The 72,089-nt window shown below is 45.8% G+C and overlaps 2 protein-coding genes across 2 annotated transcripts; one reads left to right on the top strand and one right to left on the bottom strand.

The window, feature by feature from the left end:
- Nucleotides 1-9,521: 9,521 nt before the first annotated feature.
- LOC115316880 lies at nt 9,522-11,535 on the bottom strand. Its single transcript, XM_040218513.1, has 2 exons — nt 10,963-11,535; nt 9,522-9,530 (listed from the first exon to the last, which is right to left on the bottom strand). Exons 1-2 carry the CDS (start codon nt 11,533-11,535, stop codon nt 9,522-9,524), a joined length of 582 nt encoding a protein of 193 aa, XP_040074447.1.
- Nucleotides 11,536-26,478: 14,943 nt separating this feature from the next.
- On the top strand, nt 26,479-57,459 carry LOC115328353. The gene is made up of 3 exons (XM_040218510.1): nt 26,479-26,542; nt 48,693-48,781; nt 57,160-57,459. Exons 1-3 carry the CDS (start codon nt 26,479-26,481, stop codon nt 57,457-57,459), a joined length of 453 nt encoding a protein of 150 aa, XP_040074444.1.
- The last annotated feature ends 14,630 nt before the right edge of the window (nt 57,460-72,089 follow it).

The following is a 72,089-nucleotide window of genomic DNA, read 5'->3' as shown; positions in this document are numbered from 1 at the left end:
TCGGGGCGTCTTCGTGACGTCGAGCTGCGTCATGTCAACAACGACGTCTACGAACTGACACCAAACGTCCTTATGACGTCGCTTTGACAAGGACGCCGTCATCTTGACGTCCCGTGACGTTTTCGTCGTCGACATCAACGCCAACGTTGACATCGTCGTCGTTATCAACGCAGTATGACGCAAGAACGCAGTCTTCATGTCGTGATACGCACGTTGTCAACGTCGATGACGACGTTGACGTCATCCTGATGTCGCATGGCGTTGTGACAAGTCAGGTTGCGGTGATTTTATGTACTTAGAGACTGACGTCTGGATTGTTTAAAAATATAGTCCGGCGTTGTATTGTTCCTATGACCTTGACCAGTGTGCCGGTCAAGCTTGGGTTTCGAACGAAACGCGTTTTTCATAAAAAAATGACTAATCCAAACCACTTCACTCGTAGCGCCCTCTCGGGTGCTACGAGCGAAGTGGCTTTGATTAGCCGGTTTTTTCCACATGCGGAGGTACCTAAATAGCACTTCAGTGGTCCCACTGGTCCCTTCTAGTACACTCTAGCAGAGGATTTTCGTCTCAAATATTTCCTCGCGCTTCTTCCTCGTTCTTGCAGTAAATCAGTTAGTCTTGCGAGAAAAAAACAACAAAAAAAACAACACAAGAAATGTGTCACTAAGGTCGCGAGCAAGTTCTCGAAAACATCTAGCACCTATAAATACGCTTTTCAATGCTTCCCGCCATGTTCCGACACCACGAAAGGTGCAAATGTTGAACTACATATGATCGTGTTTTGCTCTCTTTGCTCTCTTTATGCTGCTGAATCTTATGCTCGCATCGCTTTAGTTACTATATCATGCTCATATTTTTTTTTAAAAAGTAACGAGTAATTAGAGTAATCCGTTAAAAATATTTTGCAACGACATTACATTACAAAATAATACTCCAAAAAAAAAGTAAAGTTGCAATTAAAATTTGCTTGAAAAAGTAATGGATTACTTCCTAAGTCTGACTCCATTTAACATTTTAATGAAGCAAAAACATTTTCTAGGAAATTTTGAACGCGTTTTTTTTACAGAAATGAGGAAATTACATATGTTCGAAAATCAAAAGACCCACTCTGACAAGCCTGTTAGATTTCGAATGAATCCACCCAGCGGTGTTATGAACCCCGGAGATAACGTTCACATTCACTTGCCTTTCTCGTGGACCATCCCGCGGAGGCTTTGTGAGCATCGTCCGTGAGTGCTGCATACGCCTAGCACGCCTAGCGGCGTGCTGCATACACCTGGTGGCCACCGAAACGCTAAACAAACGTCTATAGTTTCGATGGCTGAATCGTACAGCTTAAAGGCACACTTCAACGAAATTTGAAATATATTCGTCGTGTTCAGAAATAGGTTGAATATGATCCACAATATCCGTAAATGACGATTGCACCTTTGTATTTTGAGCCTGGTGGCTGTATTTTTCGTTATAAATGGCCCACTCTGGCAAGCGCTCAGAGAAGGCCCAGCAGAGACCACGTGACATCCCCCACAATCGTGACGTAGTTCGTCTTGGGACGAGCAAAGGTACGGCGAGGCTGACGTCGAAAGGATTGCCTAGTCGTTCCAGCCATGAGCCACCGAAGCGGCTGCTTTCGTACGAATTTTTGAGTGCCGGGTTAATCTTCTGTAATCTTGTAGGGGGACAATAGCGACTTCTGGGCACACAAAAGGGATTCTCGTGAAGACGGGAGTTCCTCCTTCCCCTCTCCTCTCGTCGTGGCCGGAGGCGAGACAATAACCGTCACTACCCCTCAAGGTTCCTAGACGGGCATTACAAACGAGGCGTTAGCGACATCCGCCAGGTGCTCTTTGCTAATCGTATCTCTATCTTTGTCTCTATCTCAGCATCTCTATCATTGTCTCTTTCTTCTATCTCTGTTCTTTTACGTGTTTCCGTCTCCCAAGTTCAAGTTGGCTCTATCCCAGTAACGCACCAACTAGCTCAACTCAATCCCATAAGTCACCATTTCTACATATGACCTCGAGTTATGCTACCGGATGAAGATGAACCAATGGAGACGGCTGCTCTCAAAATATATCGCGTTCTGTGCTCAGTGCAATGTGTGTATTATTGCGTGCGTATATGCAACAGGTATCGATCGGGTATATTGCAGACTATCTTGTGAACACCCAATTAAGTGAACACTTGCTACAGGAAGACTATGTGCAGTGCACTCCCATCGTTTGCCATCGCTGAGATGCGGCCCATTTCTAGACGGTACGGAGCACTTTTCGCAGGCTGTCGGTTGGACGACTGTTTGAACTGATCACCCGCTCATAGCATGGCCGGGTGCTTGGTCCGGGGATGGTGCTTCCCTGCCCAGTTAGAGTGGTCGTATTGTAATATTGAGGTTTTATAGACAGCGCAGTGTACAGGTCTACAAGTTAGGATTATGCTATTGCTATATATTGTTCATCATATTAATCTATGCTATTGTCAAAGACAGAAAATCGGACGGTTATTAAAGAGAATGTAAACATTAAATTAGGCGTACCAGTGCCGACCGACTTATATATTAAGAGAATCACGCATCTTGAGTCAGAAGGACGTTGTTCCGAAGCAGTCGGTATCCCCGGAGTTTATACACGTGGTAAGTTCATGAATGTTCCGAACGAGGATATACGTTGGCAGCCGAGAATGAGCTGGAACTTTCCAGAAGGGGGCATGTTATAATAGAATGAACCGTGTCGATCGGTGTTCGCACCTCGTTACCCCGTGGGAACCGCGTGTGTGGTCCACTCCGCTACACGGACTGCAACTGGATTAGACAGCGGTGGTCCTACAGGGGCAAAAATCTCCACATCTACCATTTTACCTCAACGAAGATTTGTGTACTGCCTCGATCTCTCCTTCTTTTGTTCTTCTGAGCTTTGCGTGTTTCTTTCGTCTGCCTTCATAGACTGTTGATGCCACGAGCCGTCAATCCGTGTAGATCTCGCACGTGGCGCGATTGGGTGGGTGTGGGAGGTGAACAACATTAACCGCGCGCATGTCGTCAAGTGGAGAGTTCAAAATATAAAATAACCGAGGGTCGCGCCCGAAAGTAAATGTTTATGGTTCTAGCCTGCAAACTGCTAGTGGTGGGGCATCACTATTTTTATATCAAAAGATATGATAAAAATGTTAAATATTTAAGGCTCCGTTATTCTTATGAGGTTGTTAGTAAAGTTGACGTCATTGACTGAAATGTCGTTGTTATAAAAACAGGATTTGTATCGCTACAAAATCCGACTTTGACTAGTGAGCAAACACCGAAGTTCCAGATGGTTGGAAGGCCACTTGTAAGTAGCGGCGTTTCTTCGAGCTGACTCGAATTATGATCAGTCCTTACTTTCAAAGCTTCAAAAGAAAGAAGCGCTTTCTTATACATGACGTTTTCTAGGCCTTAAAGATCTGCTTAAATAAGTCGTGAAAGCTACGCATATGCAGTTTGTGCACGCTAGTTAAACGGCCAAAGGGACATAGTATTTGGAGCTAATCAGAATGATCAGTCGACAAATAAAAGAAACGCTTTGATTAACTTTTTAATATGTGAAAATAGATATATTGTTTTTATCAGATGTTGGCGAGTGCCAACCAAAATCACGAAATCAACCATTTTTAAAGATGCTTTGAGCGCGTAAGGAGCGTAGTCGTGCGCTAAACGGACCACTCGTGCCATTGGTGCAAGGCTGGGTCTGTCATAAGAGACGGAAATATCGCACGGGCACCTTTTCGCACCTGTAGCCTTGTAAACGAAATGTATCCAACCAGACGTGTTCTGGAAGCACACGCCACCGCGTGAAATAGTGTGCGACGGAGGCAGGGACAGGCGGGCCTATTAACGTACACCACGATTGCCTTTATTTATTTTCCCCACTGCATTACCTACAACAGTGGTTCTTAACCACGTATATTTCACAAACCCCTTGTAGATCAGCGCAGATGGTGGATGACCCCGTTTGTGGTGAGGGGAAGGGAAAGGTATAGATTATTTATGAATATGATTAAGTATTTGGATATAAATATGGGAAAGCTGAAGAAGACTTGCCCATATTCGTACGAGAAAACTCGTACAAAAATGGGAACGTTTCTTCTCAATCTAAAAGAAAGCACCTCTTATTGCCGGGCTTGACTGATGAGGCGGGGCTTCGCGGGCCCCTAAAATGTCTACGCGGACAGCAAAGTTGCGCGGAGCCCTATTTGATAAGCACTCATCTACAACATAGGTTATGCCTTCGAGTTTGTGTGAATTTGTTTTGCGTTGGGTCCGACCTTGGGGGTTGTGATAATGGGGCTTTGAAATTAGGTACAGACGAGGTGTGCCCTGGCTGAAAGTCCTAGGGGCGTGTGCAGTTACCGGGAGACGTGTGGGTATGATATATATAAACGACTGTGCCAATGAAGTTTAGTAGCTGGATTTCAGAAGGCTTTTGTGTTGTGCCCTTTTTTGTCCGTCATCTCCGGCTTTTTAAAAAAATGTGTAACATCAACCAGCTCGCCTGCCTACTCGCTCTTTTTTCAATGATCCAGACTACAGTCTTCGGTTTGCAACTGCACATTAGCACCAGCTGGACGTCTTGCGTATATTATAATACATATGTGGTCACGTACGCACGCACCGACCCAGAGGTTCCCGAGAGAACTTTACTCCGTTCGATCGAGAGGCCCCGGAGGGCGTCAGGTTACCTTACCCGGCTCAAGTGCTGCGTCGTCGACGGATGTTGCCGCACGCTTACATAAGTCCGCGCAACATCCATTGCACCACATTAGATAACATCTTGGCAATAACACCATAACCCTGCCAATACTGCTGTCTCATATGGCTGACGTATTGCCTCGCGATTGCACCTGTTCACGCCATCGCGAGGTAACCGTCAGCACGAGGGTTTAAAAAGGAGTCGGGACAGAGGACTGAACGGAGACGAGACGGAGTGAGCAGCAAGACGACATGGGACCAGCGGCCTGAACAAACGCCGACAACGCTCTTTCATCATTATTATAAATTTGGACAAGTAATAATCACTTAACGAAAAAAAATGTTAGTGTTCTCACCAACCGTTCCAGACCATTTTAACTTCCTAGTCAAGTCTAGAACAACCCGAGACGCTACACATATATGCACCTATCAAAGGCTTCAGGCAGTGCTGGGGCTGTATAAAATATTATTTTCATATTATGGCACTTATTTAAATGGGCGGGGGAACTCTTTTTCTACTTTCATTACACACCACTTAGAATTAATCATTGGATATAGTTTTTAGGTCGACCTGATCATGGTCAGTGCTCCCGGTTGAAAGTTTAGTCTGCATGGGGTGCATGGGGTCTGACATTCCAGGCCTTGTCATCCTCATAGCGCCGTGGGAACGAAACGGGCAGCTACAGGATAGACTTGAACAAACGATCGCCCTCAATCGAATTCGAAATTGCCTAGCTCAAAGATTCCGTCAGAGACAATAAAGATGCCGTAGAACTAACAAGCAGTTCCTACGCAGCTGTGCAGCCCGATTCCTCCGCAGCGAAAGGGAGGGAGGAAAGGGGAGAGTTAACGAACTGCTTAACCCCTCTGACCCTTATTTCCGCGAGGCTCTGCGCTATTGGTGGCGTGTTTTGACGCCAAACCAACGGCTTAACTCGGCTGCTGACACTGTCTCACATGTTTTTTCTATGGTGCGACTAACGCCAACACAAGAAAGAAAGGATCCGTAAAGTTTCCCAAATAAGAGTACTGTATTCCTTTAAAACAGACGTGCCCGTTCAAGCAGGTAAGAAACGAGATGAGTATAAATATTGGAGGTCCATAGTGATGCTACTGAAGAGGTGCATAATTCAAAATTGAGATAAATCGTTTACCAGCGCGCACTTAATATGTCACTAGATGTTTTATGGGGGCATAACGAGTCTTATTACGCCCGGTGCGCTTAGTATTGGCTGCTATTGTACGGCGTCACGTCATACAGTCGTTGCTCTATTCGTTGGTACGTCATGACCTGCCCGTGACGACGTGATATTACGCCTGGAGCTGGGCGTCGTTACTTGGTAGCCAGTTCTGCACAGCAATGATTGCCTGCTATTGCTCCCGGGAGTTATGCTAAGGTCAGCTGCGGGCCATTTCGTTCGCCTCCTCGTGGCTCCGAGGCTCCGATCAAAGGCGTCGGTATGTGTGTTTCACAATGAAGGGTTTGATTCGCGCTACGCCGCTTTGTAAATTGTGCCAATTAAAAATAAGTATGCTCAAAACGGCACTGCAAGGGAAACAACATTTTTTTAGAGCGCAACTCTTAGGCGTCCGTTTCCGGCTTGAGCAGCGTCGCCGTCGCCGTTGGCGTAATTGCGCGTTGGACTATGGGACGTTTTCGATAATGACGTAACCAGCGACGTAACTCGTAATTACGCGTTACATTACGGGACAGTACGGGTTCTTTCGTTCCTCTGGTCACCTTGCGCCGTCAAGACTGCCAGGTCCGGATGGGGTGACGGGCTTCGTTGTGGGAAGCTGGGCGGGTCTTGCGGAGACGAAGTTGCTTCCCTTGGCCGTCGACGACTAATTCAGTTGACTTTGGAAATTACTTTTAAACAAAACAATTTAATACTTTTGAAACGGATGAAAATACAAAGAAAAACGATACTGCGAAATGGTAACTTCCCCTGTACGGGGTTGGGAAGGAGGTGGTCGGGTGTTAGCTTCTCCAAGCTCGGGAGTTGGCTGGCTCGTGGGATTACGTCCCGATTACGGGGACAAAAGTCCCTCGGAATCCCACGACCTGACTCGATTACGGAGCGACAGCTCTCGAGCCCCAGCACGAACTGAACTCACTCGCTGAGTTTCTAATCCCAGTTACTCGTTGGTCCGTCCCCTTTTTGTGGACCGGCGAATCCTCGACGCGTTGTGAGACAGGCGTTTCCCACCGCCAACCAATCGGCTCACCTTCTCGCCACGTGGGAATTGCCTGTATTCCCGGGTGGGAACCCGCGGTCTGCGTTCCTCTCACGGTCAAAGGTCGGGCTGGTTCGGATGCAAGCAAAGCCATTTCTCGCATGGCAATGCGGACAACCGACCCCAGTGTGGATAGCGCCGACTAAGTGAGCCATCCCGCAATACATTCTGCCAGAGGTGGTCTGACGTTGCCGTTCTGCCGCGACCCCCCACACTCGGGCGAGAAAGACTAAACCGATGTAAGCGCGCCGTGTAAACAGCGCCGGCCAGAGCCACTGCGTTCTGGTGGTGGTGGTGGTGGTGTAACTTTATTTTCCCGGCCCGGAACGCACGCTCCGATTCTCTCGGCAGAAAACGCGCGTTCCGAACCTCGCGTCGTAAAGTACGCCTGTCTCTCGAGGTCGCCCGCCAAGGGAAGTGTTTACAACAGCGCTTTTCCCCCAGCCAAATCTCCCTGGTGCTAACGGCCCACCCGCGGAGCTCTCATCGATCCTTGCAGGGACGTTTCCGATAATGACGCCACACGTCACTTCTCGTCTGACATCACGAGAGACGGTACGAAGGTCACTCGTGAAGATCACGACGGAGGTCCTTCACCTTTGCGACCTTCACAGTGAGGGTCACATCAAGGGCACTCGTAAACGTCACAACGAAGGTCACGACCTTCACGAGGTTTTCACGAGTGACGTCACGAGGGTCACTTGGGCCACGAGTGACGCCATGAAGGTCACGTGGAACGTCACAAGGGAGGACGGAGGGAGGCGGAGGGACGGAGGGGGAGGAAGAGAGGAGGAGGGAGAGGAGGAAGAGAGGAGGTGGGGAGGAGGATGAAGGTGGAGGAGGGAGGAGGAGCATGGAGAGAAAGAGAGCTAGGAGGAGGGGGAGGAGAGGAGGAGAGGAAGAGAGGAAGAGAAGAGGATATGGAGGAGGGCATACCTTCCTCTCCGTGCCTCCCCTTCTCCTCCTCAAAAGCTGCGCTATAATTTGGCATTGCAGGGAGTTGTGAACGTATTTCTTTCTTTTTTTAAAGAGAATTGATGGGACAAGGATTGTTTAAATCATTTTTTCACAAAAAACAATTTCGCGCAATATTAATGCTATTAGACACAATTTGTTCGAACGCGACGGCACGCTCTAAGCCCCGCCCGAAAATCAGTGGCCCCACTCATTACTCCTAGATTGGCTTGCCTGCTCGGCTGAACACGCTAAGAAGTCTAGTATTTCCCTTTCGCGACATCCGGTGCGTCTAGTCTTTCGAGTGAGCGGTCTGACACCGCTTGTTAGTCGTGCGAGCAAATTCTTGGCAGCCACTCGCATCGTGTGCTATTTCACCACCGTCTATCGTCGTCTGCGATGCCTGTGGGACGTGGACACAAAACCTGCTTGTCGGCGTCCATTTTCTCTTCCGTTCGTTTGCTGCTTCGCCCCTGTCTAAAAAATTCTGGAATGCTCAGAAGACGCGACCATAAAAGCGGCATTTTAGCGTTCCATCATGCATATGACACGATCTAAAACAAGCGTCTGTCAGCGTCCACCAATGGGCGGTAATAAGGAGCCAAGAGGTCTAAAATATCAGCAAAAGGAATATGCTGTCCTTTCAGCTTTACTGTTATTGTTATATTTTTTACATGGCATCCGCGAGCAAGGTGTGTGGGCGTCATGGAGCACAGTTAACACGCAACGTAAAAATATTGGATTTGGTAGTTCAGGTGCAATGCAAAATTTGAAAACTTGCCTTTCGAGGCGCAATGACAGGAACGCACATAAACAAACTTGATGGGAGCCGAACGCCCGGTTCCCTCCAACCAAATGGTTCGCGAATTCTTACCTGTGTAAGTATCTTCTCGGTATTGAAACCACTTTCGCAATCACGACGGTTGCACTATTCTTAAAAAAGCGGGGCCGGTTTTACGGAAGCGAACAGTTTTATTCAGCACCGACACGCGCAAAGCAAGAGACCGAGCCAGTTCGATCAAAATAGTTGATCTCGAACGCTAGGTTTAGGCCAGTCCTGCTACGAGAACAAGCATCCGCACAGCTCTTCCGAATGTGCGTTTTTGCGGCCGTTATGTTTGGCAAACTACTTCAGTTGAAGAGATATTCCCCTAAAAAGCTCTGTGAACTCAAAAGCACTCGCACTCATAAAAATTGACAAGCTCAACAGGCTTCGCTCGATCAGCACCCCGCAGACGCCGGCAGGCATATTTGTAAACGTTTCGAACCAAAGCAGGAGAAGGAATCTCAAATACACTTGAAAGAAATAACGACTCTATCTTGATTATTTGCTTCTGAAACATAAAAAAATAGTCGATTAAAATGCTATTACGACACGGAGACACAAATATACAATCAACGTTTCAGATGTAAAACATCTCCATCCGATGAGAGATTTAAGCACCTTGTAAGCAAGGGGTGGGGCTGAACGGGCTGCGACATCCACCTTCTGCACCTAAGTTACGTGTAACGGCGTAATTGTTGCGCAAGCAAAAAGTTTTTTCACTGAAAATTTCTTTTTAGAACAACGTGTCCTATCTATGTCCTTTAAAAAAAACTTATTTGCCTTTCAATGTCCCTGGAAGGAACATGAAAAAGTATTCATGCTAGCAAGGTTTTTATCTGTATATGACAAATGAGAGCCCAATTACCCACACACTTTACCACTCAAAATTCGTTGTCTTGCCGCCCGAAAACCACCAGTCGCGAACTGGCCGGTTTGAGTCGAGCTAACTCTCTTCGCCGTGGTCACGTGCCGTTTTATAAGCTAAACGCAACCACCAAATATAATCAAAGTCATGGGTCATCGAAAGTGCACACGCTCCATATTAAAAATTAAAAAAAATGATGCCCACTTTTGTGGCTTCTAAAAAGCTGCAAATACGTTGATTGAAAAAACAAAAATTGCACAGCCACGCGACATTTGTCAACTCTCTCTTCTAAATTTTTTCTTGTCTCCTCTCCAGTTTCGGTTTTTAGCAGTAGCGTCTTTTTGACTTTATTAAAAATACACGTTGCGCTGTAGCAAAATATTGATTGGCTATAGATTTCTGACACTTAAATAAATCGCTTGGCAAAAAAAACAGTAAAAAAACATTGGGGGGTGTATGCGCTTTTCCAAGGCTCCGGTCCCAAGAAGGCCATCTCGAACAAGCCTTTAGTTGAACCACTATATGGCGGCATCTATCCGTGTGGTCCAAGAACAGTGGTATGCCTGGTGGTACTGATATTACTATTCCTTTATGTGTGGGATTCAACCGCGATTTATGTATAGCTTTCTCGTCATAGATGCGCTCTAAAAAAACCCGTAGGTCGACTTTACCGCACAACACTCGGAGAGCCAATCACCGCAACTTACGGAGGCAGCTCAGCCAATGACGATGCCGAAACATATGTTTAGACCAAAAAACGCAGTCTGAGTTGTGACATTAAGCAATGCAAGCGTGACGTTTTGCATTGCTTAATGTCACAACTCAAACTGCGTTGTTTTTTTTATCTAAACATGTTTTTCGGCATCGTGATTGGCTGAGCTGTCTCCGTAGGTTGCGGTGATTGGCTCTCCGAGTGTTTTGCGGAAAAGTAGACGTACGGGATTTTTTTAGAGTGTGGCACAGAGTTTTTTCGGAACAAACGAGTTGCTACCTCCTATGTATACAGGTTGTGCGCTCAGGGTTGGGTCGAGGAGGAGGAGGAGGAGGAAACTTTATTATTCTTCCGGGATCAGGTATTGGGGGTGGTGGAGGCCCAGAGGGCCGCCGCGATCGCCAGGGCCCGGGAGGTGGTCAGGACTTGGGCTGACTCCTCCGGGTCGCGCAACATCTGCTCCCAGAGGTGAGGGGAGGGAAGAAGGGGGGATGGGTCTGCGGGGCATTCGCAAAGGGAATGGTAATGAGTGTCGAATGCCCCGCAGGCAGGACAGGCGGGAGAGTAAAGAGGTGTGGGTGAGTGTGTATTAGTTGTGTTCGGTGAGGGAAAGTGTGTGTTTGTAAGAGGCGCAGCATGTGTGCTGCCTCTTGGGAGAGGTGCGGGTGCGGAGGTGGGTATTGGCGGCGGAGGAGGCGGTAGTGTAGGGTAATATCCCTGTACTGCAGGAGGGAGGTAGGCTTGCCTGCAGGGGCATCGCGTGTAGGCGCAGTTGAAACGGCGGCTCGGTCGATAAGTTCGCGAGCACGATCGTGCACCATCTGATTAGCTCCTACGCCTGTGTGGGCTGGTGTCCACAGCAGGGTCACGGTGTCGGATGGAGGGTTGTTGGTGAGAATTTGGAAGGCCATGGGGGAGATATTGCCGCGAATAAAATTGCGGATGGCCTGCTGAGAATCAGATAGGACGAATTGGGGGGTGGGTCTCTGGGCGAGCGCAAGGGCAATAGCCGCTTCCTCCGCCGTGGTTGTGTTTGTAGTGAGGATGGTGGCCGCCGTGACGTTTGGTGGTGGATGTTGGCCGAGAACAGTTACACAGTGTGCAGCTTTGTGAGGGTAGGGTGTGGCATCAGTGTATAGTGTGCATGGTGATGGTGGGTATAGTTTGGCGTGGATGTTGGCTCGTGCTAGTGGCCGGGCTTTATGAAAAGTTGGGTGCATGTGGCGAGGGATTGGGTGGACTCGAATGCGGTTACGTATGTGCGGTGGAATGGGGAGTGGGGGGATTGGGATGGGGGGGGGGAGTATGTTTATAGTGTTAAGAATGTAGTGCCCTGTGGGTGAGGATGCGAGGCGGGTGAGTTGGGACATGTGGTGGGCGTCTAGGTGTTCGCGTATTGTGTTGTGTATGCCAAGGTCGAGCAGGCGGTGCTTTGAGGCGTGAGGGGGGAGTAGGAGAGCATGTCTATATGTCTTCCTGAGGAGCGCATCAAGGGAGTCGAGTTGGGTGGGTGTAAGGTTAAGGTAGGGTAGCTGGTATAGGATACGGTTGAGTAGAAAACTGTGGACGAGTCGGAGGCGGTCCTGTTCCTTGATGCCGTGGTGTTTAGTGGCGATCCTTCTAATTAGGTGTGAGGTTTGGGTAACATATTTCTTTACGTATTGGAGAGTGGGTGCGGGTGATCTGTTGTGTGTGAGGGTGAGGCCTAAAAGTCGAACTTGTTGTGTGTGTGGTATTGGGTCAGAGTGTATAAAAAGTTGGATGGGGGGGTTTTGGAGGGGTTTGTGACGAGGCGGCGTAAAGGTGAGGAGAGCGGATTTGTGTGGGGAGCATCGGAGCTCCAAAGGTTCGATGTGATGTAGGACATGGTTGAGGCCGTTTTGAAGTGTCGCTTCAATGTGTTGGTCGGAGCCTGGGTCGAGTCACGGGCTTTTCCCCGCCGATCTGGGCGAGCTAGATATATTGTTTTTGGGACATAAGCCAGTAACATGCTGCTGGCTCTGATTACCGACTAACTCCAAAGCAGGATGCAACGAATATATTTTGTGGTAGCCGCTCGATCTAAGGGAGCGTCAGGATGATGTTCGGCGCGCCTAGATATTCTTTTGAGCGCTATTAGATGCTTTCCGAATCAAGAGGCCCATCTAGAGAGCCTAGACTGAAGAGGAGGTCAATCTGCGACCATGGCGAGCGTTTGCAATTTAATAGCGGACTACCCGTGCGGAGATTGGTCGGTAATGCGCATGCGCTGCATTCTCGCTAGGAGAGAAGGGAAGCAGACAGAAAGGTGCATAAGACAGACGCTTTCCCTCTCCACTTCGCAGCTTGCTTTCCGAACCCAGCCCAGAAACCACATGACTCCGATCGAGTAGTTTGACATCCTGAAAAACAGGCTTCCTAGGTCCAAATATCTGCTTCGTTCTTATTATACAAACATTTCTTACTCATTATATCAGCGTCGATAGTTTCTTCCTAAGAGCTCTGATCACCTTCGCGGCATTTCTGCGCCATTCACCGTTCTTAAATGTGGGCCTCCTGTGCCTTTTCCTTTACTCTTGGACTATAGGTCGGAGCAGGCTCTGCGTCGGCGCGAAACGAACCACTCTTTGTTCGAAGCTGGATCCGAAGTTCCGAACACAAGCTGTTTACGTCTCCTCCTCGGCGAGAGCGGCGAGAGATATCAACTAAATGTGTTTTTGCATCATGCTCCGAATTTAGAAACACGTTCAAGCCATTCAAAATGTTATTTGGTGAACACCACAACCCACACAAAAATGGTCTATAGACGTCTATGGAAAATTCTATGGTGACGTATCACCTTCTATGGCCCTTTATGGTCAGCAATAAGAAACCATGAAACACGCTATAGCCACATATAGAAAAATGCATGTCTTCATAGCTATAGAATATCGACCATTCCGATTTCTATACCTGGCTATAGAATAGTTTATGGCTATGCGGCTATAGACTTGCGACTATTCAATATTCTTTAGCGAGTTATAGTATTATGTATGTCCTTTATGCTATAGATTCGCGACTATTGAATGTGCTTTTGCCGGCTATAGAGTGGTGTACGTCCCTAAATTTATAGACTCGCGACCATTGCATTTTCTTTAGCCGTCTCTATGGTGCTTTATGTCCCAAAAGTTACAGGCCTCCGACCTTACAGTGTGCTTTAGCCGACTATAGAGTGGTGTATGTCCTTAAATCTATAAAATCGCGACCATTGCATTGTCTTTAGCCGACTCAATAGCGTTCTACGTCATCAAAGCTATAGCCTCCGACCTTTCAATGTGCTTTAGCCGGCTATAGAGGGATGTATGTCTTTCGAGCTATAGACTCGCGACCATCCAATTTTTTTAGCCGGCTCATTGATACCCCATTCACACGACTGTAAAGGTATCCTTAGCTAAGGAACCTTTACTCTCTGCGGCCAATCAATTAACGATATTCCGCCCGTGGCGTGTGCTCGCGACCCAAGAGGACGGGCTTTTTCGCCGATAGCAAAGGGGCCTATGCTAAAGGTACCTTTATGTTGACCGTGTGAATGGGGTATATTCCTTAAGCTATAAGCCCGTGACCCTTTTTTTACTGCAGATGTAAGAAGGTGGAAGAGAGTCATTCATGCGCTCAATCGGGGCCAGAATTTTCTTTAGCCAGGTTAACTGAGCGTACGTCGCCACGGTTATACGCCCGCGATCACAAAAACGTCCTTACCTGCCTATATGACTATTGCATTTTTTCCGGCTGCTTTCCCTGCTCGTTGCCTTATTTTGGCGTTGACGTCATCTCAATCTTCCGTTTTTTAGCTCTAATTATCTGTCGTTTCCAGTGCATATTCTAAGCATATGTATTTCGTAGCGCGCCTTCTATATTGTCCGTGTCCCTGCCATGTTTGTATTTTTTTTTGCCTGCTGAGTTAAATATATTTGATGTTTTTTGTGTATATTTCGTCGTTCTCGACGCGGCGTCAACGAACATAAAGTCGCTGCTTACCCCACTACAGAGGTGAGCTTTACTCTTGTCACGACGGTCTATCGCGCTATAAAGCGGTCTATATGACTCGAATAAAGTCTCGAGAGGGCTGTTTTGAATGCCGGTGCACATGTCATCAGTGTAGGTAGAGCAACGACGTAGCAATCGCGACGCGAGAGCCGAGTGCGCCTCGATGTGGCCGGTCGCGCTCGCTCTGTGGAAATGTAAGCTTGGGACTCTCGAGCAGCGTTAGCTTACTGAAGATGCAAGACACTACTTTGTCTTCGCGAATCCTTTGCCCTTCGAATGGCTGCGAAGCCGTACCAGCGCCAGGCGTATACCCTATACGCAACGTCCTTAACAACAGTTCGCACAGCATCGGAACCCTCCGCCTGTGAGCGCCAGGGGTTCGCCGTCGCGGGGATCATGTTCGCGGGAGTTCATGTTCGCGGTGTTTCATGTTTGCCGCACGAGTCTATAAAATGCTCCTATTCAAGTAACGCCGATAAATCGTCGGCGCTAGCAGACTGCCAGCAGGCTCCAGAAAGGTTGCGATGCTGCGTGGGCGGTCGCTGACAGGCGCTGCTGCCTAGGGTACACCGAGCACTGGAACGTTTTCGCCGGCGTTCGCAGGGCAAAGATTCTCAACGACAAAGCAGCGTCCTGCATCATCAGCAACCTAACGCTGCTCGAGAGTCCCACACTCACATTTTATCAGAGCGAAGGCGGACAGCCAGATCGAGGCGCAGTTGTCTCTCGCTTCGCCATTGCTGCGTCGTTGCTCTGACGAAACAATTGACACAGTTCTCTCGATACTTCATGAGCGTTAAATCTACGAGTATATAGTGCGATAGAGTGTCGTGACATCAGAAAAGCGTAAGCAGCGGTGCAATGTCCGTCAACGCCCGTGTCGAGAACGGCGAAATATACACAAATAACAGCCAAAAAAAATTAATATTATTAGGCACGCGCTACCCTAGGTGCGTCCTATTATCTCTCTGTTCTGCGAATTCAACAAATCAGCAAGCGCTGTGGCTAATTTTTCTTTAAATTATCTGACATCAAAGTCGTTGGAGCTTATTGGAGCACACAGCCCCACCATGTGTCATCATGGTGCGCAGAGGTTGTAATTGATCACAGTGGTATAGACTGAACTCACGGATGAAAAACCTTTTACGGCAAAACTTTCTTAAACCACGCAATCAGAAATGCCACAAAGATGCAAAGATTCCCAAATTTGAAGTTTAAGAATGCGAACCTAACAGTGTACACATAATTCAAAAGTGCTTGGGGAAAAAAAAAAACATATATATATATATATTTGGACATCCTGCGCAAAAAAAGTATTCGCCATTAATTAATTTTAAATTATAATATGGGTTACACGACGTTAAATATGATATCTTCAATCCTGCCCCGTTTTGGGCCACTCCTGGGAAGTGCAGCCTTAGAAGTCTAAAAGCCGGCCTTCATGGAGCTGTCCTGTTCACTCGGTAGTGACAGCAGAGTAGACGCTATGCGTGTTGGAGGCCAATCGTGTCTCCGGTTAGGGTAACGTGACAACAGTCTCGAAGCTGGTGATAACGCTGAACACGGAAACTGCCTTAAGCCCACGGCCACACATAGCATCCACTGCACTATCAACCTTGGGCCGAACTGCCAACAGGATATAAGTGACCCATTCTCTCGTTGTGTTCATTGTTGCTATGCCCCTGAAGATTAGTCTTTGTGATCGCACCCCTGTTCTGGACTTCAGGGAGCTCTGCTTTTCAACTCCTGTTCTCCCTCTCCCTAAGCTGAAAGCATTGTAGAAGGTGCGCACTCGGCGGACCAATCAACTGTAGACTTTTTATCGCTTCACTCCGCTCTCTTTGCGCATGTTAGGGAAGGAGCCTGATCACGTGGTTTGACGGATGACGCATTATAGTCGGTTACAAGTCAAGAAGGTAGCGGCAAAAGCCCCTCAAAGGGAATCTTGTATTCCTCCGCCACCAATCGCGTCCCGTTGTTTCCGTGACGTCACGACCTGCCCGAACCAATCTTGTTCTGGCAAATGAATATTTTCAACATGGCTGCCGGGCAGATTTTCTACGACTCGAGTATCTTGCAGCAATTATTCTGTTTTTAATGCGGTTTTTCACTTACCCGAGCATACGTCGCTAAGTCGTTACCGCGTCCACTTTTATTCGCAATAGGTTCTGCGCGACAGCGTGACAATCCAGCGATAGCATTGCCATCGAAAATTTCGATGAGGGAGTAAGGCCTAGCATCGTACATACGTCGAACGCCGTCTGCTTCTCTGCCTCGGGTTGCGCCTCAACATCGTGAAGGCATCGGCTTTTCTTCGTAGTGGTTTCCGTGGAGCGACGTTAAAATGCAGCGGTCACCAAACTCTTCTTTATAAGTGTAGTGGGCTGTGCGGGAGGGGCATAAGTGAACCGCAAACACAGTAAGTGTCTTTACCCAATTTCGACCGTACTTGTGCTGGCGTTAATAAATAGTCTGTCTACTGAAATGACGCTTTCGAAGCAGTATGCATTCATCTGTGAAACGTGGCGTCCTTTTCAAGTTTCCGCGTCGCAGTCGGCTGCACGGTAATCTATGACTGCGATAGTACCCGCGGGTACAACCTCGTTCGCAATAATGAGCTGTTACATACAGGTGGCACACAAATGATAAAGCCAGTGATGCGTATGTTACAAACATTTAATTGATATTGTTTTGGACGTTAAGAGGCTGATGTCTTCTTTTGGAAGAAATACCAGAGAATTTGAGGGAAGCAGATTCGGTTCTCTCAAATGCTTCCGAACATTCTGCTTGCTCTCGAGGCGCTGTCAGTCGTATGTTTATGCTTCGAAACCCGGGTACGTGACGCCTGTACCTCCACTCGCTTTGCGTCGCGGCATGAGGTATTGCCGGTAAACACGCACCAATTTTTCCAATTTACTTAAGAAGGAAAATGTGTCCACAATACTGGATCGCAGCATTGGTTTAATAATTTGCAAAATATGAAAAGTATGGTCAATAAAAATTGATTGTAAGGGCAGCTTCCTGCTTCATGAATTGTGGCTTTCTTATATGCGAAATATTTGTTTAAATCAAGTATTGAAAACATACCGAATACTCTTGATCTTGGTCCGAGTGCAGGTGGCAGAATGATTTGTCTTTATAACAATAAAATCAACAATGTGTGAATCAAGCAACAGCTCAAACCGCCTAATTGCATTTCTGATGTATGTTTATCTCTGGATCATACCATGCCGTAGCCGCGAACGAGCTCTTCAGAATCTGCCATCGTCTTTCTGGTCTACCTTGGCAAAGACAGACTCGTGTAAAAAATTGAGCTTCTTGGAGGCAACCTTGCAGTCCTCATTGTCAGAGCCTCCATGGAACCATTGGAAAGAAGGGTCCCTGTTGTTTCATCGACACGTTTCATCAACTTTTTATGACTCGTTTCATCGATACTGCCACACTGTGCTGTGAAGTTTCATCGACACAAAAATTTCACGCTGTAGGAACATTTTGTTGTGCGTTTATCACTGAAGCACATATTAAACTATCCGACCGACCCAGTTCACGACGCTTTGCGGCGACAGTCTCCAGCAGTTCATTACAAAAATGTGGACCCACCCAGCCCACCCGTACATGCCGCTTCGCAGCAGCGTGTAAGGGTGGTCCTACCCCCTGCATGTACCCGTACCCTTGCTCACCAACTAAGCTGCACACCCCTAACCAAACCAAGATCTTGTCGACGAAACATAGCAAGATATGTCGATGAGCGAGTGTCGATGAAACAATCTGTTGATAAAGCGTCGCAGCGTTGAAACAAACTGTCGGGGAAATGTCATTTGATGAAATGAGTGGCAGCGAAAAAAAAAGCCTGTTCCCGAGCCGCGTTACTTAAACACTATCGCAGGCATCATTTTTAGATACTCATTGCCAGAACAAATGCACTCTAAACAAAGAAGAAAATTAATTTCACGCCCCTCTGCTGTTAAAGTTCGCGACCTGGAATTGGATAAGGGGCCATAAGGCAAATTTGATATGGTTCTGGACTGGACAAGACAACCTTTCGGTACTTCAGAACTCTGCCCTTGGCAACAAGTCTGGCTGCAATCTGTGCATTGTGGTTCTTATCAACTTTGAAAACGTTAGAGTTAATCCTGTACATTGCACCAGTCCGGGAGGCTCAAAACTGAGGTCTCTATGGAAGACCGCTTCACTTCATCACAGTGTTTCTGCAAGACGGACAATATCAAGCTTGAGCTAGGCCCAGTTACTGGCATTGGCATTCCCCAGATCTCCGTCCTCTCACCAATCCTTCATCAATGTTGTAGCCGACGTTTTCTCTTGTCAAGCAATAAGTGCTGTTCTTACGATATATTTCAAGCGAGTACAATGGCGCCTCTTAAATTCAGGAAATCTATGCCGCACTACTTCAGACCGCACTTCGGCGCAGAGGGCAGCCTGCTCCTCATCCACCACGAGGTGTTGGCCATCTCGCCAAAGTGCGACCCAAGAGTCATAACGGCCGTCGACTTCAAGGGAACTTTCGACGCGTCTACTCAGCTTCGAAACGAAGCACTAGCACTCGCATTTTGCTCTCCACTGTGCTAACACAAGGTATTGTTATTCCCAGGGTGGCCTCAGTCGTGTGAATGGTCACAGACGTCCTGTTTATGTTTTGAAACGAGATCATTAGCAGTTAGAGTTAGCTGCACACAGTGCTGACAGACGTTATTGCTATTCTCAGAGTGGCCTCGGTCGTGTGGATGGCCACCGACGTCCAGTTTATGCTTCGAAACAGGTCACTGGCAGTTAGAGTTAGCTGCCCGCAGCGCTGATGCACGTTATTGTTTTTCTCAGAGTGGCCTCGGTCGTGTGGATGGCCACTGACGTCCAGTTTATGCTTCGAAACAAGTCATTGGCAGTTAGACTTAGCTGCCCGCAGCGCTGATGCACGTTATTGTTATTCTCAGAGTGGCCTCGGTCGTGTGGATGGCCACTGACGTCCAGTTTATGCTTCGAAACAGGTCATTGGCAGTTAGAGTTAGAGTGCCCGCAGCGCTGATGCACGTTATTGTTATTCTCAGAGTGGCCTCGGTCGTGTGGATGGCCACTGACGTCCAGTTTATGCATCGAAACAGGTCATTGGCAGTTAGAGTTAGCTGCCCGCAGCGCTGATGCGCGTTATTGTTATTCTCAGAGTGGCCTCAGTCGTGTGGATGGCCACTGACGTCCAGTTTATGCTTCGAAACAGGTCATTAGCAGTTAGAGTTAGCTGCCCGCAGCGCTGATGCACGTTATTGTTATTCTCAGAGTGGCCTCGGTCATGTGAATGGTCACTGACGTCCAGTTTATGCTTCGAAACAGGTCATTGGCATTAAGAGTTAGCTTCCCACAGTGCTGACTCACATTATTGTTGTTTTCAGAGGGGCCTCGGTCATGTGAATGACCATAGGCGTTCCGTTTAGACTTAGAAACAGAGTACTGGTACTGCGATTTCGCTCTCCACTGTGCTAACACACGGCTTTGTCATTCCCAGAAGCCTCAGTCATGTAAATGGCCGCAGACGTCCCATTTATGCTTTAAAGCAGAGCACTGGCAGTGATATGTTGTGTCGTTTTTCTTAGACAAAAAAGAGCTTATTTGCAATCAAAATTCCATTTGCTGCGTAGCAAAGATCTTTAGACAGCGGGAAGGGTCAATATGGCATCTGATGTCTTTGCCGTAGATGGGCTGCAAACTTTTTTTTTCGTGAAGTTGAAATCTATACTGGTGATTTATGGCACAGTGCAATGTATAGACCAGCTTCGACATTATCGCAACAAAAATAAAAAGTTTGTCTGGTGGCTGCATATCGAAATGCTATTCGGTAACGAGCAGAGAAGCATGACAACATGAGACACGGGAGGTTAGTGGTGGTCAAGAACAACAATCGGATCTTAAAGCAAATAAGTGGTCCTTAAAAGGACCGTTTTGTGTTCCGAGATGTTCCACGCTTTCTCCATAATGGTGGCCTTAAGCTTCGTCAAGGGGCTCGACACCAGACAGGTCACTCTCGGATGGGGTGTCCTCTCCATCCAGCTGGATGACGATGGGCTGGATGTGGGCACTTGTGGCACCGCCTCGTCGGAACGTTGCTTCAATGTCAATAACGTGCCTGACAGCATTAATCCAGTTGTCAGTGGTGACCTTGTCAACTTCTTCGTTGAGGAGTCTCCCCACGTCGACAATCTTGAACGTCGTGTTTCGGGCAGCAACGCCGTTCTTGATCTGCGCCCATATCAGTTCAATGGGGTTGAACTCGCAGTGATACGGTGGGAGCCTGACCACAGTGCAGCCAGCTGTCTCGGCAGCAGTGTCCACACGATACTTTAGGTGCTGTGGCTTCACCAAGGCCACAATGTCGAGCAGCTGCTTCTTCACCATCTTGGGGTCCCATGAAATTTTCTTAGACGTCAGCCACTGTTGGATGTCGTCCTTCCGGGAACTTGTCGTCGGCACTGCTTCCAACCGCCGTGAATGGTAAGAAGCGTTGTCCATGACGATAACGCTTCCTGTCGGCAGTTTGTCGAGGACACCATCGAACCACTTCTCGAAGCGGGCGCCATCCATCTCCTCGTGGAAATCACCGGTTTTTTGTCCACGGAACACGTCCAGGCAGCCGTCGACGAAGCCTTCATCGCTGCCGATGTGGGTGACAATAAGACGCCGGCCCTTCCCCGATGGCTGCTTGAGGCCAGTCGAGAGACCACGCATGAAGGCGTCGTGAGACGAGGCCACTGTCGTGTCTACCCACACCTTTGAGACAGTGTGCCCTGCCGTCACCCACGCCTCGTCCAAGTAGAAGATCTTCCGACCATCTTGTCGGTGACGTGCGATCTCATGCAGGTACTTCTGCTGCCAGGCGACTATGTCCTCTCGTTCAATCAACCGGGAGTTTCGTTCCCTCTTGTCATGCTCGAATCCGATGTCGTGGAGAAGACGACGCACAGTCCAAGCCTTCAACGAGGGAAGTTCAGTGCTCGCGCAGAATTTGGCCGTTATCTTCTTGACCGTGGGGACCTCGTTCCGTCGAAAGAAACGGTGGACGCACGATCTTAGCGCACACAACGTGAGCTCGCCGTACCTGACTTGGCGCCGCCTCATGCCTTCACTTGCTGGGCGCTTCCGAGAAGGTGTCACAACTTGTCCCTCGGTTTCTTTCGCCTGCTTCCTAATCTCGAGGACGGTGCGTACACCAACGCCAAGCAGCTTGCTGACTTTGATGCAGGACTCCTCCACAGTGAGGCCGGGCTGGCCGGGCTTGGCGGGCGGTTCGTGTCGCACCTGAACATACGCGTTCATTATCTGCTGCCGTGCAGCTCGGTTGAGGACATCGCCGCTCTTATGCTTCTTGTAGAGGCGCCTTGGCGTAGGCGGCAAGGCTGCACCAGACTCTCTTGACGAAGAAGAATCGGAGGAATCACATTCCGCTGTCTCCACGTTGGGATTCATAACGGAAAAGGGCGACTTCGGCATTGTTAAAACGCGAATCGCAGGAACTTTCAAAACCCGAAACGCAGTTTTTTTTTTTTTAACAAACGCAGAAAATACACGGAATGTACCTAATTCGAGTAGGAAGGATATCAAGCAAAAACCAACAGCCATATATGCATTACTTATAAAAGTTACAATTTTCGTTGCACTGAAGCCTTCTTTTTACGTCAACCTTCCGGAGCGAGTAATTTGCCTCGGCTAGGTGGCGCAAGCTGCCGCCCGCTACAAGGTCTGTCTGTAGTCAATATCCATCCATTGAAGTAGAAGGGGCGTTTTCAGCGAACTATCTTCTCGACTGCGGAGGCGTCTGAAGCGGGCGCATCACGCTTATGGGGAGGGGCTTCTACTACCTTCTTAACTTGTAACCGACTATAACCGTCGCCAATCCCGGCTGCTTGCGGTCCTAGTTTCGCGTGTCGTGCGACCCGCGGAACTGCTGTGGATTTCGCTTCTATGGTAAATGGTATCTCAATCGAAAAGTCCTACCCGTATGTCGGCAACAAGCGATTTCTTCAAAGAAGCCCAAGACATTCTTGTGATGCGTTCAGTGTTCGGTTCGGCAAATGACAGCTTGTGCTACATCGTGGCGAATCTCCACGGATCCCTTACTTTTCGGTTTTGTGTTCGAGTGGTTGGTCTGCAGTGCCCGTGTCGACGTATATTTTGGGATTACATCTTTCAAGTAGGTTGCAGCGCACGTAAGTGCGCTGCAACCTACTCGGCGACAATTGACCGTTCTGTAGTGTCTATCTCCTCGCAGTGCTTATCGTCTTACAGCTGGTAGAATAATTTCCCCGTAATTCTTCCTCAATCGCCTGCTATCAGCTGTCTGAAATCATGTGAAAATTGCAGTTAGAATACTGACTTTCTTATTCTCTCTGCGTTTTGTGAAGATACGTTTCATGGACACCTTTTCGTGGATACTCGTTTTGTAGACACACGTTTCGTCGACACTCGTTACGCGAATTGCACGCTGCAGGGACATTTCGTCGCGCCTGTATTCCTGAAGCGCGTGCTCACCAACTCAGCCCACCCGGTCACGCCACTTCTTGGCAACTCATTAAAAAAACTATATATATATATATATATATATATATATTGAGTTGTTTATAAACATCACGTGTTGATGAAACAATCTCGATGAAACGTCTTTTGATGAACTGACTGCAGCGCCAATGAGTGGCGACTGGCATTAGAAGTTCGGGGGGAAGGGGGGGGGGGGGGGGGATTCGGCCGGCTGCCGGGAGACTAGACACTACCCAGGAATTGCTTTTGGTTCTTGTTTGCTTTGCAATATTCTCAGTTGTACAACAGCTCAGTAGTACCTCTTCACATAGTACAGATTGCTTAGTTTGTGCTTGTCTACAGAATGGGCTGTTTGTAATAAACTTCTAGGAGATTTGAAAACAATACGTTGTGTCTGTTTACCTGTGCTTTTGCAAACATGTGGGTGAGTGCATTTGTTTGTCGTTGTAGGTTTGCTGAAATGTTCGCTCTTTGTTTTCAATGGGGCTTTTAAGTTCGACACGTTTTACAAGGTTTTTTAAAGATGTCTAATGACAACAAATAATTTGTTTCACTGTTCACACGAATGCGGTAAAAAGAAAAACTACAGGCAGCTATGGCACGATGGTAAAGAGACTCATAAGACGAGATATAGAAGAAGCTATAGCAAACCATAGAGATAGCAATAGGCGGCTAAAGAAACTATAGGAAAAGCCATAGGCAGCTGTAGCATGATGGGTATAGAGAATCATAGGACAAACTATGGAATGAGCTATAGCCGACCATACAAAGAGCAATAGGCGGTTAAAAAAACGAGAGGAACAGCTGTAGGCAGCTATAGCACAATGTCTAGAAAGATCCATCGAGTAAGGCATAGAGATTTCTATAGCACACCATACCAGATGGAACCAAAGGAAATTCTATAGGCAGCTGTAGCACGGCGGGCAGAGAGAACCATAGGACTAACTTTAGAATGGGCTATAACGGACCATACAAAAAGCAATAGGTGGCTAAAGAAACCATAGGAAAAGCCATAGGCTGCTATAGCATGGTGGCTAAAAATATTCATAATGTAAGCCATAAAGATCTCTTTACCAGACCATACAAGGTGCTATAGGCGGCTAAAGGTACCATAGGAAAGGCTATAGGCAGCTGTAGCACGATGGGTATAGGGAACCATAGAATGAGCTATAGCGAAACATACAAAAAGCAATAGGCGGCCAAAGAAACCATAGGAGAAGCCATAGGCAGCTATAGCACGGTGTCTAAAAATATTCATAAAGTAAGCCATATGAGGCCTCTATACATGACCTTACAAGAAGCTATACATGGCCAAAGGGACCAAAAGGAAAGCTATCGGCGGCTATGGTGTACATTCTAAAAAGACCCATAGATTAAACCATACAAAATTCGATAGCGAAATTTCCATTGAAAAAGTTATGGACAACCATAAGGAAGGCCATAGGAAAGCCTATATACTGCCATAGAAGCGGCTATAGCTAACTGGGCCGATATCCTATAGCCGGCCATACAAAGGATTTTCTATAGCCGCCCATAGACCATTTTTCTATGGGAATTGCTGATTGTGTTGTATATGTTGGTTGTCCACTATGGCTCTCTGCGTTGGTTGTTGAAGTCGGTTGCAAGCGCGTAATGTCATGACATATGAAGTCGCTAACACAACTGACGCCTCGACATCATATACTGGCGACGGAGGAGTACCTCGTCGTTTGTTCGTCGCACGGAGTTTGGGTCCAACGAATACGAAACGAGGCATTGCATTGTACTAATATCCTGCGCCGATAATTCGGTTTTCAGACGTGAATAAATGATGATTACCGAATTATTGAATAATAACATGCGCACGCCGGTCTGTGCGATTTTCTCAGCCTAGCTGCTTGGAAACAAAGGGCTTTTAGCCGATGCAATGTTCAGTATTCTTCTGTATGGCCGGTACTTTTCCCACTTCTCAAATAAACGAATAAGCATGTGCTTGGCAAGAAAGAGAGGATTTCGGGTTGTGATTTTGTAAACATTTAACGGTGTCAGAATATGTGAGCGCGTGCTCACGAGCGCTAATACATCGTAAACATTGGAAAGGAACGAGAAAGAAAGGAAGCACGCACCTTCATTTTTTTATCAAAATGTTAACAGTGCTTTCCTTCTGGCTTTTTATAACTCTTGCTTCTTTTCACACATTGATTGCTTTGTGCGCATTATGAGCGATCTTTATATTGCTTACATGTTCAGAGCGCAGCGTACAATCTCCACAGCTCAGCACTGGTTCATGTCTTTAAAATAGATCAAAGCACTCTCTATACTCAAGAACACTGCAAATGGCTATGGCCAGCAGCCTCTCTCTGGAATGTCTTATAATTTGGGACAATTTTCTGCGGCATTTTGAAAGTGACGAACGAGCCTGTACATCTTTAAGCTGCGCGACTGCACGGCCGCCGATAGCTTTGGCTTCATAGCCAGGGAAAGTTGCGTCAAGTAAACGGCTCGCGGCAGACGCCGTTTGTTTGACACAAACCTTGGCCAAAATCAAATTGCAGGAAAACTGCGAGAGCAGGACTTTTGAAGAATTACTCAAGCGTCGATAAGAACTCCTTGAACGTAGGCACATCCGCTGCACGCGCTGGCGTAAGTATCACTTAGTGTTAAAACGCAAAAATCGAAATGAATGCAACTTTATGTACGTGAGTTCGTCAACGCCCAATTTTCCTATTTACTTCATGCGTTTTATGAAAGGAAGGCAAGCGTGTGCAGCACGTGTATCTGCGTCCGAAACTTTCTTATTGGCACTTCGGCTATTTAGCGAAAAATGAGTCTCTGCAGCGGCATGCCCAGGCAACCCGCCACGCCTCACCGTCACGCGCTCTCCTTTCGCTTTCGAGAGGTGAACGAGTTCGATGCATCCGGCTATTAGCGAGCAACCCTTTACCAGCCCATCTTGCCCCATCTGACCTCGAGCTTCATAAATCACAATGTCTAATCAAAAAGTCATATGCTCTCAGTGTTAGAGTGACTCCGATGGCTTGTAGCATCCTCTTGATGCATCTCAGCTATTCACTGGCCGATCTTCTTTATGCGTTTGCAAGTTGCATGGACCATTGTATCTCTCGGCATAAGCATGCAGAATATACTCGCGGCTAAATTATGATGGGCTAGCCTGCCATAACTCTATTTCATCATAAGTGAGAGCGGAGCTGAAACACGAACGCAGTCTTGCTATTGCCCGCACTTACGTCACACCAGCTTGTACTGCGGTAGCCTGGCAGTTTCCAGTTTGTAGTACCGAAGTGTTCTTGTTCGCAAGAACACGTTTGAATTACCACCAGTATGACGCTACTTACGCAAGTCATGTATAGCGCAAACTTGGTCGAACTTGCGTGTCGTGCCTTTTTAAGCTCGTGCCGCCGTAGAATTAAAGAGCTGAGTATAGGATGTGGAAATGCTTAGGACGCGTAGGTTAAGTTTCCACCATGAATAGACAATAGCAATCCCCATTCTAACGAATCATTACCTGTCAGACCTGATACAAAGCGCAAAGGTGGCAGTGTTAATATGTGACGGTATATTGACGTGATTTCTGCTATTTTCAGGAAAACATTTTCGGTGTGCCGTGACTCCTTTCTGCAATGCAAGGCCAAACGAAGATGATAATATTTGGCACGGTAATGATTGTATACGCAATTCAAAATGGTAAGATACATACTAAGTTCAGGAATAAAAAATAAGTGTTTTGCTGGAAAACATCTACAACAAAGTTTATTACGACGTTTCGAGTGGGGATCGCTCGAAACGTCGTAATAAACTTTCGTTGTAGATGTTCCCCAGCAGAACACTTCTTATATACATTTCTCTCTCTATATATATATGCCGATGGCTTCTGAAAGATAATTCTTGAAAATTATGATAGGCTGTCGCTCAACGAAATGCTGAATTGCTGATAAACATATATATATATATATATATATATATATATATATATATATATATATATATATATATATATATATATATATCTCTTTTTTTAAATTTTAGCATTTGCCAAAAAGTACGTTCTGGCGGCGACGTTAAAACAGCATTGGAAATCCGCAGGGGCAGCTTGGTTGTACAAAATGAACGTAGAATTCTGTTCTGAGAGTGTTCTATCAAGATACAAAAAAAAATGCACTGAAACAGTAGATTCCATCTTAATAATGGAAGGTTCGAAGGGGCAATTAGCATGATGTATACTTTCTCGTTGTGTCTGCTCACATCCAATTTTTTATATCCATTCATACTTTGCATCGTCATTGGCTTGGTCCTTTTTATCGTTCACCGTGATTCGCTGTATCTGGTTTGTGCAAGAGAATAAACTTACCAATTCTTAAAGTTACTTAAAGGGGTACTCCAAAGGTTTCTTGTTGTCTCCGTTTTGCTTGAAATTTTGCTAAACTCACCAACAAACATCGCTAAAGTAGTATTTCAAATATTAAGCCAGAATATTTTTTTCGCGAAGTTATTGGATTTACAGTGTTGGTCGTTTTCAAACTGAAAGTCTCTACTGGCAACAACGAAAAAGTGACGTCAGTGGAATGCAGGGATTAACTCTTTGGAATGTAGATTTCGTTCCCAACTGATTCCAAGCAGTTTCATTGTGTCAAATGAATGCTTTGGAAGCTGGATCCAGTTCCCGCGCTGCAGCACGGAACACATCATTGGTGTATTCTATTCTTCAGACTACTTGCTCGACTGGCAAGCCTGCCCGCCTCTAACGCCACAGCCCTGAAAAGTAGAGGTATATTCGTATGGTGGTTTTGGAATCATTTTCATTTGCCGATTTCACAATAACTATTATGAATTTCTTTTCTTAGAGAGCATACCGGAAAGGGTAAAGTCTGGGGAGTCAGAAACTATAGTTAGTTGAGGTAGATAATAGAACCTATGGACCATGAAATTACCTTTGTACATTCGTTTAATAACTTTTATACTAAACCTTCAATATTCACTGAACGCCGAACAGGCATCCTTTTTTGTTTCGGTTTATAAACTTCTACAGGAACAATTATTGAAGGATTGAGTTTTTCGTCCTCTCCAACTCACCGTGAAACAAGCCGCGGGGTAATTTTGACTGTCGCGACGTGCTCTGTCACCGGCACCGGAAGTACTCTCGGCAGTAGGTGAATGGGAACGTTAGCGGCGAGATGGCGGTGTGCCGGAGGTTTTTACCACAGTGTTTTACTGCGCTGATGGCGCCAGTGCCGCCGACATATTTTCTGAATCGTCGCCTCTCATCACCGCAATAGCCATGGACACGCCGCAGCTGAGCGAAATTAATTTAGACGAGTTGCGCTACAGCGACAGCACGAGACTGGTGTCATACACCGGTAGGTAGCGCACCAGATCGTCAGCACGACAGCCGCTGCTCCGCCGCTGTCTGCCGTTTCCGCGGTATCTCGAAAAAGAAGGGGACGCGCTGCCACTCACTGGCGTAGCAAACAATGCACAAAGTTTTATATGGGCTCAAGCTTTTTAAATTTTTATTTTGTCAGGTGTGGCTCGCAGGGTAGAGTGGATGAAAAATGAAAAGGAAAAGATGCAGTACGCCGTCTTGGGCGATCACAACTTTAAAACATGACTTTACTGACAGTACAAATCTCGCCACGCGCCTTGTCTACGATTGCAAAAGTCAATGTCATCTTAGCAGAGATATAGCAACCTAGAATTATGATTGCGTGATCACATAGACGTTGCTATCGTTCAAGGAATGCTAACACTAATCACATTCTCGGCTGACAAAAACGCGTCGAAATTCGCATTCTTTATACACGCTTTAAATACAGTACGCACCAGTAATATCTTAAACTTCATCACACGCATGGAATGCGCAAAATAAGAAATCCGGGTGGGACACAAATGCTGAGAAGTCACCACTGTAGTCGAAATAAACAAAGACGACTGCACGAGTGGTTGTGCTGTTTTGAGGGTGCCGCCCCAATATCGCCGCGAGAGTATATAGTGCATTTTCTTTTCTAGGACGTGCTAGGTTATCATCGAGACACGCGACGACAATTCAGTCAAGGATAGCGCTCTACGCGAAAATATGAGCTTCCACCACGCCGATCGACCACGCCGATCATCACCACCTACGCCATATGTTTCTCAGCAGACAGGCGGCTATGCGCAGGCGCAGTCTGATCTTTCTCTTGCTTCGTTTATCACATGATAGATGATGCATAGCTCCGAGCATTATCTAATTCGGCAATTTCCGTCACATCGCTAATTATCCAAGAAAATGGGGATCAGAAAATTCTATAACAAAACGTTTAGAAAACATTCGTCGCCAATTTATCCTTTATGATCGTGGTGCTGGTTTGGTAGGCTCTGATCCAATACGCAAATTGGATTTGGCTGACGTCCTGTGGAACAGTGGATGCATCCCAGTGATAAAGCAGAGAGCTTTAGAAGGAAAGAAAGTATGAAAGACTGTTTTGTATTTTAAGAGTTCTATAGCAAATCTTTAACGCGAAAGCATAAACTGTCTCATGGAGCGAGCTGACGTCATCAGTCTGAAGCGTGAAAACTGCAGATAGTTTCCTTAGGTTCCATTGGCTGAAGCGCGTCGGTGGGGCTCCCATTGGCCGCTGCGCTCGTCAGTTTACACGACTGCTCACCCCATGGCGCTGCGTGTCCATCAGCGCGGAGCGTCCAAGGTCACCAGGGGAGCACACACGCCGACCGGCGACGAAAAGTACGCAGCAGACAAAAAAAAGGGAGCGGACGAGCGGCTTGCATGCCTTTCGCATTCACAACTCATAAGGAATGCTTAGATGTACCTAGATATTTTTTTTTCTTTTGGCTCCCTATTTGTTTTTTTGTTTCAGTTCACACCTTCTACGACGTGCGGGGTAAAAATTTCATTTCAGAATTGTTTCATGGTTCCTTTGAATAAAAAATAATACTTAGTGAAGTGCAGAATAATCCAATAAGCAATTTGCCGAAATCAGCTATTCATAAGTACGTTTATACAATCCAAAACTAAATCTGCTGTAAAATGGCCTTTTGTGTTCTGTTGAGAGGCGCAAGTTGGCGAATGGAGTACTAATTGTAGACGGGTTATTTCATAAAATTATGCAAATAATTTTTAAGAATTTCGGTAACCAAACGTTAGAAAAAAAATCTGGAGGTTCATTATTTAGGCGGCATATTGCCGCGCGCGCAGCTGGCCAAGTAGGCAGCGCGCGCGTGGCCTAACGGTTATGGCGCTTTCTCTCCACGCTGAAAGCCAGGGTTCGATTCCTGGCCGCGGAGGCACATTTTTGTTGAGTCTCAAAGTAATGATCTGGTAAATTCGAGAACCATGTTGGGGGGCTCGTTCGAGGTCAGAATGTTCTACACGCCGAACCTTCTGCGCCGATTATTCCAGAAGCCCACACGTGTGCATGGGGCTCCGCGTGGCGATATGCATTCAGCTCGTCCCAGCGGTTGACTCTGGTGTTACGCGACGCTCTGTTATTATCTTTTGTACCCTTTTATTTTTGGCACAAGTTCGCCACATTAAATGCTTATTTCTTCCTGTTTATTTATTGTTTTTTGGTCACCACCCGTGACAATATATTTATAAATTTAGCCCCATGGATGAAGAGTCGCTTTGCATGGCGCCTTGTGTCCTTTCACAGTATCGTGCCACCAATGACCAGGGTGCCGTGCCTCAGCTGTTTTTGCACTCGAGGTATATGATGGCGGCTGCAAAAGCGATTATTCATCGTCGTGTTGATTGTTTTCATGCGTACGATCAACGGGAATCTGGTGCTACAGTTGAATATGTGATCCACATAAAGCTCATATATTGAACAGAGCTTTATCGAAATCTTCACGTCTTGTCACTCACGGGAGGATTATCTTTAATTCAAAAGAAGGTAGTTATTTCAAACAATTTCGAATTAAAATTTCGTGGAAGTGCAGTGCTTGAACGAAAAATGTTTTCGCGGTGTTCAACCGCTTCATCTCACTGATTGGTTCACATATTTTTCTGTCACCTCTATTCACACCCTGCTGCTAAAGATTTCTTGTTTTTAATCCATGGCGGTTAAAGGTTGTGGGGACATCCTTCTGTACAACAAACGTTGTACAGGAGCCAAGTTACAGTTCACACTGAAAGAATAAAAACACACAGAAAATACACGAGGGACAGACACACACAGCTCTTTCAACGAGCAACTACATTTAAATGATGCCCATTACACTATGATGAACCACCTAGGATATGAAGAAAATTAATTGAAGACGAAAATACTAGAAGGTACTAGAAAAAGATAAAGAAAAAGGTAAAGATGGCGGAAATTTAACTTCCTGAAAAGGAAGAAGAAAAGAAACGGGAGATGTTTTCTATGACAATTCCGGCGCTAGGAAATCCATCTCTGCTGTCGATAACGATAGTGAGGGCTCAGAAACATTGTCTGTGGAAGTTTTGATCTTAAAGGCTTCGATGATCTCTCGCCCATACTTGTCGTTGTGTGAGCCTAGCACAGTAGTGTTTGCATACCTAGGAGAGCAATCTTGGCAGGTGCGAGCGTGGACAACAATCGGATGGTAGGAGTCGGATGACGCCTTGTTGGTTTCAAGAAAGTGTTCTCTAAGGCGAACATTCAGGCATCGTCCCGTCTGGCCAATGTATTGACTGCCACAACTGAGCGGAATAGAATAAATTGGCTTCTCTCGGCATTTGACGTATTTGTTGACGTGTTTTATGGAGCATTCTGGTGGACGACTTTCGTTATTTACCCTTTGGCACATTTGTTTTAGCTTCATCCGACATGTGAATACTACCTTCGTATCGAAGCGGGCAGCGAGACTCCTCAGGCGGTGGGAAGTATTATGCACATATGGAACACAGGCCCGGCGTGCGTGGCTGCGTCCATTGTTGTTAGATGATCGGTGGTTGGGCCCTGTAATGAGACGCTGAAGGGTAGTACGGAGGAGGTCTGCTGGATACCTGGCTCGGAGAAGCCGGTCATGCTGACGTTGGACGCTTGTTGATGAGAGATGGGGACAGGATTTTGAACGGGAAGAGGCAAACAGGGTTCGAATAATTCCAAGCTTTACCAATTTAGAGTGGTTGCTGCAGAAAGGGAGGACCGGTTTTTTGGAACGTTGCTGGAAACTCCAGCATATGCCTTGGCGATGAAGATGAAGCCTTAAATCCAGATACTGGAGTCCCTCTTCTGTTGGTTCTTCACTCGTAAACCTAAGACCCGACGAGCAGGAATCGAATGCTTCACAAATGGCCCGTGAGGAGATTGAGGTCGGATGAATAACAAGATAGTCGTCTACGTATCGAAACACTCGGCATTCGGGGGCAAAAACATCCAGTCGGGACTTAATTGATCGGTCTACGTACATGAGAAACACTTCACTGAGTATTGGGGCTAGGCAGGAGCCTATACAAACACCCTTCTTTTGTCTTAATATGTTGCCGTTGTATTCAACGAGAGTTGACTGAAGGTATAAGGCAATGAGATCTGTGAAATCCTTAGCTGTGATCCCTGAGGTATTTTGAAACTTACAGAGACCATGTTCATGAATCGCATCAGACACGGAATTCAAGAGAATCTGGGGGTCTAGGCTATAGTAAAGCTCTTCTATGTCTAAAGAAAACATGGAGAGTGGCTGGGTGGTGGAGTGTAGGGAGGTAAGGTGCGAGATAAAATCTGTGGAGTTTGAAATCCTAAAGGGCTGGAGGAGCGTCACCGTGGAGAGATGTTTTTGTAGGAATAAGGCCAAGGGTTTCTGCCAGCAACCTCTTTCAGATACAATGCTTCTGAGCGGCACTCCTTCCTTATGTGTCTTGGCTGTGAAAAATACGGAAAAATACTGTTTTGCAGGTGAACTGAGCGTTTTCTTGAGAGCGGGCAGATTCATAAAAGTGCACAGTCTTTTTGCCTCTGCGCGCAGAGATCCTGATGGCCTCTTCTTTAGTTTATCAAAGTTCTTTTCCAGTGCATTCGTGACCTTCTCTCCATAGGTTCCTTGATCCATGACCACGAAAACACCGGTCTTGTCTGATTCGAGCAATTTGAGTTTCCCCTGTCGCAGCTCTTCAAGTGCTTTCCGAATCGGGAACTTGCCTACTTTCGGAGGGGGGTGGTAGCGGATAGAGCGAACTGCCGCGTTCAGAAACTCTGACCTCCCCTGTTCTGGAATATGCGAGGCAACTTTATGTACCGAAGTTAATTGGTCAACTCTTGAGGTGGGAATATTTGGAGAAAACTTGGGACCATATGAAAACACTTCCAAGGTACCAGGGGAAAGTTGTTGGTCACAAAGGATGACCGGAGGGTCAAACACTGCTTTGCTAGCTTTGCGGCATGACGCATTCATCGATGTAACGATGGTGTTCCATGCAGATTCCAGCATTCTGGTATCCGCCTGAGGAGTCTCGCTGCCCGCTTCGATACGAAGGTAGTATTCACATGTCGGATGAAGCTAAAACAAATGTGCCAAAGGGTAAATAACGAAAGTCGTTCACCAGAATGCACCATCAAACACGTCAACAAATACGTCAAATGCCGAGAGATCCAATTTATTCTATTCCGCTCAGTTGTGACAGTCAATACATTGGCCAGACGGGACGATGCCTGAATGTTCGCCTTAGAGAACACTTTCTTGAAACCAACAAGGCGTCATCCGACTCCTACCATCCGATTGTTGTCCACGCCCGCACCTGCCAAGATTGCTCTACTAGCTATGCAAACACTACTGTGCTAGGCTCACACAACGACAAGTATGGGCGAGAGATCATCGAAGCCTTTAAGATCAAAACTTCCGCAGACAATGTTTCTGAGCCCTCACTATCGTTATCGACAGCAGAGATGAATTTCCTAGCGCCGGAATTGTCATAGAAAACATCTCCCGTTTCTCTTCTTCTTCTTCCTTTTCAGGAAGTTAAATTTCCGCCATCTTTACCTTTTTCTTTATCTTTTTCTAGTACCTTCTAGTATTTTCGTCTTCACTTAATTTTCTTCATATCCTAGGTGGTTCATCGTAGTGTAATGGGCATCATTTAAATGTAGTTGCTCGTTGAAAGAACTGTGTGTGTCTGTCCCTCGTGTATTTTCTGTGTGTTTTTATTCTTTCAGTGTGAACTGTAACTTGGCTCCTGTACAACGTTTTAGACATGACCCGCCCTAAAATTGATGCTTGTTCGTCCTGCCAAGGAGTGGGGGGAGGGCGGAGGTATGGCCTGTGGAAGCATTGGCTATTCCTACCATTGTAGGGAGTGCTCTGCAGTTCCTAATTCTTCTTTCAAGTCGAAGGAAGAATCTTGAACTAACGCGTGGCACTTTCTAACATCTAGAACGGCAAAGTCAAAAGGCCGTCATAGAGACGAACCCAAAAGTAACCAGGATAATAATTTGCGAGCCTACTTCTATGTATAAAAGAGTAGACATTATGAACCTTAAAATCGCTGTAGAAGGTATCAACAAGTCTGTGCAAACTATGTTTGACCAGTATGACGAAATTCTCAAGCACATGCGCACTCAACATTAAAAAATAAGCGACCTCAAAGAAGTGGAAACTATTAAAAACTGACAACGATCCAACGAGACTTACCCGCTCGCGTAATATTTCAGTAATATTGGATGCAAAATATATTATCAAATATTAAAGATGTACGGGCTTAGCGGAGAGGGAAACGCGGTGACCAGCGTGTGGCTGGCACAAGGACCACGTAGCTTCCACAACACTGTCAGCTTAGAACTGAACGGGGTGGGAAAAGCAACTTTTGTTCGAGTTTTGAGCGACGGGCTAATCTTCTAGGGGGAGAGTGGCTGTGTCCGAACGAGGGTCCGAGAAAGAGGGGAGTCCTTCCTCTTTCAGATACAATGCTTCTGAGCGGCACTCCTTCCTTATGTGTCTTGGCTGTGAAAAATACGGAAAAATACTGTTTTGCAGGTGAACTGAGCGTTTTCTTGAGAGCGGGCAGATTCATAAAAGTGCACAGTCTTTTTGCCTCTGCGCGCAGAGATCCTGATGGCCTCTTCTTTAGTTTATCAAAGTTCTTTTCCAGTGCATTCGTGACCTTCTCTCCATAGGTTCCTTGATCCATGACCACGAAAACACCGGTCTTGTCTGATTCGAGCAATTTGAGTTTCCCCTGTCGCAGCTCTTCAAGTGCTTTCCGAATCGGGAACTTGCCTACTTTCGGAGGGGGGTGGTAGCGGATAGAGCGAACTGCCGCGTTCAGAAACTCTGACCTCCCCTGTTCTGGAATATGCGAGGCAACTTTATGTACCGAAGTTAATTGGTCAACTCTTGAGGTGGGAAGATTTGGAGAAAACTTGGGACCATATGAAAACACTTCCAAGGTACCAGGGGAAAGTTGTTGGTCACAAAGGATGACCGGAGGGTCAAACACTGCTTTGCTAGCTTTGCGGCATGACGCATTCATCGATGTAACGATGGTGTTCCATGCAGATTCCAGCATTCTGGTATCCGCCTGAGGAGTCTCGCTGCCCGCTTCGATACGAAGGTAGTATTCACATGTCGGATGAAGCTAAAACAAATGTGCCAAAGGGTAAATAACGAAAGTCGTTCACCAGAATGCACCATCAAACACGTCAACAAATACGTCAAATGCCGAGAGATCCAATTTATTCTATTCCGCTCAGTTGTGACAGTCAATACATTGGCCAGACGGGACGATGCCTGAATGTTCGCCTTAGAGAACACTTTCTTGAAACCAACAAGGCGTCATCCGACTCCTACCATCCGATTGTTGTCCACGCCCGCACCTGCCAAGATTGCTCTACTAGCTATGCAAACACTACTGTGCTAGGCTCACACAACGACAAGTATGGGCGAGAGATCATCGAAGCCTTTAAGATCAAAACTTCCGCAGACAATGTTTCTGAGCCCTCACTATCGTTATCGACAGCAGAGATGAATTTCCTAGCGCCGGAATTGTCATAGAAAACATCTCCCGTTTCTCTTCTTCTTCTTCCTTTTCAGGAAGTTAAATTTCCGCCATCTTTACCTTTTTCTTTATCTTTTTCTAGTACCTTCTAGTATTTTCGTCTTCACTTAATTTTCTTCATATCCTAGGTGGTTCATCGTAGTGTAATGGGCATCATTTAAATGTAGTTGCTCGTTGAAAGAACTGTGTGTGTCTGTCCCTCGTGTATTTTCTGTGTGTTTTTATTCTTTCAGTGTGAACTGTAACTTGGCTCCTGTACAACGTTTTAGACATGACCCGCCCTAAAATTGATGCTTGTTCGTCCTGCCAAGGAGTGGGGGGAGGGCGGAGGTATGGCCTGTGGAAGCATTGGCTATTCCTACCATTGTAGGGAGTGCTCTGCAGTTCCTAATTCTTCTTTCAAGTCGAAGGAAGAATCTTGAACTAACGCGTGGCACTTTCTAACATCTAGAACGGCAAAGTCAAAAGGCCGTCATAGAGACGAACCCAAAAGTAACCAGGATAATAATTTGCGAGCCTACTTCTATGTATAAAAGAGTAGACATTATGAACCTTAAAATCGCTGTAGAAGGTATCAACAAGTCTGTGCAAACTATGTTTGACCAGTATGACGAAATTCTCAAGCACATGCGCACTCAACATTAAAAAATAAGCGACCTCAAAGAAGTGGAAACTATTAAAAACTGACAACGATCCAACGAGACTTACCCGCTCGCGTAATATTTCAGTAATATTGGATGCAAAATATATTATCAAATATTAAAGATGTACGGAACCAAAAATTTAAATATTCAAATATTTTTGGGAAATGAGTCAAGCATGACGGATAATAACCATAAATTACAATCGCACGTTTGTATTTTGAACGACTGGCTATATTTTTCGTTCCAAACGGCGCACTCGAGCAAGCGCTCGAAGTGAAGCGAACGGAGAGCGCGATGCGTCATGGGATATCCGGCGCAAACAAAAACAGAAAGAAAAGATTCCCCGCATTCGTGACGAAGCAAGGCTGGCGTGGTTATGAACTTTGCCCTTGGTGGCGTTGTCAGCGTTGTGGTGTTGTCAATAGGGAGTTTTCGTAGATCGTTTCCGCCGCCCCGCAACGATCTCCGCAACCCGCCACGAGGTCCGGGTTTCTTCAGTCAAGGCCGTCGGCGCGCAGGCGCAGTAGCCGCTTCTTCGTTGCGGAGGGCTTAGCGGAGAGGGAAACGCGGTGACCAGCGTGTGGCTGGCACAAGGACCACGTAGCTTCCACAACACTGTCAGCTTAGAACTGAACGGGGTGGGAAAAGCAACTTTTGTTCGAGTTTTGAGCGACGGGCTAATCTTCTAGGGGGAGAGTGGCTGTGTCCGAACGAGGGTCCGAGAAAGAGGGGAGTCCTTCCTTTCTGTCTTCTTGGACCGTTTGGTACAATGCGCGATTTGTGAGTTGAGCTAGAAGGAAAGCCAAGAAGGAGAACGTTGAAATTCCAAAGAGCGTCGCTTCTCCGAAGAAATATGCTACGTCACGACTACGTAGCACGTTCCCCAAAGTTGCTAGATTACCTCCCAAATAGGCTCCGCATGCATCCATCAGGTGCACATTGAAAGATCGTTTATTTAGCTGTCAAATTAGTTTTCTTGTGCCTTTCAACGGAAGACCGGTGTTTTTGAGGTTTAGAGTGCAACATGCAACACATTCAAGCTAGAAAATGAGCGTTGGAATCTCGTTTTCGTGCCACTTTAAGCTTCAAGGCATCTCTGTATCTAGAAATTAATATCTTTTGTCAATGGCCAATGAGGTGGCTGCGAAAATAAATGTACAACATCTCACCGTGACGAATGTGGTTTCAATGCACACCCGTACGAAAATGTCAGATATGGCCCTGATATATTTTATATACGGCAAGATATGATAATATAAGCAGTGAAATAGGGCTGTATTTCGCCAGATATGGGAGCTAATACGGCCGTATTTCTCGATATAGGTGGGCAAATACTGCCAGATCTGGCCGTATAAGTGCGTAAATACGGGCATATATCACCATACACGCGTGCACATATAGCCCCAGATAATGAAATATGGGCCCGTTTGAGTTGTGGAAGCAACAAGTTATATGTACTCGCTAAGGCACTAGTTGATTGATCTATATTGCATGAGTCTCATGTCATTGGTTAACTATTGTTAACATCCTTAAAGTGAAGTTATTCCAGGTATTTGGACCAATTATTAAATTGCGCAATTTGAAGATTGAAAGACAAATGAAATTTGGTTGTATGTTTGATGCGTGACAATATGACGTAGTGCGATCGGAACGCGACTTAATCAAACAATGGATTTTAGTCGCAGCTCTTAGGCACCCGTTTCCGAATTAAGCGGTGTTTGCGTCGCCATCGGTGTAACCGCCCCGCTAAATTTAGCGAAAAATTGATTTGGTACGTATGTCACGTGACGTAAATTTTCCCGCGAAATCTGGCAGTGAAACAAATTGTTTTCATATTTCCCCGCTAAATTGAGCGGGTAAACACGAACCGTTAGCTTACTCAAGATGCAAGACGCTACTTCGCCGTCCCGAATCCTTTTCCCTTCGAACGGAAGCCGTTGCACCCGGAGTACAATACGCAGCTCTTTCAAAACCGTTTGCGCAGCATCGCATCCGTTCGTTTGCGAGCGTCGGCGATTCATCGTGTGTTGAAAATCGGAAGATGTGCTGTCCGTGGTGTCTTTTATGTGTAACGCGTTCATAAAAAAAAATTTAAACAGTGTACACATGATTGTATATTTATTGGTAAACATATATATGTGCATATCTATTTATTTATTTATTTGTCGACATCATGCACAAAAAAAAATAGTCGCGTTTATTTTTTCATTTAAAATTATAATGTGGTTTATACAGCGTAAAACACAGTATATTGAAGCTCGTATCGTTCTGAGTTAAAAAGCTAGACTTCATAGAGCTGTATGTTCACTCGGTATTGACAGCAGGGTAGACGCTACGCGTGTTTTAGGCCAATCGTGTATCCGTTTAGGGTCACGTGACTACAGTCTAGAATCTGGTGACAAAGCAGGACATCGCACCTGCCTGGCGCCCAAGGCCACACATAGCATTCACAGCAGTGTCAACCTTCGTTACAAGTGACACATCCCCTCGTTGCGGCCCCGTAAGATAAGCCTTTTGTTTGTGAAACCCCGTTTTGGCCTCTCCCTTGATCCTTTTCTCTCTCTCCCTAAGCTGAAAGCGTTGTAAAAGTTGAGTGGTCACGTGGTTTGAGGGACGACGCATTAGCCGTTCCCGATCTCGGAATGCGTTTAGCCGGACCTAGTTTGGCGTGTGAATTCTCCCTCTGTGGCTGCTGCGTATGTCTGCTTTTGCAAGCGATTTCTTCAAAGAAGCCCAAGAATGTTTTGAGATGCGTTTAGTGTTCGGTTCTACAAACGACAGCTTGTGCTACATCGTGTTGAATCTTCACTGGCACCTTCGCGTTTCTGTGTTCGAGTGGTGGTTTTACCGTGGCCGTGTCGACATCTCCCTTGGATAACACCTTTCAAGTCGCGTCTCGTCAACGTAAGTGCGCTGCAACCTACTTCGTGACAATTGATTGTTTTTCCTTAATGTATTCCAGATTACTTCTAGATTTAGGCCGTGTCTATCTCCTGGCAGCCGGGAGAATCATTGTGCAGAATGTTTCGGCATTAGTGCGATTGTGCTACAAGCAGAAAGTTTCGATATGCCGCGGACAAAGTTTTGACGTGTCGCCAAAAAACAACAGCAACACAGACTCTTAATTACGCGTTCCAAAATTTGACGAGCGGCTTTACGAGTCGCTTGTAGAAAGATTGTTACGATTTTGCGAAATACTGGTAAACAATGCTAGGTTACCGTCATAACCTAAACCCTGGGATGAGGATAAATCAAATAACGGAAAACTCTCAGTGACTCAGGCTTTATATTATGATGTTTCCTAACCGGCATGCCAAGATACTTTCGCTCCTTGCAAGGGTTAGCGTCTCGCGGACGGCACAAACGGATCCCCTGACGGCGGCGTCTCGGCCAACTTGCACGCGGGGCCGCCGCCGGCCGATCGCCGTTATCGGCGTTATGTAACGATAGGCAAAGGACTTCTACTCCACGAATGGGCAAAAGCCGATGCAAAGGCGTGCGCGAACGTAAACAACGGTAGAAAAGTGCCGTAGCTCGCCGCTATGAGATGCGTGCCGCTAACTCGGTCATCCGCGGGCGTATCCCTCTCCTCCCGCTTGTACTTTCTCTAACTTGACGGACACTGTCTCGCGGTTCATGCCGACGAAACGATCGTCGGGATACAGGGTAATTGCTACAGCCGAGCGCGGCACAGTTTACCATTGCTTCCGCTGTGGAGGGTCGAAGAGTCAACTACAAGCACAGTAAATACCGTTTTTTTATTTTTATTCTTGCAGATTTATTTTCAAAGAAGCCGTGAACGCTGCACTTATGCGGTTTGTGCGAGAGTGATACGCCCAGGGGGACGTTATGTAGTCTGCTAATCTTTGCGATAAGTCGGGTAATTAATTAAAATTCATTATTTAACTTTTAATTAGTGAAAATAGACATATAGTTTCAATTAGAAACTTGCTGAGCGTCGTCCAAAACCCCAAAACCAGTAATTCTTAGAAAGACTGAGCGCGTGTGAAGCGCAGTAGTGCGCTGAAGTTACCACTCGTGGACCAGGTACAAGGCTGGGGCTAGATAAGAGACAGAAAAATTGCGGGGCGCCTTACCCAAACTGCTAGCCTTGTACCTGCTCCACGAGTGGTACCTTTAGTGCGCTTCTCACGCACTGAAAGACTTTCTGAAAATGACTGATATAGGGATTTTGGACGACGCCCCGCTAGCTGCTTATTGGAACCGTATGTCTATTTTCACTAATTGAAAAGTTAATTCGTGAATTTTAATTAATTAGCCGAGTAATCGCACAGCTTAGCGCCCACGTAGTGTCCCCCTGGGCGTATAACTCACTCGCAGAAACCGCATAACTCTAGCTTTCATGACTTTTTTTAAGAACAAATCTGCAAGAATAGAAAAAAAAAAACCTGATATGGCAGGCAGATATACACCTATTTGGCAGACCCAGATATGGTTATATAAAAAATTGGGCAGATCTGGCTATATAAGGCTTATATAAACTGATGTGCTTGATGTGGCCCGATCTGCCCAATTTTTTATATAACCATATTTGTTTTTTTTTTTATATAAGTCCAGATCTGCCATTTTCGTAAGGGCAGGCTTCCGGCACCTAGATATAAGGTCCATGATATCACTGCTCGTTTTGCGAGACAATCGGTGGATTCATTTTTAAGAGGAAATGTGAACTCGTTTAGTCCAAAGACGTATCGCTACCTTCTTGAGAGCTTGACAAAGGAAAACTGTTTCGCTTGCGGTGACCAACGACTGGGCACAAAATCATGATTACAAGTGCGGCTGGAACATGAATGTCAGGTTTTATATTAGACAGAAGGACGGGGGGAGAGCGCTTCTTCTTGCTAAGTGAAAGTCACTTGGATAGTACTGTAGATTCTTGCTGACTCTTGCTTTTGTATTTGTTTTGATCCTTGATAATGACAAGTTCGGTTAATATTATGCCATTGATTTTGGAAATGTTTGTTTTTTATGGCAATTTGCTGAATTTCTTAAACTATTTCACTTAAAATCGCTAAAAACAAGAGTGTTCAGCTTGAAGTACTTCTTGCTCAGTTCGAATGTGCATTCGACGTTATTATTTAGCTGAGTCTTTTACGTCGAAGAAAACACTACGTTTAACCAGCTTATATATATATATATATTTTTTAAACTGAATCAGCAGTCGCCGAGGTGTTGTTTCTTTAATGGTAAAAAAGAATTTCCCCTGTGGAAGTTTTGGTCGAATACTCGTGTGTTAATCAAGAATACGAACTTATATCTTTATGCAGTAACTGAAATGTGACAGCCGGGGTGTACCGCCATTGAGACAAAAACCTCCAGAGTTTTTTCAAGAATCAATTTTGGTAATTGCACGGGAAAATAAGTAGAAAGTGAGTTTAGACGCCGATTTTTAATACACACATGCTCTTTGACGGATCTGGAAAGATGCAATTTGAACAGATTCTTCAGGAATGATCGATATGCCGAATTTCTAAAACGTCTAGAAACACTCTGTACGCTGAGATCTTTGTTGGGTCAACATTCTCCGCTGTTAGTCAATTGCGTAGCGTTGTCGGTAACAATCGAGGCCTACTGCTCACGTCTTGATCCTCGCCCACTGCTGCGAGCTAAGGGCTAGTATTGTTTTACGCTCGTCCTTGCGCATGTACGTGCTCGTCTTCCCGCCCGTCCTTGGTTTTTCGCCGTAACCAACATGGCGCACGTACACTTCAGTTCGAAATTTGGGTTTGAGTGCCGGCAAGGGCGCAGGCGCGGGCGCCTGGTTTTCGAAAGCGCTTTTTTTTTTCCGCGACTGCTTGTGCGTGTGAAAGATCCTCCAGAACTACGCTTTCGCGCCCTTGCCTTTGCCAGTGCCGAAGCCAACTGGTGAGACGGAGCATGGTCTTTGGCGCCCAGACTAGATGGCGCTGTGCAGTTCGCATATCGTCTATTGGAATGTATGAATATAAGCACCTCGCCCAGCTGAATCCCTCCTACGTCTTCTTTGTTGCTTGACCTATTCATAACCAATATTCATATATCATAGTTTAAAGCATGAGTAATAAGTACAGACAGAAGCAATCTTCACTGTACCTTTTTGTGTCGTAAAAAAATACATTGCATAAGAAAGACCCTGAACCAGTATTTTTTTTCAATAAATTACATCAAACCACCTGGACAGCTGTGGGCAGAGAATCCACAATCTTGATTCATGTGATGTTTTTCAGAAAACTGACGGAGATCATTCCTATAATATTTTCTTATCTCGGTTTGAAAATGTCTACCAGGAACGCTTTCCTTACATATTGCTTCAGCATAGCAAAATTATTCTTAATACTTAGATCACCCCAGAACTATGGGGAAAAATAAAAGAACGAATAGATTAGATGCCACCTTTGCAAAACTCGCGAAATCTTGACGTACTGAGACCTTGAAAATTGCCGGATGTTTGTGAGAAAACTCAGCCCGTGTTTTTGACATGCAAAAATAAACTAGACATCGCGCAGAGCTCAAGCCCCGTCAGATCGTAGCCTCAGCCATTCGAGCATGATTCCAAAGTTTCAGCACCGACCGTTAGCGTATATAAAAGTTATAAGTGATTTTCTGAAAATTTCAATGGAAAAATGATGGCCGCGGAGCTCTCGATTCCATGGAGCCTTATGGCGCCAGAAACCAAAAACGGGCGAAAATAGGCCCCCTTTTTCCACTGATATTTTCAGAAATTCGCTTCTAACATTTAAATAAAATAATGGTCGGTGCTTAAACTTTGCTATCTTGCTCAAATGGGTGGGGCTACGTTCTGACGGAGTTTGAGCTCTCCACGATATCCAGTTTATTTTTGCGGTGCAAAAATCCGGGTTCGGATTTCTCACAAACACCCTCCATATCGCAACAAACTAACGAAGGAAATTAAAAACGTAGAAGCGAGCTATTTTTTGCAATTTTTTATCGACGTGTGCAAATAAGGCAGATGTTCCGTGGTGGAGACTGAATACTGTGCTGAACCGTAATAAAAAAATAAAAAATGAAGTCTGCAAATTTGTTTCCACAACGAACAACTGACTGGGAGCTGCTTTGACAATGAAGTACATACCCGCTTCGTTGACTTAGCTTGTTGACCTAGGCGCTTCGTTGACCTAGCTGATTTGGTTACTGAAGTTTTAGTAATAGAGCGATTTTGAATGAAGAAGCTTTATTTCTGAGCCTAGCTGTAAATACTGAGGTGACGTTCGTTTTTGGGAAGATGAATAACAGTGCAAGCTTGCGATGCAGACGCTATAAAGATTAAATCTGTGAAATGCGTATTTCCATGCTTAAATTATATCTTCAACGTCGGGTTATAAGCCAATTCAGCTCCCAACAGGTTAGTTTTGTATAAAAAGAAAACAAAACCACATGGGAAACCACAAACCTGTTTCAATGTTACCTGTTTATTCAAAGGGACTAGAAAATGTCATTTTCTCCAGAATGTCTAACTTCTGCTATAGAAATTATATACTTAAGGTAGCACCATTCGGATTTCGGAAATATCAGTCATCAGAAGAACCTCTATTGGAACAAAAGTAATTTATTTTGAACACGTTTGAAAAAATATAACCCCTGGTATTTGTGCAGTTTTCCCGACAGCCTTCGGTAACTTAAATCATTGCTATTATTAAAAAAAATTGTAGGTGTGGCTTTCGCAGAAGACGTTCAATGATCTTGACGTCATATTTACACAGTCGAAAATAATTTGTACAACTAGAATTAATAGATGACCATTCTTTCGACATAAAACCATTTTTATCAGGTGTGCGCTAAGGAAGCATTCTCGGTTCCTTTTTTATCTAGTATGTATTTCAACGATACCATGGACATAAATGAAACTGCAAAATGTTATTAAAGCAGATGACACCGCATTGTTGTTTTCAGGTAAATGTGTCTCCGAACTAATTAAGAATTATAAGAAGACACGTCTAAATCTGCAAAAATAAACAGCATGTAATGCGCTGAGGAAAAACAAAACCCACATCCAACAAAAGTTGTTCCATTTTACCCCGAGGACAAATGTAGATAAATGGACAAAAATTTCAGGTTGCACAAGTCAGATATTTAAATATTGAACGTCTTTACAACGCTTGGCGTGTTATTCACAGAACGGATGACTTTTGATTGATTGAGCTCTTCTCGGCGCGGTGGGGCGCGGCGTATTGGACAACGAATTTCATTCTACGACGGCACGATCATGTACCGAGCCTGAATTTGGGACGAGATAAGGAGCCTTCATGACGAGGCGTTCCCGCCCTCGGTATGGCAGTGGTGTACCAATCCCGCAGCCAAAGTTGTACGAAACAGGGTTGGGCAGTATCGCGATACAAATGTATCGCGATAGTATTTCAGAAATACATTCCGTATCTGTATTTTTGTATCGCGAGACATTTGTTTCACCTGTATCTGTATTCCTGCATCGAAATACATTTGAAATGTTTCTTTGCATCGCGATACAATCAGGATGAAATGTATTTCGTTACATTTCGTGAGAAATACTCCCCCCCCCCCCCCCCCCCTCCGAATAAAAAAAAGAAAAACAATTCCAAACACAATTTTTTTCTTTTTGCTTATGAATGCATTAGGGTCAAGGAGATGCCGGGGCATTGTTACTATTCTGACCAAGGTTCCTTCCGATTCTCCAAATTATTTTTCTGTGCGCCCTCTCCTCTTTTCTGAGAAGTGTTGCGTAGTCGGGGATTCGTACCAGGTGGCGTGCCAGGGGTGGAGTTAGATCATCTTCTGCCGCAGTTTTCTGGCGTCCAATGCCCACTCTTAACCGTCTCTCTTTGCCTTAGCATACACAGTACACCCAGCCGGCAAAGTTGAATCACAGTCTGTTGCAGCACCAGCCTGGTGGTGGTTGACATGAAATAGTAGCATGACTCACGCTGTCAACACATATTCGAATGCGTCTGCGGCTGCGCCCGTAATATTGCATGGTTCATAGGTACGTCACCAGCCCACGTGAACGTGACCCGCTGCTCTGGTGATCCGAAACCCAGGAAGGAGGCCAGACGTGGCCTCGCTGTGCCGACCCCGACTTCGTATAACTGTGACTCGTCTCAAGCGCGCTGTTTCTCGGAGAGCTCGCAACTGTGCCGGCTATACCAGGTCGCAACCCACGAAGTTTCTGTTTGGATGATGCTAGGTGAAACTTGAGGACCACAATTTATTCGTCGGTGGCAAAGGGTCGGCAGGAAGGACCTTCACAACCGGGATGCCACCATATCGTTTCTTCAAGCGTAACAGACGATAAGAAATTTGTTCCAAAATGCTTCAGGTGGTTCACTATTCTTAAAAATTCCAAATGACACTGCCTGCACGATCTTCAACGAGGTGGCCTACGACGAAAATACGTATCGTTCTTTCATACAGCAGTGTGGTAAAGTTTCACGTTCAAGCCCAATCCTACACATAAAGAATACCAGTTCTTTCCATCATGACGTCATGTGATCAATGTTGACAGGGGCGTCCCTATTGGACAGGGGCGTGGTGACGTTTTGATGGGATTTAGGGTGACATAGAATTGATTTAGAGGTCGAAGTCTTTTCGCATCCCTCATCAGACAGACAGGATGTTAGGGAAGAGAACATGGTTAGCCCTTGAAAGAACATTTTTTTATAGAGCCCATTGAAGACTGCTCTCGTCCGAAACCACAACCTCCAAGGCAAAGTTCCAAGCGTACGGGAAAGTAATTTCGGGATCGAAAACTTACACTTCAAACTTCAAACTTCATCTCAATTGGCGTCTCAAACAAGTTTGAAAAAGGTATTGCACTATCAGTATTTCTGTATTTGTATTTCTGCCATCCCTAAAATGTATTTCTGTATTTGTATTTCCAAATACTTTTTGCCTCTATTTAAAATGTATTTTCGAAACATATCGCGATACATTTTCACAGATATATTTTAGTATCAGTATTTTAGCTACTATTTCAGTGTATCCCAGTATTTGTATTTCCAAATATATTTTTGAGCATTTCTGCCCAACCCTGGTACGAAACGGCGTTCCAAGAAACGGTGTTCCTGGCACGCGTTCCATTTAGGAGGAACGAAGGAACGCCGCCGTTCAATTTTACATCGGTGGAACTGGAACAGCAACTCGGTACCTTTTTAACGCGAACAGAAAAAGAAACATTGTTTCTTATTTTCTTCTCCAGTGAGGTCATTTTTATTTGATTTCTGATGGGGAACTTCAAAAATTATAAATAATATTAACAATATTTTTTTTTTCCACGAAGAGCACGATCTCGTTAAATATTTCTTACTTATTTTGTGTTTTATTTTGCGGGGTCCTCGTTTGGTAACAGTCGGGTGCAGGCGAACTGGTGGACTTCGATTCATTTTTCAGTGCATGAGACTGTGTCACAAAAACAATACTTTTAGTCCAACAAACAAACACAGAAAGAGGGATGTCTCAAACTCAGTTTTTTTTTTTTGCTTCCACGAATCCCAGTACACCCAGATATTTACGGCTGACTACAGCCATTACTGAACTTCCACAAAGATGCCTAAAGTTACACCAAAACACCAGGTCACCAGACATCAAACGCATACTTTTAGCTCGAACATTGTTCACTTAAAGGATACACAAAAATTAACCTTCATTTCCTCTCCCCTTCTTCCCACCTTTAAACCGAACAAAAAATTCCACCGCCACAATGTATTCGACCGTCACTTGTGGACAGCGACATTGATAGGCAAAGGTTGTTAAGATCAAACAAGGGACTTTGTTAGATTGAAACCTGCGAGGTTGTAAAACGCTCATGCAATGTGGAATAACCATCTAATAAAAATAATAAAATTTAACCGACTTCTCTTTCCGGGATCACATTAAACTTGGCTCGTCTGAATCACCCACCACGAACAGGAAAATTTGTAAAACGCTGAGATAGTTAGTATGAATACATCAACAAATAAAAACTTGCTCCCGGTTGTTTCCTTCTCCTTGTCTCCTTCCATTACGGCATTCAAATTTGTATGTAGACATCTGACGAGGCGTATATACAAAAAAAACTTAATTGGATTTAGCTAAATATGGTATTAGGAAGACACAAAAGCAACGTTTATGTAAGAATAAGCTAAAATTTTTTAAGCTCTAACAGGAATGAGTTCCTTTTTCACAGATGAGACTTCCAACTCGAACGCGTTCTCAAAATAAGCAGGAACGATGAACGAGCTTTCGTTCCTCTTCTTAAGCAACGTGTACAGCACAGCCCGCATTTAATTTGCCAACCGCTTTGCTCCAGCCCATCAATCGATTAACTTTCCCGAATGGGTCACAGAGAAAAAAATGCTTCGCTTGTTTTTTGTAATTTAAAGTTGCTTATAACTCCCAAAATAACGCGAACTTTCCAAACAAGTCATTCCTCCATGACTAGGTCCTATTATCTCCTTTTTAGCGCAAATATCGAACCAGTTCAAAAATAATTAGAAATCCCCTCTATCAGCAGAAATTCCCGTATGCGGTTGTCGAAACAAAAATAACCAGCAACATAAATAAAATCGCAAGGGAAGCTCTCATTAAACTCGGGTGAAGCGTGCTGCCTATCAAAATGTTACCGCCAATGCAGAAACACCGCTTGAGACACGGAATTAAATTGTAGAACGGGTTTACTTGGAGCTCAGCGTTTTTGGTTGTTGAAAACTGCTGCGGGTAGTTCTACTTTGCACTTTCTTTTTATGGGGTGGATTAGCTGAGTTAGTTAGTCATTTATTTCTAACGGAACCTTCCGATGTTCAGCTGGTTCCACCCGAAAAGTGTTTTATGCCTTACGAGAGGAACATATTATGGGGACTACAGGGCCAATAGAACGAGGCACACTCAAATGAATTATTACACGCTAGAATTAGTTCACTAGAATCTTAACATTATCAGCATTATGTATCATGGGCAATATGTCTGCTGTTTAGAAGGTTAAATCTCCGCTTTGTAATTTTCACATTCGACTGTTCTTCGCTATATTCGTTTGTGGCTTTGTTGTTTTTACAAGATACTGTTTTGTGGCTGCTGCATCGATGCTCGGTGATTTATGTCTGCTGTTTTGACATCGTGCGTGTGAACGCCGAGTTGTGAGCTGGTCTGTTCTGGTGACATTTAAAAGCATAGGATAGCCACAATTTATGTTTATCTTTCAATCACGGTTAAATGTATTGCAATGCTTATTATAGCAGTTCATTTAAATGAACTTCAGAAATTTCATGCTAATATTACTTTGCAGGAGTGCTGTCGCAAGGGCCGACTCCGTTTACCTGCTACGAGGACATTAAGACGGTAGGGGAAATGTTTTGCACAATCACTGGACAGCGGGTAAGACTTGGAAGCCATAATGCCTGCTAAACTAGACCAGAGCTATAATTTTATAACTTGCGTTCCGAAACTCAATCTTCCTAGTAAAGAAGTTCCACTAGGAATGAATGCTTTTTAAAAGTGCGCGCCAACTAGTAACTGCTGCGGCAGTTAGCCGGGTTGGCAATTGTTTGTACTCGCTCCCTGAGCACGCATTGGACACGAGAGTCAATTGCGTCAGCGTTCGGCAAGCACTCGGATACAATAACACGCTTCGTGCCCAATCAATGGCGGCCGCAAATGTTGCTTGATGGACGCTTGAGAAGGGTGTATTGTCGTGGACAAATATAGTTTCAAACGAAATAGTGTAGCGAGATTTTCAGCTTTAAAAGTGTAAAAATATTCCAAAAGCCGGGAATCATGATGATAAAATAAACTGCGCCGACTTTACATAAGAAGAAAAACAGTTTAAAAAAACGTTTCGTTTCCCATGCGGGAAACATAATCAGTGAAATCTTCAAGCAGGAATGAGGGGAAAAACCTCAACAATCCTATTTAATCAAGTCCGCGTACACGTCGGGGACGGGGCCACTGTTGGAGTTACAGAGCGATGAGTCTTTCCGGATGAATCATGACTCCACGAACCTGCGCGGGCCCCACCTTTGTTCACTTGTTCACGCGCCAGAGTGGACGCATTCACAAAGTCCAAATTGGGACCCGTTTTCCAACAGTGTTTTACGAGTTCCGTCTTCGCGCTTGTAGCATGCGTGGCCTTTGCCACGTCCCCTTTGTGCTCTTTTAGGCGGGTGCAGCGCCTCCGGCCTTTCTCTGCAATGTACGATGCGTCACAGTCTAGACAGTTCAGTTTATATACAACACCGCAATTCGACTCGGGGGGGGGGGGGGGGGGGGGGCGGGTTGTAATCTTTAGGTTTAGAAATGAGGCCACGTAGCTTACGGTGAATTTTGAAAGCTGTCTGGATACTCAAAGGGGCGAGGGCCCTGCGAATAAACTGAGAAACTTTCAAGCAGGGTATTGTTACCTGCCCTGTCTTGAGCCTTTCATTATCCTAACTTCTTATTTGTCCCATCTGCTTGCGCGTGTTCTTAATAAAACGTTTCGAATAATTCCGCTTCATCAACAGGTCAACAATAACAGCATCCTCAGATGCGCGTAATTTAGGAGTAGAAGGAATGCGTTCGGACCGATGTAGTAGGGTTTTTACGACAGCCTTTTTATGTTCGACTGAATGATGTGGGTTGAAGCTTAAGAAGTTGCCTGTGTCGCAGGCATTGCGGTGCACTGTTGTATCTAAGCGACCAGTACTATTTCCGAACACATTAACATTCAGAAAAAGCAGCGCAAGGTTCTGTTCAACTTCATGCGTGAATTGAATTGACGGTTCAACGCTGTTTAAAGCTAAATGAAAGTCAGTAACATGGTCCTTTTTTGAAATTACAAAGGTGTCGTCAACATAACGTTTGTAAAACCCTATCTGGTGCGCGTTCTGTTCGAGAGCGGTTTCCACCACATGCTCCATAAGAAGATTTGCCATTGTAACCTAAATTGGGCTACCCATTGGACATCCTTCAATTTGGTGGTACATTTTTCCGCGAAAGTAAAATGTGACTGCTTAAGGCAAAACAGCAGTAAAATTTCAATATCATCCACCGTTAACGATGTGCGTGAGGGGAGGCTGTCATCCTTATGAAAGCGTGTTTCGGATATCTCAAGAGCTCGAGAAGTGGGTATTTTCGTAAACAAGGGCACAAAATCAAATAAAACCATTATGTCGTCTTCGTCCCGGACGTGATCCCAAACCAAACCCACAAATTCTTGGGAATTTCGTGCTGTTAAATCATTTTTCCCGTGACCAGAGTGATGAGTTCGACCAGATATTTTCACAAATTGTACGTCGGAGACCCAATGTATGAAACAATAAAACGCAACGGGCACTCGTGTCTATAAATCTTGAGGAGACCATACAATTTAGGTGTAGATCCATCGTAAGAAAAAAGACAACGGTATATGGCATCGTGGCAACGTTTACGAGTGGGGTCCCGTGGTAACATCCCAAAATGCGATGTGTCGTCAAGAAGAATCGGCATTTTTTCGTAGTAAATTTTTTTATCGAGTATTACAGTGTTTTTCGCCTTATCAGCTGTAAGAATAATATTTAAGTGATCCAGTTTAAGATCCCGTAGTGCCGATTGCTTAATCTTGCTCAGATTCGATGGCGTTACTTTAGCATTGTTAAGCATGGTGGTTATGCGGCTGCGAGCCAGATTAATACCGGTGATATCCTGCAGGTGACGAAGTGCCTCCTCAATTTCGACTATAAAGTCTCTTTTTGGAACTACACATGTGGCGAGGGCAAAATCAAGATCTTTCGAATGAATACTTACATGACCAGCGGAGAGCTGTTTCGATGACAAGTTGTAGAGCATTGATGCCGGTGGTATGGGGACCTTTGGAATTAGTTAGGACAGTGTCTTGACATGGGTGTCCGTGCACTTCATATTTTCGGTTTCTTCTGCTTGCTTCCTTGCACCGAACACGTGGTGCATGTCGTCATTTTGGAGAGTCCGCCGTAGGAACTTCTTGGCTGCAACAAGCCGGTGCCGACAGTCGATGAGTTTCTGCTTGTTGTCCATCATCCGTGCTTTGAGGTAGTCACGGCTGAAGTTTTGGGCCAGTTTTCTTCCGTAGGGCGTGTCGACCCGGGGGCGACATTGCAGACCACGTAGAATCACGTTGTGGCTCAGGCCCTCATAATTGAAGCCTTGATGGCATTCCAGGTGGATAATCTTTGGGGACCGGTTGAAGTATTCTCCCAAGTTGCCCATGGCAGCAGAGCCGTACAAGGTGCGAATGAATGCAAATTTGTTTCCTAAAAGCCGGGAATCATGATAATAAAAAAAACTGCGCCGACTTTAGATAATAACATAAACGATTTAATGAAACGCCTAAATGAACACCTACCCAAACGAAGACCCGCCTGAACGAGCAGCCCTCTAATCAAGCGCCCGCCTAAACGAACACAAAAGTAGCGTGGCGAAGGCCACGCATGCTACAAGAGCGAAGAGGGAACTCGTAGACCACTGTTGGAAAACGGGTCACAATTTTGACTTTAAGAATGCGTCCACTCTGGCGCGTGAACAAAGGTGGGGCCCGCGCAGGTTCGTGGAATCATAATTCATCCGGAGAGATTCATCAGCCTGTAACTCCGACAGTGGCCCCCTCCCCGACGTGTACGCGGATTTGCTTAAATAGAAATGTTGAGGCTTTTTCGCTCATTCCTGCTGGAAGGTTTCACTGATGATGTTTCCCGCATGGGAAACGAAACGTTTGATTAAATTGTTTTTCTTGTTATGTAAAGTCGGTGCAGTTTCTTTAATCAGCTTTAGAAGTGCCAATGAAGCTACGATTTTGTGACTTGCCTTTGGACTCGTGATTTCTTGAGCGTTGCTGCATTATTTGATTCGAACCACTATTAGAATTTTTCTACTCCGCAACATTGTTTTTTTTTACAATAGAGTTACTTTTTGAATCAGTGATCAACTTCCTAAAGGTGTACTAGAGCACGCACCATGGGGCGTGACGCCAGATGTACAAAAATATTCTTAGGCAAAAAGCCTATCTAAAATGATTGTAAGTTGCGCACAATGTAAGAAGTTCTCAATTCGGTATTTACGAATGCATTTATACAGGGTTTGCGTGCCGGTTTCAACAGCCATGACACGGGGAGAAAAATAATTACGGTTCTCTTATGGTTACCTTGTGGTTCGGTGGTTGCGCGACCACTCTTGGTTCACTAGCGAGTAGGTTTGTGAGAGCTACGCTCTTAAAATGTCCCAGAGTCGTGATTATAATTTGCCGATACCTACCGCCACATACAAAACGTCACAAGCAAAAGCCACGGTAAGTGCAAGTTCATACTGAGAATAGACACAGGCATGTTCAACCGTAGGTTGCAGGGCGCCGGAGAAAAGCTCACCCGATAAAAGCTCACCGAAGAAAAGCTCACCGGAGACAGGCTCACAGGAGAAAAGCTCACCGCAAAACCGGCAGATGCGGAGAAAAGCTCACCGGCCTTTGAGCGGATGCGGAGAAAAGCTTACCGATATTTTTTTAGCTTAGCTTGATTCTGCGTCAAACGTGGCAATTTAACACAATTCGCATTCGTCACTGCATTTAAAATATGTCCTCGTTTTTGTAATATTCTTGAAGTTCATTGGGCATCTTTACCAATTCCTCAGAAATTAGTAATCACCCATTCTATAAATTAATGAAGCCGCAAGCATAAAATCAAAACATCGTACACCGATAAGAAAGGCAACAATTTATTGACAGCTGACAGCGCGCCGTCGCTAGCTCTGTCAGATAAAGATCTGGTTTGTTCTTTGCGAGCTATAATGAATAGCGGTGTGTGAACCGGTTCAGCTCCAAATATTGTGTAGTGCTTAATAGATAAGAAGGTGTTTGCTGATGTAATCAGTGTCGGCTACGTTCTTTTCTTTCTGTTAATTTCACTAACAAAAGTTTAGTTGCGAGAACAGCTTCGCTTGTCGCGTTTGTTTTCTTCACACCATCGTCGTCGTTTGAGTGGTTTTCATCATGTATAACTTTTATCAATTCGCCCTATTCGCTGCACAACAGAAGACTACTTCTTCTATAGGTTACGAGTAACAACGGTGCCATTGCGCAGCTCCGAAGGTCATGGGTGGCTCACCGTAGAAGGGCACCCAGTATCACACAAAGGGAACGCGTGAAAACACCTGCACGAACGGCTAGAAAGCGTGCATGTCCGTGGAAGAAAGAAGCCTCGATATACTATTGACTGTTTTATCATGTTTTCGAAATTTAACAAAAGCTTCAAGAAGAATTTCAGGCACCGCGTTGTTGCGCATGCACTTTTGAATTTTCGGCAGTTACAGCTTTGATTTTTTAGGTTTTAGGCAGACATCATTAATTCTTTTTTAACTTTTTCCTGTTCTTCAAGTTCATAAAGTTTTTGTTAGGCTTTCGTTGCCTCGAGTGTAAGCCACAGAAAACACTCGGCCGCAATTATTAATTTGGGAGCAACATACCCAATAAGCTTAACAAATATTACAAAAAGGACATTTTCTTGTTTATAAAGCTGAATAATTTTAATCATTATAAATTGATATATATTACGCATTAGCCAACAGCCTCCCTATAAAAAGAAGAAAAAATATCGGCAAGCTTTTTTCCGCATACGCTCAATGACTGGTGAGCTTTTCTCCGCATCCGCCAATTTTGCGGTGAGCTTTCCTCCCGTGAGCTTATCTCCGGTGAGCTTTTCTCCGGGGAGTTTTTCTCCGGTGAGCTTTTCTCCGGGATTCAGTGTTGCAACATCCCTGTGTGACTCAGTCATGATCACTGCTTCGTGACCTATTTTCTGTAGTTGCTCTGTTTAACGACGGGGTAAGAGACAGCCGCAACCTGCTGGTGACGTGACATTCGGTGTGAAAAGGGGCATGCTGCATTGCGTAGCTGCCAAGAAATGCGGAAGCTCTACAATGTAAATGCTTCTACTACCGCCATATTATAATAAAGGGAAATACTAAAAGTTTATGTTTCACATGTTGATGACTAAAAAAAGAATAAGCAAGTAAGGAGACGACGACAGAACAACATATTTCACGATATTTTTGTGTAGTGTTCCTTTTCCATCTTTATTCTTATTTCCAATCTTGGCCCAAACCAACACTTTCCTTGTCCATTAATGTCCAGATTTTGAGAAACAATTACAAATGGCTCACATTTAAGATCTACAGACTACGTTTTTCTCAAGCGTCTATGTGCCGAATATCTGGCATTATTTAATCTTTGAATAATGCACGAAGATAAATGTTTTCCACTTCTCAGTTTTTAGAACCATGTTTCTGAGGGTCTGTATGTGAGCCTGCTATTGAGCCTTCGTTTGTAATGCGCTCTACAAGCTCCAACGAAAGCGGATTGTTTCGTTTTAAGTTCTCCTCCTCTCTAGCCTGTCGACTTTATTTACTCTATACACGAACTCATCTCTGTTACGTCACGGCGCGGTGGTGAAGCTTCGGGCGCACTTCCGGTATGGGGCTGTGGGCGGAGGTCCCCATGTGATGGGTGCATTCCTGCGTTGTTTTGAAAGGAACCAAACAAAAATCTGTCTTCTCGACAAAACGCCGCAAATGGGGCTGCACCAAAAAAGCCGAGAAAGATTTGAAGGTCAGTTTTCATGTGCTGGCTTCGTCCGAGAACGTGAATATGTGCCGTGAAAAGGAAAAACCAGACGCCGTCGGACCACGATTGCTTGCGCGAGAAGCCCTTTGGCTTGAATTCACGGATATTTGTAGTTATAAAATTTATTTCCTTCGTTCCAACATGAACGCCGGAAAACTGTCAAGCTGTACGCAAGACCTGCGAACTACGCTCAGTGTGTCTTCAAGTTCAAACGGCCGCCTGATCGTTCGAACTGTCGTCTGCTCTTTCAAATGTTTCTGCTTGTCGTCTGCTCTTTTAGACGACACCGGCTAGTAGACCAAACGTTGGCCCTGTAGCGGTGATAAGAAGTAAGTGCAAGCCCCAAAAGACTTAAGTTTAAAGGTTGGTAAGCAGGCTCGATATAAACAGTAGATACAAGGAGATGTTGACCATTGTTACCAGTGGCCATCACCGACTTATTAGGCCTGATTCACTTGATCCGATTCCTCTTGCGATTTCCAGTATTGACGTCGACCATCCCAGCTACGGTTCACGCTTTTGCAGCCCGAGCGACGTCGCGACTAAAAATTGCGAGCTTAATTTTATCTTTCGAATCAGGCTTTAGCGCACATTCTGCGGCATCCACGTGGAATGAATCACCACGTGTTTCATTATTCACATGAAGTTTTGCAGTGTAACGAGCCTCGGTAATTTCGCATAGGTCGCTCGTGTGGTTAGACATTACCAGGAAGACGTAGAATCAACAATTCGAACGCGAAAAAGGGCCGACAACATCGAATTTCAATGGCTTGCATATGGTCGGCAGCGAGCTTCTTGCTCACACTTCATCGCGCATGCGCGGTGCCGGTGGCGTCCGCTAGGGGCGTTCTGGTTTGTTCGTAAACATGACCCATGAGTTGGTGTATAGAGGTAGCTCAAAAATAACAAAAGGCCCTGTTGAAAAAGCTAACAAAGGTTGACTTTCTTACCCTGGCTTGCGATTACCTTATCTCTCTTCTCTTCTTGACCCCAACAAAAGCTCATTCAGGCAGCTCATATTTATTCAATATGCAACATGAATTTCAACTTACACTTTACCAACAACTAAATATCTCGCGTGTTTTCTTCCTTTCGTGACAATATTCGGGCATTTAGTTTAAGTTTTAAAATACAGAAAAACTTTGTATAATGAATTTATCTTGGTTTTATTAACCAAAGAAAGCTCACCATGAGACATTTATGGTGATCTGGATATTTAGTTTAGAAACAAATAAACCTCTTGATTCATGGTAATAAAACCCGAGACTCAGGAACACAGAAGGGGACGAACACAACACAACTTCTCAAACACAGCTGAACGTCTATTTTTCAGACACTCGTTTAAAAAGTCGTCATGGAGGCGAAACTCCGTTTTGCCTCCATGACGGGTGAGTTCCAGCCAAAAGGCTAAATAAAAATTAACCTTTTTTTTTTTTTTCTTTTTTAAGGCATTGGAAGGAGACGGAAATAAAGGGAAGATGGGGGGGGGGGGGGGGGATTTAAGGTCGGGGATAAGTAAGTACAAAGCGAGCGTGTTGGTAACAGTAATTAAACATGAGGAAGTACATAAAAAAAGGGGGGACGGACGGTTAGCGGCACAAACTGTAAAAGTTTGAGTTTACTTTGCGGCGCATTTGAGCTCACTGGGTGGGCCTCCCCATGTGTTTTGGAGGTTTGTGTTTACGCCGGCAACTGTAAAGGGGGGGGGGGGGGACGGGAAGGGGGTATATCTGTGTGGTGTGCTTGTGTACGATTCGTCGGCGGGGGGCAAGGAAGCGTTGCGAGGGAGTGGGGCATTAGCAGTGGTGACAGTGGAGGGTCATAAGTCAACTGCGTGGACGTTCTCATCGACTCTGTGGCGCCTAGGGCATGTGGATGGCTGTGTGTGCGAGAAGGGCTGCTGACGTGGACTGGACGGGAGGAAGCGGCTTGACCTTCGGGACTGTGGATGTCGGGTGCGGGCACCGGAGGGGCTCGCCTTTTTAAACGAGTGTCTGAAAAATAAACGTTCAGCTGTGTTTGAGACGTTGTGTTGTGTTCGTCCTCTTCTGTGTTCCTGAGTCTTGGGTTTTATTACCATGAATCATCACCAGCTCGCTTGTTTTCTAAGTATCATTTCAACCTCTTGATTGCCTTGCGGCATTTGTTCCAGGGATTCACGAATATTTTCTGGAAGGACCTTGTACTCATTTGCACGACTGCCTACTTAAACCTCAGCATACCATTTAACGTTACAGAGGACCAAATAGTTGTAAGTAACTTCAAATCATTTTGTATCCTGCAAGCGGTTTGTTTTCACAAGTGGTCGCGGTGGGTCCGCTTTCTTGACAACGCAGAAAACAAAGTTTATCATCTTCATTATATCACCCAGAGCACAACATTACAGACGGCATTCTGTTATAAAAGAGGGATTCCCTTCTTGTTGGCAAAAATCGCAATCCGCACAACATAAATAATTGTATATCCGCATATACTGCAAGCAACTCAATCTGGTATATCGTGCAACATGTTTTTTTGCATGTACTGGAAAAAGTCGGAGCTTTCTGGTTGTTTTTATACTAGGGTTTACACTTAGTGCAAAGCAAGACAGCTTTAAATGCAAAGACTGTGTAAATTAAATGACCGATTTTAATTCAAATACGATCCATCATGTTTTTATAGCATTTATAGGTTCACGATATGTTTTGGTCTTGCATAAGATGCCCGCAATAGAAAGGCGAAGCATTATCAATGTCCGTTTTCGCGGTATACAAAAGTAGGAAGTCGAGCTGCTTTTTTTGCGACTGCCCATAGTTATCTATCAATAATTTTTTATGTACGTCTGATTCATAGTTTGAATTTTTTTAAAAATAAATTTTAGCATATTTCAAGTGGAGTTTATATGTCTCATATTCTTGAAGCGCAATATTTTATTTATCTTAAGATAGCCGGATTTTTACCGCCACACTACATCTTGCAATGCTTAAAGTCCGATTCCAATCGTGTTCCGTCACTGCTTGCGTACATTTACGCCTGTCTTGTATATCAGTTCTATTAGTATTAACACGGCAGAGAGTTGGGCGAGTTGGTTAAGCATCATAATAGGTGGGAACAGCGCAGGAAAAAACCGACGAAGGACGAGTAGAAGAAGTGCACAAACACAGCGCTGACTAACAACTGAATGTTTATTTTCAAGCGAACCAGAAAGTAAACACTGAGTGTGGAGAGGAAAAAACACAGAAGCCAATAAAAAGGAGGGAACCCGAAAAAACAAGACACTACCACGCCATATCACTTTCACACACGTCTGCCACAGTTCTTGATAAAAAACACTTCGTCAGCCCCCAAGTTAACCGACGGAGCACTGACGCATTCTTCCTCCCCCCTTGATAAAATATAAAAGGCCTCATCAATCTCCCGGGCAGTCTTGTTTTTGTTGCGCGCCAAGATCGTCAACTCATTGAACAGGGGAACGCAGCCACACCTACTACAATGTACCGCAAGGTGGCCAGAGGGTGAGGAACGGAGAGCAAGGGAATGCTCCCTCGCCCTCACGTTCACACACCTCCCTGTCTGTCTAATGTAAACCCGACCACGTGTGAAGGGGATGTGGTATACAACCCCTACTGCGCATGAGACAAACGGATCGCGGTGGTTAACATCACAGTGGTTATCCCTGTTCAACCCTCGGTTAACGGTGGAGCATAGTCGAGATAACTTCCGGGGCGCCGAAAACACCACAGGCACCTTAAACTTGTTGGCCACGCGCTTGACTTGATGTGAGAGGGCGTGAATGTAGGGCACCACCACTGGTCTGGTTGTCGGTTTTTGCCTCGCCTTAGGACTGGTTCTACCTCCGAACACCTTAACAAGGGACTCAGCCACTCCCACAATCATCGCCACCGGGTATCCCGCAGAGGTCAGCCTAGACACCTGTGAAAGCAGGATGTCCTCACACCTATGGTGGCATGACTTGAGCAAAGGGGCGCGCATACCCGACGTAGTGATCGCACGCTTCACAAGCTTTGAGTGCGCGGAGCCGTATGGCAAAAGCCTCTTAGAGCGTGGCTCTTAGGCCCAACAGGTGTGTGACGGCTGAAGAGTGAGCCTCAGGTCCAAAAACTGCAACCCCTCTCCCGTAGGTGTCGCGTACTTAAACGATAACCCGGGGGAGCATTCCTTAAAGGAAGCCAAGACTTCCACACACACACTATCCCGGTTGGGGCCCAGGCTATCTTTAAACACAACAAGGTAGTCGTCAACATACCGAAAAACTCTCAAAACCCGACAATCCAACGACTCCGCTATGGCTCTATCATACCTCGCCAGATATATATCACTAAGGATAGGCGCCACACTCGACCCAATACAAATCCCACTCTTTTGCAGGAAAATTTCGCCTTCAAACGTGATATAGGTGGAACTCAAGTAAAAAGTCAACAACTCCAAAAAGGATTCCACCGCCAAACCCGTCGAGTTCATAAAAGCCACCGACCCACTGGACTGAATGCACTCTTCCACCGCTTTCATCAATTCAGCATGGGGTATTGAGTAGAACATATCCTCGACATCCAGAGACATTAATCACACCCTCCCGGATTGTCTTCTCGGAGGTAATCCATAAGGGCCTCAGAATTGCAAATACGAAAAGGATCATCCAACGTGAGCACACACAGGTGGCGCTGAAGGAAAGAAGATACATGAAGCTGCCATGAGTCTCTCTGGGTAACGATAGCTCTAAAAGGCCTGAGCTCCTTATGGGTCTTCACGGAGAAGAACACCTCGAGATTGAGGCCCTTGGCCCCCGACACAGATTTTCCGAGGCCCTCCAACCCAAGCTGACCGCAAAGCCTCACTGCCCTGGCCTTTACCCTCTTCAGCTCCACTCCCGACACACTTCTGAAATTCTTAAGCACCGCCTGTCTCGCTCTTTCCTGAAACATACCTTCAGGCACCACAACGAACCCCCCCTCTTTATCCGACAACAACAGCTTCAACTTAGACTCATTAAAAAAATTTACCACCGTTCCCATCTTGAGCCTGGGCAAAGGCCTTCGGCCTACCCCTTTGGTCAACCCTTCCACACATTCATGAACACACCAATCCCTGTTTTCCTCTGACGACTTCGCAGATACCTGCCGAACCAGGGCCAGCATTTCCGAAGGCCCGACCGACGGTTCCGTGGCGAATTTGGGACCCTTTTCCAAAATGTCCGACACTTCTGCCGGAGCCGACGCACCTCCCATGAAGACCACGTTGCCCTTGACTCCCGGCTGACCTTGACACTTCTTAGGGAACAAGGCGCGCAGCCGCTCCCACAGAAAATCTGTCACCTGCACAACCTCTCGCTTGCACGCTCGGAACTTCCTTTGCTGCGCCCGCATCCACAGAAGTCCGATAGCACCAGACTTTTAAACCTTCCTGTAGTAGTCTGACTTGTCTCCACGACTCCGAACGAAGGATCTTGCACACCCGTTTCGCATGTCCGGCGGACGGATTCACCATACCGAAAAGGGCGACGACTTCCGGGGGTGACGTACCTTTTCTGGCTGCGTACCCGTAGTGACGGGCTTTGCAGACTGCTGATGCGATGGCGTTAATGTAGAAAACGTCTTGATGGGTTACGATAGGAGCACACAAAAAAGGGCCCGATGTACAAGAAATGAGGTTCAACACGGCAGATAGTTGGGCGAGTTGGTTAAGCATCTTAATAGGTGGGAACAGCGCAGGAAAAAACCGACGAAGGACGAGTAGAAGAAGTGCACAAACACAGCGCTGACTAACAACTGAATGTTTATTTTCAAGCGAACCAGAAAGTAAACACTGGGTGTGGAGAGGAAAAAACACAGAAGCCAATAAAAAGGAGGGAACCCGATAAAACAAGACACTACCACGCCATATCACTTTCACACAGGTCTGCCACAGTTCTTGATAAAAAACACTCCGTCAGCCCCCAAGTTAACCGACGGAGCACTGACGCATTCTTCCTCCCCCCTTGATAAATTATAAAAGGCCTCATCAATCTCCCGGGCAGTCTTGTTTTTGTTGCGCGCCAAGATCGTCAACTCATTGAACAGGGGAACGCAGCCGCACCTACTACAATGTACCGCAAGGTGGCCAGAGGGTGAGGAACGGAGAGCAAGGGAATGCTCCCTCGCCCTCACGTTCACACACCTCCCTGTCTGTCTAATGTAAACCCGACCACATGTGAAGGGGATCTGGTATACAACCCCTACTGCGCATGAGACAAACGGATCGCGGTGGTTAACATCACAGTGGTTATCCCTGTTCAACCCTCGGTTAACGGCGGAGCATAGTCGAGATAACTTCCGGGGCGCCGAAAACACCACAGGCACCTTATACTTGTTGGCCACGCGCTTGACTTGATGTGAGAGGGCGTGAATGTAGGGCACCACCACTGGTCTGGTTGTCGGTTTTTGCCTCGCCTTAGGACTGGTTCTACCTCCGAACACCTTAACAAGGGACTCAGCCACTCCCACAATCATCGCCACCGGGTACCCCGCAGAGGTCAGCCTAGACACCTGTGAAAGCAGGCTGTCCTCACACCTATGGTGGCATGACTTGAGCAAAGGGGCGCGCATACCCGACGTAGTGATCGCAGGCTTCACAAGCTTTGAGTGCGCGGAGCCGTATGGCAAAAGCCTCTTCTTAGAGCGTGGCTCATAGGCCCAACAGGTGTGTGACGGCTGAAGAGTGAGCCTCAGGTCCAAAAACTGCAACCCCTCTCCCGTAGGTGTCTCGTACTTAAACGATAACCCGGGGGAGCATTCCTTAAAGGAAGCCAAGACTTCCACACACACACTATCCCGGTTGGGGCCCAGGCTATCTTTAAACACAACAAGGTAGTCGTCAACATACCGAAAAACTCTCAAAACCCGACAATCCAACGACTCCGCTATAACTCTATCACACCTCGCCAGATATCTATCACTAAGGATAGGCGCCACACTCGACCCAATACAAATCCCACTCTTTTGCAGGAAAATTTCGCCTTCAAACGTGATATAGGTGGAACTCAAGTAAAAAGTCAACAACTCCAAAAAGGATTCCACCGCCAAACCCGTCGAGTTCATAAAAGCCACCGACCCACTGGACTGAATGCACTCTTCCACCGCTTTCATCAATTCACCATGGGGTATTGAGTAGAACATATCCTCGACATCCAGAGACATTAATCACACTCTCCCGGATTGTCTTCTCGGAGGTAATCCACAAGGGCCTCAGAATTGCAAATACGAAAAGGATCATCCAACGTGAGCACACACAGGTGGCGCTGAAGAAAAGAAGATACATGAAGCTGCCAGGAGTCTCTCTGGGTAACGATAGCTCTAAAAGGCCTGAGCTCCTTATGGGTCTTCACGGAGAAGAACACCTCGAGATTGAGGCCCTTGGCCCCCGACACAGACTTCCCGAGGCCCTCCAACCCAAGCTGACCGCAAAGCCTCACTGCCCTGGCCTTTACCCTCTTCAGCTCCACTCCCGACACACTTCTGAAATTCTTAAGCACCGCCTGTCTCGCTCTTTCCTGAAACATACCTTCAGGCACCAAAACAAACCCCCCCTCTTTATCCGACAACAACAGCTTCAACTGGCACTGGCACCACCAGTGGTGGTGCCCTACATTCACGCCCTCTCACATCAAGTCAAGCGCGTGGCCAACAAGTATAAGGTGCCTGTGGTGTTTTCGGCGCCCCGGAAGTTATCTCGACTATGCTCCGCCGTTAACCGAGGGTTGAACAGGGATAACCACTGTGATGTTAACCACCGCGATCCGTTTGTCTCATGCGCAGTAGGGGTTGTATACCAGATCCCCTTCACATGTGGTCGGGTTTACATTGGACGGACAGGGAGGTGTGTGAACGTGAGGGCGAGGGAGCATTCCCTTGCTCTCCGTTCCTCACCCTCTGGCCACCTTGCGGTACATTGTAGTAGGTGCGGCTGCGTTCCCCTGTTCAATGAGTTGACGATCTTGGCGCGCAACAAAAACAAGACTGAACGGAAGATTGATGAGGCCTTTTATATTTTATCAAGGGGGGAGGAAGAATGCGTCAGTGCTCCGTCGGTTAACTTGGGGGCTGACGAAGTGTTTTTTATCAAGAACTGTGGCAGACCTGTGTGAAAGTGATATGGCGTGGTAGTGTCTTGTTTTATCGGGTTCCCTCCTTTTTATTGGCTTCTGTGTTTTTTCCTCTCCACACCCAGTGTTTACTTTCTGGTTCGCTTGAAAATAAACATTCAGTTGTTAGTCAGCGCTGTGTTTGTGCACTTCTTCTACTCGTCCTTCGTCGTTTTTTTCCTGCGCTGTTCCCACCTATTAAGATGCTTAACCAACTCGCCCAACTCTCTGCCGTGTTGAACCTCATTTCTTGTACATCGGGCCCTTTTTTGTGTGCTCCTATCGTAACCCATCAAGACGTTTTCTACATTAACGCCATCGCATCAGCAGTCTGCAAAGCCCGTCACTACGGGTACGCAGCCAGAAAAGGTACGTCCCCCCCGGAAGTCGTCGCCCTTTTCGGTATGGTGAATCCGTCCGCCGGACATGCGAAACTGGTGTGCAAGATCCTTCGTTCGGAGTCGTGGAGACAAGTCAGACTACTACAGGAAGGTTTAAAAGTCTGGTGCTATCGGACTTCTGTGGATGCGGGCGCAGCAGAAAGGAAGTTCCGAGCGTGCAAGCGAGAGGTTGTGCAGGTGACAGATTTTCTGTGGGAGCGGCTGCGCGCCTCGTTCCCTAAGAAGTGTCAATGTCAGCCGGGAGTCAAGGGCAACGTTGTCTTCATGGGAGGTGCGTCGGCTCCGGCAGAAGTGACGGACATTTTGGAAAAGGGTCCCGAATTCGCCACGGAACCGTCGGTCGGGCCTTCGGAAATGCTGGCCCTGGTTCGGCAGGTATCTGCGAAGTCGTCAGAGGAAAACAGGGACCGGTGTGTTCATGAATGTGTGGAAGGGTTGACCAAAGGGGTAGGCCGAAGGCCTTTGCCCAGGCTCAAGATGGGAACGGTGGTAAATTCTTTTAATGAGTCTAAGTTGAAGCTGTTGTTGTCGGATAAAGAGAGGGGGTTTGTTGTGGTGCCTGAAGGTATGTTTCAGGAAAGAGCGAAACAGGCGGTGCTTAAGAATTTCAGAAGTGCGTCGGGAGTGGAGCTGAAGAGGGTAAAGGCCAGGGCAGTGAGGCTTTGCGGTCAGCTTGGGTTGGAGGGCCTCGGGAAGTCTGTGTCGGGGGCCAAGGGCCTCAATCTCGAGGTGTTCTTCTCCGTGAAGACCCATAAGGAGCTCAGGCCTTTTAGAGCTATTGTTACCCAGAGAGACTCCTGGCAGCTTCATGTATCTTCTTTTCTTCGGCGCCACCTGTGTGTGCTCACGTTGGATGATCCTTACGTATTTGCAATTCTGAGGCCCTTGTGGATTACCTCCGAGAAGACAATCCGGGAGGGTGTGATTTAGTGTCTCTGGATGTCGAGGATATGTTCTACTCAATACCCCATGGTGAATTGATGAAAGCGGTGGAAGAGTGCATTCAGTCCAGTGGGTCGGTGGCTTTTATGAACTCGACGGGTTTGGCGGTGGAATCCTTTTTGGAGTTGTTGACTTTTTACTTGAGTTCCACCTATATCACGTTTGAAGGCGAAATTTTCCTGCAAAAGAGTGGTATTTGTATTGGGTCGAGTGTGGCGCCTATCCTTAGTGATATATATCTGACGAGGTGTGATAGAGCCCTAGCGGAGTCGTTGGATTGTCGGGTTTTGAGAGTTTTTCGGAATGTTGACGACTACCTTGTTGTGTTTAAAGATAGCCTGGGCCCCAACCGGGATAGTGTGTGTGTGGAAGTCTTGGCTTCCCTTAAGGAATGCTCCCCCGGGTTATCGTTTAAGTACGAGACACCTACGGGAGAGGGGTTGCAGTTTTTGGACCTGAGGCTCACTCTTCAGCCGTCACACACCTGTTGGGCCTATGAGCCACGCTCTAAGAAGAGGCTTTTGCCATACGGCTCCGCGCACTCAAAGCTTGTGAAGCGTGCGATCACTACGTCGGGTATGCGCGCCCCTTTGCTCAAGTCATGCCACCATAGGTGTGAGGACAGCCTGCTTTCACAGGTGTCTAGGCTGACCTCTGCGGGATACCCGGTGGCGATGATTGTGGGAGTGGCTGAGTCCCTTGTTAAGGTGTTCGGAGGTAGAACCAGTCCTAAGGCGAGGCAAAAACCGACAACCAGACCAGTGGTGGTGCCCTACATTCACGCCCTCTCACATCAAGTCAAGCGCGTGGCCAACAAGTATAAGGTGCCTGTGGTGTTTTCGGCGCCCCGGAAGTTATCTCGACTATGCTCCGCCGTTAACCGAGGGTTGAACAGGGATAACCACTGTGATGTTAACCACCGCGATCCGTTTGTCTCATGCGCAGTAGGGGTTGTATACCAGATCCCCTTCACATGTGGTCGGGTTTACATTGGACAGACAGGGAGGTGTGTGAACGTGAGGGCGAGGGAGCATTCCCTTGCTCTCCGTTCCTCACCCTCTGGCCACCTTGCGGTACATTGTAGTAGGTGCGGCTGCGTTCTCCTGTTCAATGAGTTGACGATCTTGGCGCGCAACAAAAACAAGACTGCCCGGGAGATTGATGAGGCCTTTTATATTTTATCAAGGGGGGAGGAAGAATGCGTCAGTGCTCCGTCGGTTAACTTGGGGGCTGACGGAGTGTTTTTTATCAAGAACTGTGGCAGACGTGTGTGAAAGTGATATGGCGTGGTAGTGTCTTGTTTTATCGGGTTCCCTCCTTTTTATTGGCTTCTGTGTTTTTTCCTCTCCACACCCAGTGTTTACTTTCTGGTTCGCTTGAAAATAAACATTCAGTTGTTAGTCAGCGCTGTGTTTGTGCACTTCTTCTACACGTCCTTCGTCGCTTTTTTCCTGCGCTGTTCCCACCTAAAAAAAAAACTATTAGTATTAGGTGTAGTTTCATATTATCTTAATCCGGAATAGATAAATACATATGAATATTGTTATTCCAGATAGTATTATATATTTCAGTTGTAGGCGTCGAAGTGATGGTAGTAGTAGTGATAGTAATGATGATAGTGGTAGTTGTAGATTGACCGTAGAACCCCAGGAATTTTGGACATGGGCGCGTCTTCACAACTTGCGCCATCTCTCGGCTTCTGGGAACGGGACCGACCGTAACTCAATGGGCAAAACCAGTTTATTTTAAATTGCTCAATACCAACGCAAATAATCAGCTTGCTCTCATTGGAGTTCTATTGAGTTGCAATACTTACATATGCAGACGAAATTCCAAACTCGTTTGACCAAATTAAGTTTAGCGAAGGGCCAATCGAAGATTTTCTCATTGCGCCTATGGAAGCACCCGAAAAAAAGACCGTGTTTTCATACAAGAACCCTGTCCTGATAAGAACTGTCGCTTATACGTAGTTGCTCTCATCGATAACGGGTACCCAGTGAACTCAACTAAACTATCATGCTTTTTTTTTTTTGATCAATCAATATTACGACGGTCCATGAGCATTTCAGATATTTAAACGAACCGCGGCATCCGTCTTTCAAGGTTTAGAAAAGGCATAAATGAGCGCATTTTATGTGTAATAGGTGCAATCACAACATATTCAAACAGTACATAAACAGTATCAACAAATACACAAAACCTGCACACTGGTCTTAAAGTCCGAGGTTTGAACCCGGGTTTAAAATCGATAGGGATTTTATCCATTCAAACCACGGTTGGACGATAGCACTGTTGAAGTGCAATGAGCATACCAATGAAAGCAATTGTAGATGTTGAATTACACGTGTTTCACGTAATTAAATATGGCCCAATTCATTAAAATTGCGAAATTATACGCTCTCCATGCTCAATTTTCAGACAAGTGCGCATGTTTCCTGCCGAAAGGCAAGAACCCCGACTTGTATCAAAGCTGAGCTAGAGGATAGTTCCGTCCACTAAATTAAAGCACCGCTGAGGGCAATAATTTATGTTGCCTAATTACTCACGTGTCACGTCATTGAAGAGGAGCCAAATCGTTATAATAACGATATTACGCAATCCAAGCTCAATTTTCGGGTAAACGCGCATGTCTACTGCCCAAACACTAGAACCCCGACATGGACCAAACACGAGTTATAGGATAGTTACATCCCTCTATATTGGCATACCGCTGAGAGCAATTGTCTGTATCGCCTAATTACTCGCGTGTCAGGTCATTAAAGAGGAGCCAAACGGTTAAAATAAAGGAATTATCCTCTCCAAGCTCAATTTTCGGGTAAACGCGCATGTCTCCTGCCCAAAGACTAGAACCCCGACATGGGACAAACCCAACTTATAGGATAGTTCCATCCCTCTATATTGGTATACCGCTGAGAGCAATCATCTCTATCACCTAATTACTCGAGGGTCACGTCATTAAAGAGGAGCCAAATGGTTAATATAGAGAAATTATTTTCTCCAAGCTCAATTTTCAGGTAAACGCGCATGTCTCCTGCCCAAAGACTAGAACCCCGACATGGCCCAAACCCGAGTTATAGGATAGTTCCATCCCTCTATATTGGCATACCGCTGAGAGCAATTGTCTGTATCGTCTAATTACTCGAGGGTCACGTCATTAAAGAGGAGCCAATGGTTAATATAGAGAAATTATTTTCTCCAAGCTCAATTTTCAGGTAAACGCGCATGTCTCCTGCCCAAAGACTAGAACCCCGACATGCCCAAACCCGAGTTCTAGGATAGTTCCATCCCTCTATATTGGCACACCGCTGAGAGCAATTCTCTGTATCGCCTAATTACTCGAGGGTCACGTCATTAAAGAGGAGCCAAATGGTTAATATAGAGAAATTATTTTCTCCAAGCTCAATTTTCAGGTAAACGCGCATGTCTCCTGCCCAAAGACTAGAACCCCGACATGGCCCAAACCCAAGTTATAGGATAGTTCCATCCCTCTATATTGGTATACCGCTGAGAGCAATCATCTCTATCACCTAATTACTCGAGGGTCACGTCATTAAAGAGGAGCCAAATGGTTAATATAGAGAAATTATTTTCTCCAAGCTCAATTTTCAGGTAAACGCGCATGTCTCCTGCCCAAAGACTAGAACCCCGGCATGGCCCAAACCCGAGTTCTAGGATAGTTCCATCCCTCTATATTGGCATACCGCTGAGAGCAATTGTCTGTATCGTCTAATTTCTCGAGGGTCACGTCATTAAAGAGGAGCCAAATGGTTAATATAGAGAAATTATTTTCTCCAAGCTCAATTTTCAGGTAAACGCGCATGTCTCCTGCCCAAAGACTAGAACACCGACATGGCCCAAACCCGAGTTCTAGGATAGTTCCATCCCTCTATATTGGCATACCGCTGAGAGCAATTGTCTGTATCGTCTAATTACTCGAGGGTCACGTCATTAACGAGGAGCCAAATGGTTAATATAGAGAAATTATTTTCTCCAAGCTCAATTTTCAGGTAAACGCGCATGTCTCCTGCCCAAAGACTAGAACCCCGACATAGCCCAAACCCGAGTTCTAGGATAGTTCCATCCCTCTATAATGGCATACCGCTGAGAGCAATTGTCTGTATCGCCTAATTACTCGAGGGTCACGTCATTAACGAGGAGCCAAATGGTTAATATACAGAAATTATTTTCTCCAAGCTCAATTTTCAGGTAAACGCGCATGTCTCCTGCCCAAAGACTAGAACACCTACATGGCCCAAACCCGAGTTCTAGGATTGTTCCATCCCTCTATATTGGCATACCGCTGAGAGCAATTGTCTGTATCGCCTAATTACTCGAGGGTCACGTCATTAAAGAGGAGCCAAATGGTTAATATAGAGAAATTATTTTCTCCAAGCTCAATTTTCAGGTAAACGCGCATGTCTCCTGCCCAAAGACTAGAACCCCGACATGGCCCAAACCCGAGTTCTAGGATAGTTCCATCCCTCTATATTGGCATACCGCTGAGAGCAATTGTCTGTATCGCCTAATTACTCGAGGGTCACGTCATTAACGAGGAGCCAAATGGTTAATATAGAGAAATTATTTTCTCCAAGCTCAATTTTCAGGTAAATGCGCATGTCTCCTGCCCAAAGACTAGAACACCGACATGGCCCACACCCGAGTTCTAGGATAGTTCCATCCCTCTATATTGGCATACCGCTGAGAGCAATTGTCTGTATCGCCTAATTACTCGAGGGTCACGTCATTAACGAGGAGCCAAATGGTTAATATAGAGAAATTATTTTCTCCAAGCTCAATTTACAGGTAAATGCGCATGTCTCCTGCCCAAAGACTAGAACACCGACATGGCCCACACCCGAGTTCTAGGATAGTTCCATCCCTCTATATTGGCATACCGCTGAGAGCAATTGTCTGTATCGCCTAATTACTCGAGGGTCACGTCATTAACGAGGAGCCAAATGGTTAATATAGAGAAATTATTTTCTCCAAGCTCAATTTTCAGGTAAATGCGCATGTCTCCTGCCCAAAGACTAGAACACCGACATGGCCCACACCCGAGTTCTAGGATAGTTCCATCCCTCTATATTGGCATACCGCTGAGAGCAATTGTCTGTATCGCCTAATTACTCGAGGGTCACGTCATTAACGAGGAGCCAAATGGTTAATATAGAGAAATTATTTTCTCCAAGCTCAATTTTCAGGTAAATGCGCATGTCTCCTGCCCAAAGACTAGAACACCTACATGGCCCACACCCGAGTTCTAGGATAGTTCCATCCCTCTATATTGGCATACCGCTGAGAGCAATTGTCTGTATCGCCTAATTACTCGAGGGTCACGTCATTAACGAGGAGCCAAATGGTTAATATAGAGAAATTATTTTCTCCAAGCTCAATTTACAGGTAAACGCGCATGTCTCCTGCCCAAAGACTAGAACCCCGACATGGCCCAAACCCGAGTTATAGGATAGTTCCATCCCTCTATATTGGCATACCGCTGCGAGCAATTGTCTGTATCGCCTAATTACTCGAGGGTCACGTCATTAACGAGAAGCCAAATGGTTAATATAGAGAAATTATTTTCTCCAAGCTCAATTTTCAGGTAAACGCGCATGTCTCCTGCCCAAAGACTAGAACCCCGACATGGCCCAAACCCGAGTTCTAGGATAGTTCCATCCCTCTATATTGGCATACCGCTGAGAGCAATTGTCTGTATCGCCTAATTACTCGAGGGTCACGTCATTAACGAGGAGCCAAATGGTTAATATAGAGAAATTATTTTCTCCAAGCTCAATTTTCAGGTAAACGCGCATGTCTCCTGCCCAAAGACTAGAACCCCGACACGGCCCAAACCCGAGTTCTAGGATAGTTCCATCCCTCTATATTGGCATACCGCTGAGAGCAATTGTCTGTATCGCCTAATTACTCGAGGGTCACGTCATTAACGAGGAGCCAAATGGTTAATATAGAGAAATTATTTTCTCCAAGCTCAATTTACAGGTAAACGCGCATGTCTCCTGCCCAAAGACTAGAACCCCGACACGGCCCAAACCCGAGTTATAGGATAGTTCCATCCCTCTATATTGGCATACCGCTGAGAGCAATTGTCTGTATCGCCTAATTACTCGAGGGTCACGTCATTAACGAGGAGCCAAATGGTTAATATAGAGAAATTATTTTCTCCAAGCTCAATTTTCAGGTAAACGCGCATGTCTCCTGCCCAAAGACTAGAACCCCGACATGGCCCAAACCCGAGTTCTAGGATAGTTTCATCCCTCTATATTGGCATACCGCTGAGAGCAATTGTCTGTATCGCCTAATTACTCGAGGGTCACGTCATTAAAGAGGAGCCAGATGGTTAATATAGAGAAATTATTTTCTCCAAGCTCAATTTTCAGGTAAACGCGCATGTCTCCTGCCCAAAGACTAGAACCCCGACATGGCCCAAACCCGAGTTATAGGATAGTTCCATCCCTCTATATTGGCATACCGCTGAGAGCGATTGTCTGTATCGCCTAATTACTCGAGGGTCACGTCATTAACGAGGAGCCAAATGGTTAATATAGAGAAATTATTTCTCCAAGCTCAATTTTCAGGTAAACGCGCATGTCTCCTGCCCAAAGACTAGAACCCCGACATGGCCCGAACCCGAGTTATAGGATAGTTCCATCCCTCTATATTGGCATACCGCTGAGAGCAATTGTCTGTATCGCCTAATTACTCGAGGGTCACGTCATTAACGAGGAGCCAAATGGTTAATATAGAGAAATTATTTTCTCCGAGCTCAATTTTCAGGTAAACGCGCATGTCTCCTGCCCAAAGGCTAGAACCCCGACATGGCCCAAACCCGAGTTCTAGGATAGTTTCATCCCTCTATATTGGCATACCGCTGAGAGCAATTGTCTGTATCGCCTAATTACTCGAGGGTCACGTCATTACAGAGGAGCCAGATGGTTAATATAGAGAAATTATTTTCTCCAAGCTCAATTTTCAGGTAAACGCGCATGTCTCCTGCCCAAAGACTAGAACCCCGACATGGCCCAAACCCGAGTTATAGGATAGTTCCATCCCTCTATATTGGCATACCACTGAGAGCGATTTTCTGTATCGCCTAATTACTCGAGGGACACGTCATTAACGAGGAGCCAAATGGTTAATATAGAGAAATTATTTTCTCAAAGCTCAATTTTCAGGTAAACGCGCATGTCTCCTGCCCAAAGACTAGAACCCCGACATGGCCCAAACCCGAGTTCTAGGATAGTTCCATCCCTCTATATTGGCATACCGCTGAGAGCAATTGTCTGTATCGCCTAATTACTCGAGGGTCACGTCATTAAAGAGGAGCCAAATGGTTAATATAGAGAAATTATTTTCTCCAAGCTCAATTTTCAGGTAAACGCGCATGTCTCCTGCCCAAAGACTAGAACCCCGACATGGCCCAAACCCGAGTTATAGGATAGTTCCATCCCTCTATATTGGCATACCGCTGAGAGCAATTGTCTGTATCGCCTAATTACTCGAGGGTCACGTCATTAAAGAGGAGCCAAATGGTTAATATAGAGAAATTATTTTCTCCAAGCTCAATTTTCAGGTAAACGCGCATGTCTCCTGCCCAAAGACTAGAAC

The sequence above is a fragment of the Ixodes scapularis genome, unplaced genomic scaffold, assembly GCF_016920785.2.
Source record: "Ixodes scapularis isolate PalLabHiFi unplaced genomic scaffold, ASM1692078v2 ptg000146l_1___fragment_1__unscaffolded, whole genome shotgun sequence".
Classification (NCBI taxonomy): Eukaryota; Metazoa; Arthropoda; class Arachnida; order Ixodida; family Ixodidae; genus Ixodes; species Ixodes scapularis.
Note: the sequence above shows the minus strand (reverse complement) of the source record. Positions and strands in the feature narration are given on the sequence as shown.

What these genes read in the sequence shown, in the direction of transcription:
- LOC115316880 (XM_040218513.1), bottom strand. Translation starts at nt 11,535, where the DNA reads ATGCACCCAACTTTTCATAAAGCCCGGCCACTAGCACGAGCCAACATC.
- LOC115328353 (XM_040218510.1), top strand. Translation starts at nt 26,479, where the DNA reads ATGCAAGGCCAAACGAAGATGATAATATTTGGCACGGTAATGATTGTA. An exon ending in TGTATACGCAATTCAAAATG is followed by an intron (nt 26,543 to 48,692) that starts GTAAGATACATA and finishes ATTACTTTGCAG; the next exon opens with GAGTGCTGTCGCAAGGGCCG. An exon ending in GCACAATCACTGGACAGCGG is followed by an intron (nt 48,782 to 57,159) that starts GTAAGACTTGGA and finishes CATTTGTTCCAG; the next exon opens with GGATTCACGAATATTTTCTG.